Source organism: Phocoena sinus, chromosome 3 (assembly GCF_008692025.1).
Source record: "Phocoena sinus isolate mPhoSin1 chromosome 3, mPhoSin1.pri, whole genome shotgun sequence".
Classification (NCBI taxonomy): domain Eukaryota; kingdom Metazoa; phylum Chordata; class Mammalia; order Artiodactyla; family Phocoenidae; genus Phocoena; species Phocoena sinus.
Window position 1 is genome coordinate 166,075 of NC_045765.1, and position 65,572 is coordinate 231,646.

The 65,572-nt window shown below is 53.5% G+C and overlaps 2 protein-coding genes across 6 annotated transcripts; both read right to left on the bottom strand.

Moving 5' to 3' along the window:
• Positions 1-14,325: 14,325 nt before the first annotated feature.
• PLPP2 (phospholipid phosphatase 2) lies at positions 14,326-30,747 on the bottom strand. The gene is given in 7 exon segments (XM_032625913.1): positions 14,326-22,970; positions 22,973-23,051; positions 23,294-23,470; positions 23,704-23,761; positions 27,004-27,278; positions 27,464-27,615; positions 30,583-30,747. Coding segments are annotated over 7 exon segments (1,035 nt in total). The 5' UTR covers positions 30,635-30,747; the 3' UTR covers positions 14,326-22,728.
• Positions 30,748-37,887: 7,140 nt separating this feature from the next.
• On the bottom strand, positions 37,888-59,190 carry MIER2 (MIER family member 2). 5 transcript variants are annotated; one of them, XM_032625909.1, is made up of 14 exons: positions 59,146-59,190; positions 51,550-51,640; positions 50,719-50,861; positions 48,035-48,160; positions 47,480-47,603; positions 46,862-46,953; positions 46,529-46,589; positions 42,970-43,121; positions 42,774-42,855; positions 42,574-42,668; positions 40,798-40,922; positions 40,581-40,714; positions 39,339-39,777; positions 37,888-38,873 (listed from the first exon to the last, which is right to left on the bottom strand). In XM_032625909.1, the coding sequence occupies exons 1-14, from the start codon at positions 59,152-59,154 to the stop codon at positions 38,852-38,854; spliced, it is 1,695 nt and encodes a 564-aa protein (XP_032481800.1). In that variant the 5' UTR covers positions 59,155-59,190; the 3' UTR covers positions 37,888-38,851. The 5 variants fall into 5 exon arrangements, with proteins under 5 accessions (XP_032481800.1, XP_032481798.1, XP_032481799.1 ...); XM_032625907.1 differs by having other exon boundaries at positions 42,970-43,217; XM_032625908.1 differs by having other exon boundaries at positions 46,520-46,589.
• Between the last annotated feature and the right edge of the window lie 6,382 nt (positions 59,191-65,572).

The window sequence follows — 65,572 nt, forward strand, 5'->3', positions numbered from 1 at the left end:
AAAACACACTTACGGCCGCTTAAGGGGAAAGGTGAGGTGGGCTGATGCCTAAAAGAGGAGTTTCACATTAGCACAGATACCGTTCCATAAACCAAATATGTAACAGAAAAGATCTACCCATTGCTCAATGAACTGGACCCAACACGCCCTTTTCACTGCAGGAGAACATATCTGAGCAGTAAGAAACTTTAAAAGTATTTATTGATATCTCTCTATAAGTGAATCAAGTGGGTATAAGGCAGCGTAAACAGAGCAGTGAAAAGCAGCTAGACCCCATTATAAAAATACATTTCAAAGAAAAAACAGTGAAGGAGAGAGAAATTCTTACAAAGTTCGTTCAGAGCCTGTGATGCAACCTGGATTGCCCACAACTAGACCCACAGCTGGGTGAGACATAAGGCTGGACACTTGGGGCTGAGAGGATTGCTGAGGTTCGGTGAGCAAATGCAGACCCTTTAAAGTAATACTGCGTGGTCCCCATTCCATGGGTCCCAACTCTCCAGGTTCAAGGGACTCTTCCTACAGCTAAAACATGCATGGGAAACCCAGACGATGGTACACCGTGTGACCGGGAAAGGTTTCTAAAACGCACCTCATTTTTCATCTCCAGGTGATCGGGTTTGCCATTCCAGCCGCTTTACTAATAGTCTCCCCACTTGGAGAATCAGCGCCTTTAACCTCCTGTTTCTTACGGTTTGCAATTTGTCCGGAGGATGAAGGGGAAAAGGGGGAACCAATGAGAAACTAGCTGTAGGTGTTTGGACGGGCACATGTCACTCTAATTTCCAATCAGGAAGAAGAATTAACCACAAGCTCAGCCACCCACCCCCGACCCCGAACCAGAATAGGGCCTGAAGCAATTCTGCGGTTTTGCGGCCAGCTCACAGAAAAGGAAGTTGAAGAAAGGAGCTCAGGGGCACTGCAATTCACAAACCTGCAGGGTTATAAATAATAACTATCGTCCAAAAATATATTGAAGTAAGGCTGCGAAGAGGACTGGAAAGCGAGGCAGAATTGCAGGAAACCGATTTCAAGAGGTAGATTGGAATTGCATTTAAAGCATAGGAAAAGAGGCAGAACGTCGACAATGATGCACTTGGCCAAAAAGGGCGTATGCGTTTTTTCCTGAATATATTCAGGAAAAAACGCATACGCCCTTTTTGGCCAACCAAACAAGCGTGCAATGGAAATCCGCACTACAATGAAGTCTCACTTCCCACCGGTCAAAAGGGCCATCTGAAAAACTGTAAAAACCGGAAAGGCAGGACAGGCCATGGAGAACAGGGAGCCTTGTTATGCTGATGGGCGGGATGTAAATTACCAACAGCCACTCTGGAGAAGTGTATGGTGTTTCCTAAAACATCTAAAAAACAGAGCTACAGAGCAGAGGGCACTTCCATTTACGGGCGTATATATTCGGAAAACCAAAAATCGACAGGACACACGCACCCCATAATTTCGGGCTGCTCTGTTTACAAGAACCTCGACTCGGGTACACCTTAAATATCCCAGGAAAGAGAAAAATGGATAAACAGGTTGTAGTACTTATGTACAATGGAATATCACTCAGCCATGAAATCAATGTCATAAGACCAAGTAGCAGCCTCATGAGTGATTTAGGTACGATGATTCTAAGTGAAATAAGCCACACAGAAAAAGAAACTTATCATAAGATATCACTTATAGGGGGTTTTCAAAAATCCCTACACATGAACTGAATTACAAAAGAGGACAGAGTCACACATTTAGAAAACACACTTACGGCTGATTAAGGGGAAAGGTGAGGTGGGCTGATGCATAAAACAAGACTTTCAAATGAGCACAGATACCGTTCCATCAAGCAAATATGTAAGACATGCAAATCCAAATTACGACACCCTATCAGCTCACAGCAGTCAGAATGGCCATCGGCAGAAATTGTGCAAACAATGGATGCTGAAGGGGTTGTGGAGAAACGCGTACCCTTGGTGCTAAGTGGGACGTGGTAAGAGCCACTAATGAAAACACAATGGAGGTGCCTTAAAAAGGTAAACACTGAGCTACCATATGACCCAGCAGGCCCATTCCTGGACCTATAATCTACAAAGACAGAAACAAAGACACAGGCAGGCAAATGTGCATTGCAGCAGTATTACAACAGCCAAGACATGGAAGCAACCGAAAAGTCCGTCAACAGATGAGTGGACAAAGAAGAACTGGTACAGGGACAGATGGAATATTAGCCAAGGAGAAACATGACACAATGCCATTTGCAGCACCGTAGAGGAGTCTAGAAGAATCACGCAACTTGTAGTAAGTCAGAAAGCGAAAGACACATGTTCTACGATATCACTTATAGGTGTTACCTAAAAATTGATACCAGTGAAGATATTTCCACAGGAACAGGCAATGAGACATTCATTAAACAAACTTATGGTTTACCAAATGTAAATGTGGGAGGATTGCATATATTAGGATATTGGAATTAACAGAGATATACAAACACATGTGAAATATATAATCACCAAAAACCTATGGAATACCAAGAGAAGAATACTCAACATTGTGTCATAACCTACATGGGAAAAAGACCCGAAGGAGAATAGATATATGTATATGTGTAAAAAGAACACATCTTGCACACCTAGAAGAAACAAAACATTGTAATCAGATTTGCTGTGATAAAAAATAGAAATTAAATTAAAAAACAAGAAAAAAAAAGTAAAATTTTAAAAAACGAACAAGAACTAATGAGACATAAAATTAAGGGACTTTTTCCTGCCACAGTCCATTCTAATTTACGACCTAGGAACACGACTTCCAGAAACGCTCCGTTGCCCTAGCAAGCAATTTTGGGAATGGAGAAATGCTGCCGCCTTGTGGCCGTTTCCCACAACAGCAGCTTTAAACCCAGCGCTAATACTCATGTAATATTCAAAATAATTGCAGACGTGTAAATAACACCTGTCGTCAAAAAAAGTCCTGGCATCGTAAATCGACCAGAAAATTCAAAAGATGTCAACATTTCAAGAAGACAATTTCAACAGGCATATTCAACGCACACTTTGTCTTTCTTTTTTGTTTGTTTAAAAAAAAGAGGCATGGAAAAATACTCAACATCAGGAATTAATAAAGCCATGCAAACCCAGTCTACAGAAACGGTCACCTCACAGCCGTCAGAATGATCATCAGCAAAAACGTCTACAAAGAATAAATGCTGAAGGGGATTCAGAGAACTGTGTACCCTCTAGCTGCTGGGGGGATGTAAACTGGTAACAGCCAGTAGTCAGAACAGAATGGATGTGCGTTTAAAGGTAAAAATTGAGGTACTATGTGATCTTGTAGGCCCTCTAATGGGCCTACCACCCGAGCAGAGCAGAATCGAAAAGACACAGGCTGGCAATCCCGCACTGCAGCAACATGTACCATAGCCAAGACCTGGAAGAAACCGAAATGTCCAACAGAAAAATGCACCAAGAAGAAGTCGTCCATGTACACAATGGGATATTAGCCATGGGAAAGCATGGAACAGTGCCGTTGGCACCGCCATAGAAGGACCTAGAGATAATCACCCAACTTGAAGTAAGAAAGAAAACAAAAGACAGGTATCCTATGACACCACTTCTAGGTGTTACCTAAAATATGATACCCAAGAACTTATGTCCAAGAGAAGGACACACATGGATTCAGAAAAGAAAATTATGTTGAACCAAATGGAAAGGTGTAAGGAATGGATGAATTAGGTTATGGGGGTTAACAGACATGTACTAATACATACGAAATATATAGTCACAAAATACCTATGGAATACCAAGAGAGGTCTACTCAACACTCCGTAATAACCTACATGAGAAAGGATCCAAAGATGAATAGATAGATACACAGACATGATAAACCAGATTCTGTACACCTAGAACAAGCAAAACATTTTTATCTGATTTGCTCTGATAATAAATTTTAAAAAATTTAAAAGACAAACAAGAAGTAAGGAGATATAAGCTCTTGGGGGTTTGCCCTGGCACATTCCACTCTAATTTGCAGCCTACTAACACGATTTCCAGGAAGGCTCTGCTGCCCAAAAAGCCAGAGTTGGAAATGTGGAAATGCTGCCCCCTTGTGGCCGTTTCCCGCAAGAGCGGCTTTAAAACCACAGCTAATGGTCACTTAACATTCACAAGAATTCAGGGCTGTCAAGGACACCTGCCCTCAAAAAATATCCTGAGCTAGGGAATGGCCAAAAAAATTCAAAACAGGCAAATTTTTCAAGAGGATAGTATGAAGAGTTAAGTTTTACTCACTCCTTTTTTAAATAAAGGAAAATGGGTAAAAGCTCAACATCAGGTATTATTAGACTCGTGCAAATCTAGCCTACAAAGAGGTTTCAACTCACGCAACTCAACTACCATCCGCAAAAAGTCTACAAACAATACATGCTGAAGGGGTTTTAGAGAACTGTGTGCCCTCTAGCTGCTGGTGAGATGTAAAGTGGTAAGAGCCAATAATGAGAACAGAAAGGAGCTGCGTTTCAAAGTAAAAATTGAGCCAGCATTCCATTCAGCAGACCCAGCGCTGAGCCTCTCACCTGAGAAGACCAGAGTCGAGAAGGCACAGGCTGCAACATCTGCACTGCAGGAGTTTTCACAACAGCCAAGACACGGAAGCAACCAAAATGTCCATCAACGGATGAATGGCTACAGAACAAGTGGTCCACGAGCAAAATGGAATACTAGCCATGGAAAACAGTGAAACACTGCTCTTCGAGGCACCATAGTTGAGCCTAGAGATAACCACAGAACGTGAGGTAAGTCGGAAAGCAAAAGACATATCCTATGATATCACTTACAGGCGTTATCTAACAAGTGACACAAATGAACGTATTTTCACAGAGAAAGACACTCACAGACTAAGAAAACAAACTATGCTTATCTAAAAGGAAAGGTGGTGGGTAATGGAAAATTAAGATGAGGGTTACCATACGTGTACAAATACCTATTAAATACATATATCAAAAAGACCGACCATATAGCAAGGGAGGTCTCCGGAACACTCTGTAATATTTTACATGGGAAGTGGATCTGTACATGAATAGACATAAAATGTACAAAGGAACCAGATTGTGTACCCATAGGACAAACAATATTCCAATCATTACCCCGATTACAAAAATTAAAACAACCAGGAAGAAGTGATGAGACATAAACTTATGGGGGTTTCTCCTGGCACATTCCATTCTAATTTACCACCTAGGAACACGACTTCCAGAAAGGCTGTGCTGCCCTAGTAACCAGATTTGGGAATGGAGAAATGCTGCCGCCTTGTGGCCGTTTCCCACAACAGCAGCTTTAAACACAGTGCTAACGGTCACTAAATATTCACACTCATTGCAGGCCTGTAAATGACACCTGCCGGGAAAAAAAAAAATCCTGGGGTCGAAAATCGAACAAAAAATTCAAGAGGGCAACCTTCCAAGAATTCAATTTCAAGTAGTATATTGTACTCACACTTTTTTCTTTCTTTTTTTTAACAGAAAAGAAAAAGGCATGGAAAAATTATGAATTGTAGGGATTTTTAAAGACAGGCAAACCCAAATTACAAAAACCTATCAGCTCACAGCAGTCAGAATGGCCATTAGCAAAAATGCTGCAAACAATAAATGCTGAAGGGATTGTGGAGAAATGCGTACCCTGGGTTCTAAGGGGGACGTGATAAGAGCCACTAATGAAAACACAATGGAGGTGCTTTCAAAAGGGAAACATTGCACTACTAGTCAATCAATCATACCCACTGCTGGGCCTATCATCTGAGAAAAAGAATCAAAAAGTCACAGGCTGGCAATCCTGCAATCCAGCAATATTTACCATAGCGAACACTTGGAAGCAACGGAAATGTCCATCAACAGAGGAGTGCACCAAGAAGAAGTGGTCCATGTACACAATGGAATATTACTCCAATAAAAAATATAAATTAAATTTTAAAAACAAACAAAAGTAAGGAGACATCAGCATTTGTGGGTTTATCCGGGCACATTCCACTCTAATTTATAACCGAGGAACACCACTGGCCGGAAGGTCTGTTCCCCTAGTACCAGCGTGGGGAACGTAGAAAGGCTACCGCCCTCTGGCCGTTATTTTACATCTTTATTGGAGTATAATTGCTTTACAATGGTGTGTTAGTTTCTGCTTTATAACAAAGTGAATCAGTTATACATATACATATATCCCCATATCCCCTCCCTCTTGCGTCTCCCTCCCTCCCACCCTCCCTATCTCTCCCCTCCAGGCGGTCACAAAGCACCGAGCTGATCTCCCTGTGCTATGCGGCTGCTTCCCACTAGCTATCTACCTTACGTTTGGTAGTGTATATATGTCCATGCCTCTCCCTCGCTTTGTCACAGCTTACCCTTCCCCCTCCCCATGCCCTCAAGTCCATTCTCTATTAGGTCTGTGTCTTTATTCCTGTCTTACCCCTAGGTTCTTCATGACACTTTTTTTTCTTAAATTCCATATATATGTGTTAGCATACGGTATTTGTCTTTCTCTTTCTGACTTACTTCACTCTGTATGACAGACTCTAGGTCTACCCACCTCACTACAAATAACTCAGTTTCGTTTCTTTGTATGGCTGAGTAATATTCCATTGTATATATGTGCCACATCTTCTTTATCCATTCATCCGACGATGGGCACTTAGGTTGTTTCCACCTCCGGGCTATTGTAAATAGAGCTGCAGTGAACACTGTGGTACGTGACTCTTTTGGAATTATGGTTTTCTCAGGGTATACGCCCTGCAGTGGGATTGCTGGGTCGTATGATAGTGCTATTTTTGAGCCAACTATTTTAAATAAACAGATAATTTTTTATTACTCAGTTTTACTGACTCACGGCTAAAATTTTGGAAAGAAAGATATATCTATTCGCATTTGACTGCATAATTGTGTATATCTTTTATTACTGGGTGGGGGGGTCTCAATCAAGAACCTAGGAGGGTAAAGGGAAAATTATTTTTCTACCATACATATGCAATAAAATAATACTCGGAGATAAAAAGGAAGAAACCATCAACCCATGCAAGAAACATGGATGAATCTTACATGTATATTGCTAAGTGATAGAATTCAGTCCGAGAAAGCTACACAGTGAATGACTCCATTTATATCACATTCTGGAACAGGTCAATCGGAGATGGTAAACATGTTAGAGGGTGGGGGGTGTCAAAATATTGCATATGACGCTTTAGTGATGGATACCTGCCACTACGCTTTAGTCTAAACCCATGGATTCTTACAACCCAACAAATAAATCGTAATATATTCAAATATGACATGGGAGTGTCATGGGGTGGAATAGAGAACGTGACAAAGAATATGATTTATAAATGTATGGAAAAAATTCACTGTTGGTGGTGGGGCAAAAGGTACTTGACCTAGTTAACTATAGAAAAGAACGGAATCTGTACTACAAAGGCAAATTCTGTCATACGTAAATACTGGACTCTGTAAGTTCTTTCCCGTGGTGTTCGGAGCTAACAATACTGAGGGTACTATATCTGTAATCTGGAATGGAGCAGGCAATGAATTCAATGAATGACAAATGGTGGAACCCTTGGAGTGGGAAGTTACAGATGAACAAAGGCGGAAGGTTACATTCCCCTTGTAATAATCGATAGATTCTATTTCCTCGGTTTTAAAAACTTCTGTGCATCACACGGTACTACCCAGAAAGTGAAAACACAGACCACAGAACGGTCTGTGTTTGCACATAAGACATATCCGAGAAGAGTCTGTTCTTCCAAATGTATCAAGAACTTTTATGAGTCATCAACAAAAAAAACAAATAAGCCAATTTTTTAAATGGACAAAGGATTTGCATGGACCATTCTGCAGAAAAGACATACAAATGTCCAACAGGCAGATGGAAAGATTTCAAACATCAGTAGTCATAATGGAAATGCAAATTAATGCCATAATACAATACCGCTTCACATACACTAGAATGGTTATAAACGAGAAAACTAAAGATAATATGTTGGCAACGACGTAGAGAAATTGGAACCCTTAAACATAGCTTGCGGAAACGAAAAATGTTGCAGCTTTATGTGTACAATACTTTGGCATTTCTTTGAAACGATAAAAATACAATTACCGTCTAGTTCAAAACTCCACTCCTAGATATAGCCCCCAAAGAACTGAAAACAAAAACTTGTACACAATTATTCACAGCAGCATTTTTCTCAACAACCGAAAGTTAGAGAGAATGAAAATGTCCACCAGAGCGTGAATGGATAAATAAAATGGAGTAGATCCATAAACTACCATATTATTCTGCCATATAAAGGGATAAAGTAAAAGGAAAACAATACGGCACTTCCTCAGAAACGTAACCATAGAGTAACGTATGACCCACAAATTCCACTTCAGAGCATATACTCAAAATATTTGAAAGCAGGAACAGATATCTGTACACCCATATTCATAACAACATTATTCACAGTAGCCAAAAGGTGGAAGCAACCCAAGTGCCCATCAATGGATGAATGGAAAAACAAAACGTGGTATATGCTCAAGGAAATATTATTCAGCCTTAAAAACTAAGGAAATTCTGACGTGTGCTACAATGTGGATGAAACCTAAAGTCACTATGCTAAGTGAAATAAGCCAGTCTTGATGGACAAGTATATGATTCCGCTTCTATAAGATACCTTGATGAGAGAGAGTCAGAAAGGGAGCGAACGTGGGGCAGCTGGTGAAAGCTGAAGTGGGCCTGTGGAATGGATTATAGTGTGGAAACCGTGTGATTTCCGCATCTGGGGGTTATGTGCTGGTACACGGGGTGAGCGTTCCTGATTTGGGTCAAACACACTGCAGTGCTTTGTGTAAAGTGGTGTGAGTATTTTTACTGCTATTGAAGGTTTTCTATACGTTGAAAAGCTGAGAAACATCAGACTTTTTTAGAGAGGCCAAGACTTACCCAGACCACGTTCACCCAAAACGATGATGCCAATCGCCCTTGTAGGAGTCCATATGTTATTAAGAGGCACTATGGGAAGATTATATAAGTGGCCACAATGTCTCGGGTGTTGTGGATGACCTGGAATACAGTGGAAACTGTGGGATTTTAGAATTACAATTTTCCACATCACTCCACCAAAAAAATTGTCAGAATATAGCTGCAGAATAGAAAATCAAGGTACAAAACTCAGCTGCATTTCTATACACTAATAACACACCGTCAGAAAGAGACATTAAGAAAACAATCCCATTTATAATTGCATCAAAAAGAACAAATTACCCAGGAATAAATTTAACCAAGGACATGAAAGACCTGTACTAGGAAAACTATAAGACATTGATTAAGAAATTGAAGAAGACACAAATGAATAGAAAAATACTCTGTGCTCATGGAATGGGAGAATTAATATCGTTAAAATGTCCGTCATACCCATAGCAATCTACAGATACAATGCAGTCCCTATCAAAATATGAAAGGTATTTTTCACAGGAATAGAACAAACAATCCTAACGTTTGTGTGGAACCACAAAGGTCCCCGAACAGCCAAAGCAACCCTGAGAAAGGAGAGCAGCCAGGAAGAATCACACTCCCTGACTTCAAACTATATCAGGGAGCTACAGCAACTAAAACAGCATGGAATTGGCAGAAGAGCAGACATGTGGACTAGAGGCATAGAGCCCAGATATAAACCCACATACGTGTGGTCGGTTAATTCACGACGAAGGAGTCAAGACACACAGCAGGGAAAGGACGGGTCCCTCAATAGAGGGCGCTGGGAAAACTGGACGCCATCTGCGCCACACACAAAACCAATGAAAAACCCACAATGCTCCAATCAAGCCCTTCTTCTGCTGGGTCCTCAGCATTGGCCCCCAGCAGTCAGCCATGCACAGGAAGCTTCTCCCCACTTCTCCCGCCATGGCGCCTCCTCCCCAGCAGGTCCTGAGGACACACAGCTCCCGTTCTCTGCATAGGGAGCCAAGACCGCAGATAGAACGCACACACACTGCGGGGTCACAGAGGCGGGCTCCGCACCCCCAGGGAGCCGCTGAGGACATGCAGGCCACACCATCCCACAGTTCGGTGGGGACTGTGCTCCCTGCTGGCAGTCCTGGTGAATCCACTAAGATTTGGAGATAAAAATATGAAAATAGCCAAATAGCCCATGACTTCTCCACAATTAGCTATGGAACAATTAATTGGAAACTGCATGGAATGAAATGAACATAGACACAAACTTTACAACTCACACCAAAATTTACTCACCATTGTCCACAGACAAATTTATAATGCAAAACTATAAAAATTCTAGAAGAAAATCTACATAACCTTGGTTTTGAATCCACGCACCTCTGATTGGGACTTGAAGCCATGTGCCGGGACTCGGACCCAGCCGAAACCCAGATTGGGGGCTAGAACCCACAGTCTTTTAATTAGAATCACTCACCCGGTGTCTGGACTTACTGAGGCTCAGGTTCTTTGTGTCTCCAGTTCAGCGAGAGGCAAAATGGTAGGCAAGAAGTAGATTTATAGGACACTTGTGAGGGATACAAGCGGGCAAGAGAGGGGGCTCTGCCCCAAGGATCAAGTGGGCTACGTTTTTATAACCAAAGGGAAGTGGGGAGGGGAAAAGACCGCTTTCTTCGTCATTCTTCAAGTTGAGGTCAGGCTTACATCACCGCACCTGTTTAGTATCGGGCAGGATACCTGCCCTTGGTCCTAAGGGCCATCCCCTTGCTGAACCAGCAGAATGCAGGCCTCATTTGTTCCTTTCACTTAATGACCTAGGGTATATCTCGTGGCTTTATTTATTTATAGTTAAACAAGCCTGCTTCTTGCCCGACATTCAGATAGCTTTCTTGAGCGGTCATTAACTCTCAGTGTTCTCCCAAAGTTCCCTGGGTTTCCCTCTCTATCTATAATGCCCTACTGGGACTTCTACAACTACCTGTGTAACTATCCTACTCTATCCCTATCGGCTTTGGTAACGAATTTTAACACAAAAATCACCAAAGTCTACCCACAAAAGAAAAAAAAAAAGTATAATGTGGACTTCAGAAAATTAAAAATCGTTACTCTGTGAAAGACCTCATTCAGAAAACCAAAAGACAAGCCACAGAGAGAAAAAAATATTCTCAAAACACGTATCTGATAAAAGTACTCAAATTATACCAAGAACTCCAAAACAATACCATTTAAAGTGGGTAAAGATCTGAACAGACACCTGGTCAAATAACATAGAGACAATAGATAAGCATACAATGTTTCGTATCATATACCATTGGAGAATTACAAATGAAAACAAGATAGCACTGCACACTTACTAGAACTGGTAAACTCCAAAAAAGTGACAGAACCGATTGCTGTCGGGTGAGGAAAAATAGGAACTCTCCCTCTTTGCTGATGAAATGCATGTACAGCTGCTTCAAAAGACAGCTTGGCAGTTTTTTCCCAAAAGTAAACAAGTCTCACCTCAGGATCCAACAATTGCTCTTCCCACCATTTAGACAACTGTTTTGATCAACTATGTCCGCAGCACCTCCACTCAGAATGGCTAAAAACATAAAGAAATCAGTATGTCCTTCAGTGGATGAAAGCATAAGCAAATTGGGGTACATCCATGTCACGGGAACTGAACATGCCACCCCAAAATATGTCTCTTTGGCATAAGGATTATTGGGGGCTGATGGTGGTTTTTTTTTTTTTTGGTTTTTTGGGTTTTTTTAAAAGGGACACATAGGGACTTCCCTGGTGGTCCAGCAGTTAAGACTCCCTCTTCCAATGCAGGAGGTGCGGATTCGATCCCTGGTCAGGGAGCTAAGATCCCACATGCCTTGCGGCCAAAAAACCAAAACATAAAACAGAAGCAATATTGTAACAAATTCAATAAAGACTTTAAAAATGGTCCATATCATTCTGTTTTTTTTCCTGGTAATCTTTTATTATGGTGGTGGTGGGCGGGGGTGTCTCAACAAAGAACCTACAATGATAGAGGGAAAATTTCTTTTTCCTCTCATACACAGGCAATGGAAATACTATTCAGAAATATAAAGGAAGGAACCATCAGCCCATGCAAAAAAAAAAAAAGGATGAATCTTACATGAATTCTGCTAAGTGAAATAATACAGCCAGAAGAGGCTACACATTGTATGACCCCCATTCATATGAAAATGTGGAAAAGGCAAAACAGAGACGGTAAACAGATTCTGGGGTGGGGTGGAGTGAAGGGTTCCATTTGATACTTAAGTGATGGATAACAGACACCATGCATTTGTCTAAACCCATGGATTTGTACAGTCCAACAAGTAAATCATAATCTATTAAAATTTAGTTATTTAGGATATAGGAGTGTCACACGATGGATGCAGAATGTAAGAAAGAATCTAACAATTTACAAATGTATGAAAAAAACTCACTGTTGGTGGTGGGGCAAAAGGTGCTGACCTCAGTAACTTTGGAAATGAACAGACTGTAGACTAAAGGCAAAATGAACCACACACGGACTCTATTTTATAAAAGTCTTTCCCATGGGGTAGTAGCTACCAATACTGAAACCAGTATATCTGTAACCTGGAAGAGAACAGGCAGTGAATTAAATAAACGACAGACAGCGGGAGGCGGTGTTCTCACCGTCTGAGTGGAAAGTTACAGGTAATTAAGGGGAGAAGGTTACAACATCCATGTGATAAAAGATCATGTTGGAGACATCAGTGTAAACTCATCTTTAGTTTAATATGGATAAAGACAGTTCCACACAGAAATCTTTATAATTAGGTGAATATACTGTCAGCGAGGGGGAATTTCCCTTTTGAGTCCTTGAGGCTGAACCGATAATAAAATTGACACAAGACAGATTAACAGGAGGAAAAAAACAGATCTTTATCCCTGCACACAGAGGTCTCACAGAAATGGGACCCAAGTAGTAGTCAGAGCAGGCAGCTTTTATACTTTTTAGGCAAAGAAACAATAAATTTGTGAGGAATCGACAGGACAAAGAAACTGAGGTTTGACGTGTTCAATTAGTGAAGAATCTAAACAGAGTCTGGGCTTCGGGAGTAAATTAAAGGAGTAGGGGCTTCCCTGGTGGTGCAGTGGTTAAGAATCCGCCTGCCGGTGCAGGGGACACGGGTTCGAGCCCGGGTCCGGGAAGATCCCACATGCCGCGGAGCAACTGAGCCCGTGCGCCACAACTACCGAGCCTACGGGCTGCAACTACGAAAGCCCACGCGCTCTAGGGCCCGCGTGCCGCAACTACTGAGCCCGCATGCACAGACCCCATGCAACAAGAGAAGCCACCGCAACGAGAAGCCCGCGCACCGCAACGAAGACCCAACGCAGCCAAAAAATAATAATAATAAAATAAAACCCACTTGGTGCTGGTGTACAATCGTTTAAAAAAAAAAAAAAAAAAAGTAACAAGGTTTGTTTATCTATGTTCCTGGCCCTGAATTCCTTGTCTCTAGCGATAGCGATGTCCTTTTACCTCCAGATGCACCTTTCACACAGGAGATTTATTTCCTGCTTTCAGGGAGACAGAGAGAAGGGTCAAAGTGTTCCTCTTGCTTCAGCCTGTTTCTTAAGTAACTTGAATTTAAAATGATCACTCTGTCGTTGTGACATAGTTTGGAGCTGCCCGCCCGCCCTGAGCGCCAACAACTCACACGGGTTAGAATGCGTGCATAAATTTCCCTGCATCGTCAGCTGGGCACGTTTAGCTCCCACATGTTTTAATATCATTCTCTGGTAAAAGGAACCAGGGCTCTTCGAAGAAATGGCTGATACTAGGACTGAGACAGTACATATATCAGCCAGGATAACCCTGAAGTATAAATAAGAAAGTACCAAGAAAAAGAAAACCACCGATGGAATTATGTCAAGGGAAACAGGACCAATGGACAGAGCTCACGGTAGCCAGAGCAGGAATGAATGAAGCAACCAAACACTGTAGTGCTGGATTATAAACCAAAAAGCCTAAAATATCTATACAGGTGTCCACACTGGTAAGAAATAAATGATCGCACAGCTTTTTTTTTTTTTTTTTTTTTAATAAATGAGGTTGAACAGAAATCTCGTATGCAGGGGGATTCCGAACAATTGATAAGACACTCAACCATGCATCAGGGAAGTGAAGCTAACTCCCCTTTCCTGAAGTGTGGGGTCTGCACGGTGACCTACCTCCGTCAAGGTCATTGACACAAGGCGTCTAGAAACTGTCAAAGCCAAGAGGAGCCCAAAGAGACATAACAGATAAATGTCATGTGATACCCTGGATGGGATCCTAGCACAGAAAAGGTAGAAGGGAACCCAAATAAAAGACGGACATTTTAGTTTAAAATGACGTATGAATATCGGTTCACTAATGGTAACAGTTCTGTAGAAAACTAGAAGAAGAGGAGAAATCGAAAGTCAAATATGAGAAACCTACCGCATCAAACTGGAAAACTAGTGGAAATGGGTGATTTCCTAGTAAAAATACACAGTAACGAAACTGACCCTAAAATAAAGAAAATACAAACAGACCAGTTAACCACCCGGGGGCCTCTTCCCTCTGCTGGTTCTTTGCTCGTTGTTCAGGGGTCTTCCTCCCCCGGGAAAAGGAAGGAACAGGGACAGAGATGTTTGGCAGCTCCCCTAAAACCAGACCCCAACCAGTGTCTTCAACTCTTCCAGCCATGCCACACCCAGTGAGGACAACTGAAGGAATCTCAGGGATTACGGATTCTCTCAAGTGTCGGGACTTTTTTGATGGCAAGTGACTGGACACACTTACTGAAGTAAAATAAACTACTATCTTTAAATGATAGAAGTAAACTAATCGTTGCAAGAGGCAGGTTGAAGAACGGCTTTGGACCTGGCAGACCCAGGGGCTCACCCTTTCGCGGTGTGACCTCCCGGTCCCTCTCCAGCCCTACCCTAAGTGCCCTGGGGTGGCCCATTCACAGGCACAGTCTCTCTCACTGCTTCCGCGGGTCTACTGTGAAGGGTTTCTGCGTCCCTAGGGCTCCATGACAGCTTTAAATGCCTTTGGCCTGGCTTGGGTCACATTCTCATCCTTGAGCCCATCAGAGCACCCACAGGATGGAACATGGGACTGGCTAGACTTGGATCATACACCTGTCTTCACGGTGGGTGAAATGGAGGGTCAGCCCTCTGGAACTGTTTAGACTGGAAGCAGGGGAGAGGTAGTTCCCAAAGGAAAGCTGAGGTGCTGGACTTGGACATGAGGACAGATGCCAGCTCAGTGAAAGCAGCAGATTCCACGTCACTGACAGCCCGCTGTACAGCTGTGGGATCGGAATCCCAGGGAAAGAAGGGGTTGACTCAGGGTCAGGGGCTGCAGCCGCACACCCAGTGCCCTTGCTGTTCTCCCAGGATGGCAAGCTCTTCCACTTGCTGAAAAAGCAAGGTAGGTACTGGTGGTAAACTCAGGGCTCCCGCCTTGGGCACTGGATCCCTGCATCTCAGAGACTGGCCGAGAACAGCCCATGTGCCTTCGACCGAATGCTAGGATGGCAAGGAAACTGGCTCAGTGAAGCAGAGGGACGCTCAAGGATTATTCCCTACCATGGAATCCAGAGTCGGCTGGCTTTCTGGAGACCACAGGGGCTGGACCGTGGACGCACATGGCTCTCCAAGAACACAAGGCCTTAGTGTGAAACTGCCCATTGGGAGGCCCAGTTGCTCCCATATCTTTGATTCTCAATGAACAGGAATGTCAAACTTTGTTACAACCAGAAGGGCAAAGGACTGCAGGGCCACCGTCTGGTTGCGGTGGCCAGGGCCACACTCAACGTTTAGAGGGCCATTACCTAACTGGATGTGAGGAAGGAGGCCCTCTTCCCAACCGTGGGGATATTGGGAATTAGAAAATCCCAAGGGGCTCTCTAGGCTGCCCCGGTAGCTGGTCAATGGCCCAGCAGCAGGGTCAGCTCAGTAATTGGCCACGGGGGCTTGAGGGGACCCAGACTGACCTGAGCTGGAGAGCCACAGATGCCTGCCTGGATGGTCGGAAACCAAGGGCTGTTCTGAGACCTGTTTCTGCTGCCCACTCAGATGGGACAAAGGATTCAGCAAGTCCCAGGAGGGCCACATCAGCCATCAAGAAGGCAGCACCTGGGGGCTGGCAGGTCGCTGCACCCAGTCCTGCATAGATCTATACACGTCTACTAAGTACCCTCATGTGTCAGGGCTGTGCTGGATCTGGGGACTGCCCGGATAGAGAGGGGCCAGCATCACCTTCCCCGCCTGACTTCTGAGGCCCTTCACAATCCTTGAATGAGGTTAGGTTGGACTGAAACAGTCAGTGACCAGTGTGGACATTTCACTCTTCCACTGTCTAGAGCCCAGGACTAGGCAGGGCAGACAACCAACTGTCCAGCTCAACTCCTGACTCATGTGTCAGACTTGAGGGTCTCTTTGAGGCCCCTGGTACCATGCAGACCCTTGTCAGGCTAGGGCCTCGTGACCAGGTGAGTCCTATCCATCCTGGAGGCCTCAGAGAGATGGGAACGAAGAGGGGGAAGTGGGCCAGTGAGGCTTAAACCTAACCCCAACCTTCAACTTCAAGCCCTAAACCCTAATAACCCTAACCCTGGAACCCTAGACCTTGGACTCTAAACTTTGACCTCTAACTCTGATCCTGACCCTTAACCCCTGACTCCAATCCCAACCCTAAACCCTAACATTTATATCCTAACTCTAGCCCTAATGTACAAAAAACTTTTACAACTGAACCAAACACAAACAACCCAATTTTTAAATGAACAAAGCACCTGAATAGACAATTGTCCAGAGAAGGTTTACAGATGACGTCACCTGAAAAGATTCAACATTAATCACTACTAATTAGCGTATAGATACAACAACTGATTTTTGAGTTGTATTCTGCAACTTTGCTGAGAGCATTTATTTCTAGCAGGTTTTTTGTTTCTGGTCTTTAGGGTTTTCTATAGATAAGATCATGTCATCTGCAAACAGGGACAGTTTTCTACTTCTTTGCATCTCACAAGTTTTGGTACGCTGTGTTTCCATTTTTGTTTGTCTCAAGATATTTTTAAATTTCACTTCTTATTTCTTCTTTGACCCACTGATTGTTCAAAGTGTGTTATTTAATTTTCACCTATTTGTGAATTTTCCAGTTTTCCTTCTACTATTGATTTCTAGTTTTATTCCACTGTGGTTAGAAAAGATACTTGGTATATATCAATCTTCTTAAAGAGTTGTTGACCTAACATGTGAGCTATACTTGAGAATGTGCCATATGTGCTTGAGAAGAATGTACATCCTGCTGTTGTTGGGCTGAAAGTTCCACATATGTCTGTTAGGTCCATTCGGTCTGTGGTGTTATTCAAGTCCACCGATTTTTATTTTTATTTATTTATTTATTTTTGCTTGTTGTTGGTTCTGTCTGTTAGATCCACCCACTACCAAAAGCGGATAGCAAAGTCTCCACTATAATTGTATGGCCGTCTATTTTCCCCCTCAGTTTAGTTTATGCAGAGAATTCCAATTAATTGATATAGTCACTCAGCCACCAAGGATATGGAGCTACCTCCTCACTCCGTAATGATGACCTTGACCTTAATCTCATCCTGAACCTAACCTCTGACCCTGACCTTAACTCTAACTTGGAACCTTAACCCTAACTGAATTTTCTTAGTTTTAATTCTCTATAAACTAGAATATCTCAAAAGAATTCCTCCAATGACAGAAATATCCTTTTTCTTCTCCTCAGCCTACTGTGACTGGTAAACTGGATTTTTATCTTGTTCATTTAAATTAATTTGAATTTAAAAAGCCACGTGTCATTGGTGGCTTCCATATTTGGACAAAGCACCACATGGTGCCCTGTGATTAGCCTAACAGATAATCACCGCATGTGTGGATGACTTCGGATCCCTAATGCTCTTCCTTTAATGCAGGTGGATATTCAGAAACTATATTTACATTCTGATCTTTGGACTTGACCCTGAGGAGATCAACAGGAACACCAATCACCCACCTAACACACCCTTAGGATATCACGTGTACATTTCCTACGAAAGAGACCAAAGGACCTCGGCGAAGCTCCCTGGCATGGCTGTCAGGAGCGGGCCAGACCAACCTGTATTTCACCTGTGAGAAAGAGAACACAGCCACCGCTGTCACTGCAGGAACCACATCAGCTTTTTCCTGCTCAGGGGGACACTGCTGGACCTCTACAAATTCCCACAAGTGGAGATGAAGGCGCGGCGGGGGCAGAGATGAATATACATCCTGTCCAGCAACAGAACACGGCGGTAAAACAGATGAAGAGAGAATGTCCTTGTACATCGTTCAAGGTGGAAAACCGGACTGCACAGAACTGGAGCGGCATATTCTTTACTTGACTCGGCAACGACAAGGGAGAGAATGAAGACTTTACAGGCTGAAGTCAACCGCAGGAGGTCCTAGAAATAGGTTCTGAGCAATTTTTCCGGGTAGCCCTTCCGGTGACGTTGAAAATAAAATATGGGGAGTTTCCTGGTGGTCCAGTGGTCAGGACCTGGCGCTTTCACTGCCAGGACCCGGGTTCAGTCGCTGCTCAGGGAACTAAAACCCTGCAAGCCGTGCGGTGTGGCCAGAAACATAAAGAAAAGAAAACGTGGTACGAAGAAACCCTTGCAGCTGCACTTACTGAAAGTAACGCTGTTTAATATCTAGATCACTTTCCATGGCAGGTGAAAAGGAATAGGATTCAAATGAGTACCACAGAGGTATTCTCTCTTGATGGTTCCCTTGGAGAAGAAACTGACCATGCTTTTCTCCTTCCCATTCAGGTCACTGAAGGTCCCCGTGACCTTCTGCTGAGTGTCAAGGGTCAGTCACCAGGTCTGAGTCAGGTGGCCTCCGGGAGTGTTCCTCTGGCCTCAGGCGTGCTGTGGCTGCTGCGCCCCGTGGCTGGACCCGGGCGGGGCTGTTGGTCTGTGATGATGTGAGAGGTGAGCATTCTCTCTGGGGCCCAAGGAAAGACATGCACAGGGGAGATCTGGGCACCCTTGCAGGGTGGATGCCTGTTGTCAAGTGATTCCAGCCTTTTTCCAGTTGGAAATTGTTACTTAGTGCCCTAGGTTCACCCAAAAATGTAGCTCTCGATTGTATAAACTGGGCTACTTGGATCCCAAAAAATCACACTGATGAAAATGAGGCCAACAGAAAAATTCTGGGGCATCTTTACATCAGATACGGGAAGTCAGCAGGCTGACAGGAGACCTAGGAGCTGTCCAGCTGCTGAAAATATGCTAAGAGAGGCGGAAGGAAAAGCACAGGTTTTAAAAATTGCAGTAGAACCGCACCCCCCCCCCGCCCCCCATAAGAGGTGCTCGACGGCTGACGGTACTGGAGGGGCTAGTCTAGCAGGCTTGAGGCTGCGAAGCCTCCAGGAAGGATCCCCAAACCACACAGCCTCAGGGGGTGACCCTCCACAAAGTCCCTACCAATGGCCTGTTTGTGGTCGGTCAGACAGACATGAACGTCATGACCTCCACTGCTGCTGGGAACCCATGAGCAGAAACCGCTACAGTAACCAACGTTACAAAGTTTTTCCATTAGGATTTTACGTTGTTCCAACTTAATAATTCCTTTTTATTTTATTATTATTTTTTATTTTTTTTTTTGCGGTACGCGGGCCTCTCACTGCTGTGGCCTCTCCCGTTGCGGAGCACAGGCTCCGGACGCGCAGGCTCAGCGGCCATGGCTCACGGGCCCAGCCGCTCCACGGCATGTGGGATCTTCCCGGACCGGGGCACGAACCCGTGTCCCCTGCATCGGCAGGCGGACTCTCAACCACTGCGCCACCAGGGAAGCCCTGTTCCAACTTAAACAGGGATTTATTTGGTGAATGAGGAATGAATGCATTATTTTTCAGCTTAGGAAGATTTACTTAGGCAGAGCTTTCCTGTTTTGAATTACTGTAAAAGTTTTCAAAATACAGTAAAGAGAGTGACATAATGCATTCCTATACACAAACAGGCAAACTTCATAATTACTACGTTTTGCCACATTTTCATCCCATTTTTGTCCTGTGAAATATTGTCAGTCACAGCCCTTACAAAATCTCACCTGTGGAAAAGCAAGCATGACTTCCCACAGAACCACAGCACCGCACTGCACAGAAATTCCTGCATATGGTTCGATACTCAGTTAGGAGGGGTTCTCAAAACCCGCCATCAGAAGGTAGACGGAATGTTGAGCGTCGAGAACACGCCATGAGAAATGGTATTTACCTGGCTAAGAACCTAGGAGTTTCCCATGAGAATCAACTAAAGAAACACCACCCCCACCCCCCTCCATGTAAAGAGAAAAGACTATTCTCGCCATAGAACCATAAGGACCGTAAACCTCAAATTACGCACGAAAGTTTCCTTACAGCGCTGCCTGGGTGTTATCAGTATGTCCTAACTTCCAATGTGACCACAAACTGATGCTTGGATTCGTAAGAATTACTGCACCTGAAACACTGCATCTCTGCTCTTCTTGTCAGATGCAAACCAATGTGTACAGCATCCTATACTCAAACAGTAAGAAAGAACGCTGCCCACCCCCCAACGGCTGTGACCTGCTCAGCTTCTGAGGACCCTTTGGGGGCGGCTCTCTCCTCCGCTGCTCTCACAGCTGTGGTCCTTGGGGTCTTCGTTAAGCCCGAGACTCGCCCACAGTCAAGGCCAAGAGCGAGACTCTCAGCTGCGTCCTCCTAATCTCCCTGTGCCCAGGCTTTCTGTGCTGCTCACCCCTCATCGGCCGTCCCAGCACAGCCACCTGCGCCCTCCAGCAACCACATCTGGCACGGTGTTTACTGCGCTGTTTCCACTGTTTGGGCCAAAACCCTCTGTGTGGTCTTGACTTTCAGGATCACTGCTCCTGGGAGGAAAGTTGCTTGGTGTCAGGGGCACCCGACTTCACCTTTCTCATCCGCTCCCCAATCCACCCGACTCTCTGTGGAATCTGCCTGGGAACCTCTCCTCTCTTCACTGACACAGACACGCACTCCAAGCCTAGATGTGTCCCCCTCGCCTGCAACTGGGGGCTTGGTCCCTGTCTTCTACTGTGCCCTGGGAAACCTGGGCTCCTAGCCCTGGGGAGCTTCACCAGGGCTTTCCTGGCCCGGAACCTGCCCAGTACCTTCAAGGAAGCCAAGTTCCTGACCTTCAGCGTCCTGCTGACGTGCAGTGTGTGTGCCACCTCCCTCCCCGTCTACCACAGGCTGAGGGCAAGGCCACGGTGGCCGTGAAGATCTTCATCTTCTCCATCTTGGCCTCCAGTGCAGGCTGCTAGGCTGCATCTCGGCCCCCAGGCACTGCTAAGACCAGACGGGAACACCCTGAAACGGATACAGAATAAGACAGGTTCTGGGCGCAGGTAAAACAAAAACAGACTCTTAAAACTAAATCACCCATTTTGCCCAGATATTTGACGAAAGATTAAACTTCCTACTTACGCTCTGGTTGAGCAGGTAAGCTCTGTGTGTTCTGCAAGTTTCAGGGACCCCGGCCCATCAGTGATCAGGTCCAGAAGCTTCAGTCACCTTGGACACCTTCCTGGCACATGGAGTCTATCCCCCATCGTCTGTTCCACCGCTTGACCCCCCCCCCCCGCCTCGGCCTGGGCCCCAGCTTCCCTCTACTTCCCGTTCTCTATTTTTCCCAGTTACAAAAGTCTTCCCCACGCTAAGGTTTTGAACCTATTTTCCCTCTTTAAGGTTTGTTTATGGCCTGATCTATGCCGCTTGCCTGACATTCACTTTTGCGGATGGTGAGTGAGCGGTTCCCATTCCAGGGCAGAAGTCATGGGGGCCCGTTTCTGAAGCCCCATGTGCACAGGGGTCCATGTGACCAGAGGGAAGGGGTCAGGACTGGGGGAGTTTCAGCTTCAGTGAGTCCTCCAGGGACACAGGGAGTGGACAGACGCAGGTGGGCACTACTGAGACGGGACGATCCGAGGGCAGAGGTCCCGGTCATTCGAAGGGGAGGGACTCTGAGGCCTGGGCCGGGGCTGGGGTGGTATATCCCCCAGCAGAAAAGGGCACAAGGAGCCCACTCCAGGCCCAAACCCCATGTGTGATCTTTCAAAGTCAACACCAGCCACTGCAAGGCTCCACCTGGCAGAGCCCACGGGAGCTGCCCTCCCAGCGGACCTGAGCACAGCCCTGCACACAGTCAGTCTCTGGGGGTGCTGATGAGGACCCAGGCTCCTGTGGCCACGGTCTTAACCACATCTGAACTTCTTCCCAAGCCCTTACATTTGGGGGCCTGCACAGGGACCCCCAGCAGAGGCCTCCTTACTGGGAGGAGGGAAGAGCTGTAAATACACCTCTCCACGCGACGTGGACTCGGGTCTCTGCTAGCCTCCCCGGCCCCAGGGGCCAAACAACGGCAGGTGTCTTTCGTTCAGGGCTCTCTCTGCAGGGTGACACCCCGATTGCTTGTGCAGGTCCACCTGACCCCCAACCTTAGCACCACAGAGAGTGGAACGGGCAGTCGGCCTTTCTCCTGCACCCCTCCTGCCCACGTGACCAGAGCAGCAACGCAGGCATGGCTGGTTCGCTCAGCTGAGCCCCCAACCAGAGAGGGTCTCCCCCCTCTGCTGTAGGAACAGAGTCCTCAGAACAGCCATAAGGAAGAGGTGCTGATAACATCTGTCAAGCAAACGCCCTATTTTACTAAAAATCCACATAGACGTCACATTTTACAAAACCGGCATCCACTGGGATCTCTCAGTCCCTTCCCTAATCCAACAAAAGACAGGGATTCTGAGGAAGAGTCCCCCTCCACACGCTAGGGCTGCCCCAGGTACCCCCTAGCCCAGTGCATGGAGGTGGAGTTAGTGGAACCCACGCCAGGATCCAGCCATCCTGGCTTAGGGACCTGCCAGGACCATGGACACGCTCGCTGCCCACAGCCCGAGCCCCAGCAGGAGGGGACCCGCAGAGGCTGCAGCCAGCCTCGCCCAGGGCCAGTGTCAGTGATGGCTGGGTGCCCGCTCTACCTCTTCATCCTCCAGGCAGTGCCGCGGGGGCCGGGCTTTGAAGAAGTCGGAGACGTAGCGGACCTAGCAGAGGAGAGGAAGGCAGGAGCTGACTGGGCGGGGGCAGGACGGGACGGGGCAGCACAGGGCAGGGAGGGGCAGAAGAGCCCAGGAGCTGAGGGGCACCGTGGCGGGGTCAGTGAGGACAGCAGAGGGGGGGAAAGATGGGAGGAGAGGGCTAGGGTCCTGGAGAGGCAGAGAGAGGGCAGCAGGGCCCCAGAGGGGGATCTCTGGTCAGGGCAGGGGGTCGGGGCCCGGGAGCTCACAGTGAGGCCAGCCACCAGCGCCCCCTGCAGGAGGCCAACGAGAACATCACTCCAGTGGTGTTTGTGGTCAGACACACGGGTGTAGCCCACGTAAAGGGCAAAGGCCACCAGGAAAAACTGCACGGTGGGCCGCAGCAGCCGTGCCCCCTTCCAGCACAGCCGGGCCTGCACGTAGAGCTGGGGGCCAAGAGCAGCCGTCAGCATGGGAGCCTGCCCGCCCACCCCCGCCGGACGCACAGACGGTGACACTGAGGCCAGGAGCCTGGAACCTGTGGGCCCAGGGCCTCCAGTTTTTATCAACAAGCCAGAGCCCATCCATCACCACCTCCACCCACCCCGCTTTACTGAGGCCCAGGGAAGGGCCTAGGCCACCACTCCACAACAAGCGAGTCACAGAGAAACAAACTCACCGCCAAGAACATCATGCAGTACATTCCAAACGAGGAGTGTCCAGAGTAGAAGGATAATCTGAGAAAGGAGAGTACGGCAGCTTTCAGGAGGGCCCACACTCAGCACCTCTGCCTTCAAACACCCCCGGCCCCGGTCCCATCCTGCCATGCCTCCCAGAGTCTGGGAAGATTTCAGGTAGAAACACGGCCACCGTTGGACACCATCAGTTCTTCCCTTTCCATTTCTCTGACAATGCGATCGGGTCTCACGGTCTTTAAGGCCTCACCACAAAGACGCTGCAGGCCCTGAACTCAGAACTGAGGGCAGACAACTGTGTCCAGCCAGCAGCTTCACTTTCACTGTGTTTCTTTTCAAGACTATTTTCCACCTGTGGTTGCTGATACAAGGCTCACGTTTTCTTTTTTCTTTTTTTTTTTTTTTTTTGCAGTACGCCGGCCTCTCACTGCTGTGGCCTCTCCCGTTGCGGAGCACAGGCTCCGGACGCACAGGCTCAGCGGCCATGGCTCACGGGCCCAGCCGCTCCGCAGCACGTGGGATCTTTGCGGACCGGGGCACGAACCCGTGTCCCCTGCATCGGCAGGCGGACTCTCAACCACTGCGCCACCAGGGAAGCCCCACATTTTCTTTTTATATAATTTCAGGTTTTAACAAAGGACATCAACGAACAAGAGAAAAGATGGCAGATTAAGAGACTCCAAAGGTCCATCCCCCCACCCCATAAAAGCAACTAAAAAACTGACAACAATGGTAAGAATCAGATTGGTGGTGGCCGTGGACGAAGAACAGAGCTCACTTACAAAGAACTGAGATAGTTCGGTCCTGTCTGATGGCTCCCTGGATCACTGGTCGTAAATATTTACAGCAAATATAATGGTCACCACTGCCTGGGGCAACGGATAGCAGTTGCAGCAAACAGACTCACCAAAAAGCTTGGGAGGAAAGGTCAGGGAATGAGAAGCTCTGGAGAATAAGGGCTGGGATTCCAGAGGCCAGGGCTGGGCCTCAGGGCTCAGGAAAGACCTGAGAAGGCCCTAAGCTCTCATCTCTGGTTGACCGAGCAAGAAGTAAGTAAAGGTTAAGGCAGAGTTGTCAGCTGACATGCCCCAACATAGCACACAAAGCCCGTCTGTAAAATGGAATTTTTTCCCCCCGGTTCCAGGTATTTAAGGACCTATCTGTCCAATCGTTAGCTGATCCCTCAGCTAACAGCCAAACTTCACGGCCACTCCAACTCTACAAAGTTAGTTCACAACACTCACTAAGCAAACAACCAACAACTACAACAGACGGCAAAAACAAGCCCTGGGGAGAGTAGAACCTGATTTCCAGAGTTGCTACATTATAACATTTAAAATGCCCAGTTTTCGAAAACAACAACAAAATTATAAGGCATGCATGAAAAAATGCGGGAAGTACCTAGGGAAAAAAAAATCTGTTACTAGAAGCTGTCCCTGAGGAAGCCCAGATGTTAGACTCACTAGATAAAGACTTTTAGTCTGCCATTTAAAATATGTTCAGAGAGCTAAAGGGACTGTGAGAATGATGTCTCACCTAATAGAGAATACCAAAAAGAAACAGAAGTTATAAAAAGGAAACAAATAGAAATTGTGGAGTTCAAAACTACAGTATCTGAAATAAATCACCCGACGGGCTCAAAAGCAGATCTGAGCAGGCAGAAGCGTGTGTGAACATGGAGATAGGTCAATCGAGACTTTTGGTCCAAGGAACAGCAACAAAAAAAAAAGAATGAAGAAAAATGAATGAACCGCAGAGCCTTGTGGGACACCATCAAATGTACCAACGTATATACATATAAGAGTCTCAAAAGGAGAAGAGAGAAAGCGGCAGGAAGAATACTTGAAGAATATTTTCAGCAAATGAAAAACATCAATCTACATATCCAAAAAGCCCAATGAACTTCAAAGAGGATAAACTCAAAGAGAGCCACAAAGAGACACAGTATAATCAGGCCACCAAAAGACAGTCAAGGAGAACATCTTGAAAACAGCAAGAGAAGGCATTCATTGTGTACGAGGAATCCTCGGTAAGATTAGCAGCTCATTTCTTATCAGAAACCATGGAGGCCAGAAGGATGACATACTCAAAAGTACTGAAAGGAAAAAAAAACCCTGTGAATCACGAATTCTACATCTGGCAAAATGATCCTGTAAAAATAAAGGAGAAATTTAGACATTCCCAGACCAACAAGAACCAAGAAAATTCATAGCTCATACACCTACAAGCTCTACAAGAAATACTAAAGGGAGTCTTTCATGGAGGAATGAAGGGTACTAGACAGTAACTCAAATCCACAAAAAGACCCGTAAAAGTCACCAGTAAAAGTCAATACAGAACAAAAACAGCAGTGTTAATGTATTTTGGTTTATAGTCCTGCTTTTCCCTACGTGATTAAAAAAAGAAAAAACAACAGCACATAACTAAACTTACTGGATCATTCCACAATAAATGCAAACATCTCATCATTATGTTGGACACCTGAAACTAACATAACGTTATATGGCAAATAGAGCTCAATTTTCTAAAAACCACGTAAAACAGTAGTTATAAATCTACGTTGATGAGCACACCATGTATAAAGATATAATTTGTGACAATAACCTCGTAAGGGGGCGGGGGGGGGTGTGGAACTATATAGCTGCAAATTTTTGGCAGAGTAAATACCTATTAACAGAAAAGGCAGTAATGGAGAAATTGAAACACGAACGAAAAAGATAACAATATACACAAAACAAACAACAAGACAAAGAGCATTATATAGCGAGAAAAGGATCCATCCATTAAGAAGGTATAAAAATAACAATTACAAAGATATAAGCACCTAACAACAGAGCCCAAAATACAGGAGGCAAAAGCTGACAGAAGCTTAAGATGGTTAAATTGGTGAATTTTATACTTTGCGAATTTTTATCTAATTTTTAAAGAAGGAAAATAAGGACATCAATTAAATGAAAAGTTTACCAGTAGAGGGTGAGAGGACAGAGCAGCAGCGTGAGGATGGGGCCTGAAATTTAGGGGAGGTGGGTCACTCCTCCTGAAACCTCCTGGTCTGCTCCAGGGCCCGACACGCCTGGCGCCACCTCACCTCCCCGCCTGCAGGACACAGGCCCACGGGCACCTGCAGGCCTTGCTCCTGCCTGTTCTCTGCCCAGCGTGGAGCCCCTGTACCTTCTATACCTGACAACTCATCCCTCAATATCCAGCTCCCGAGGGCCCTTCTCCAGCCCCCACTCTCCTCCCCGGGTGGGGTGTCTGCGGCCCGGGCCCCCCGCAGCACCTACCTGGACTCGGTGACGTCAGCAGGCTTTCCCCTGCACACCTCCACCTGCACGTACACGGAGCAGTTGACGCGGCTCCAGTCAGGGTCACACACGGCCAGGAAGTTGGGCCGCAGCCGGCCGGTCATGTACTTGGCCAGGTCTGTCAGCGACTGGCTCACTGCAGCCCCGAACAGGAACGCCCCCAACACCTTGTAGAGGGCGGCCAGGTAGTTGTTGAAGTCGGAGCGGGAGTAGAGGCGGTCTGTGTACACCAGGTAGGTCTCCCCGGCCGACACCTGCGGGGAACAGCCGGGGACTTCAGGGCCGCTGAAGAAAGGGGTCAGGGTGCGCGGCCTCCCTACGGTCACTGGGGGGCTGGGAACTCCAAGGGGGCCCTCTCCCCCGCAGACACCACCCCCTCGGGCAGGACTCGACCTGCTAACGCCCCAGCCCTCCGCCCTCCACGCCCCTCCTGCCTTACAAGTATGATGGTGGTGGTGATGATGACCCCGGCCATGAGCCCATGGGTGATGGTGTCTGGACGGTAGGGGTACCGGATGGAGTCATCTCCGCAGTAGAATCCTCGCTTGTACGGGGCGTTCACGAGCGTCAGGATGGCGGAAGGCAGAGAGGCTGGGGTTGGGGAGAGGAGGCCGGTAGCCACGAGGTTCTCTGAGCCCCAGGGCCACACGGATGAGCCTGCGCCGGCACCGAGCGCTTGGACGCCTGCCTCAGCCTCCCTCCGGGTCTCCGAGCCCTCCCGAGAGCTAGGAGGAGCTTTTCTCACAGCAAATGGGAGGTCACTGCCCCATTAAACCCCCTCGTGGTTCCCCGTCACCATCAGATAAACACGAACGTCCTGCCCAGACCCGGTGTCCACCCCCCCAGCGTCGCCCACCCTCTCCCCGCCTCGCTTCCCTCCAGCCTCCTCTCTGCCCTTTGCACGAAACCAGCAGGCAGCCACCAGGGCCTCTGCTCACATCCTTCTCGTGGCCCAGAACATCTCGAACTCCCTTCCGTGCTCCTGGGAGCCCTCTCACGACAGGAAACTTCCGTTCTTCATGGTCCTTGCCTGTGAGCAACTGTGCAATCACCGTGTGATACTCGAATGGTTCTCCCGGCTACACACAGCGCTCTGTGAGCACCTGGGGTTGGGGTGGGGGTGGGGGCCGCGCCTGTCGTGGTCAAGGCTGAGTCCCTGGAGCCTGCCGGGGCCTGGCCAAGGCCAGTGTTTAACAGGCATCTGTTAAAAGGAGGACACTCTGCTCCTTGTTCCAGGGCCGGCCAGAGAGATAAGGAACACACCTCATCCACGTGTTGTCCCTGAACCGGCCACATGGTGACCCGACAGGCCCGGCCCAGGCCCCGGGAGCTCAATCCAAAGGTGCTTTCAGGAGCCACAAGTCATGACCGGGCCCTGCCTGGCGCGGCCGCAGCCCCGGAATCCAGAGGCCCCGCCAGCCAAGGGCGACCAAGGGCGGCTGGGGCACAGGGCTCCCTGCTCCCCAGGGTGGGTGCACAGAGACAAACCCAGGCAGGGTGCCCTTTGGCCTTGGCAGGGCAGGTGACACGTGGAAAAGGGTGTGGCTCTGCTGGGGCCTGACAACCAGAGCAGGGGGAGGGCAGGGCCAACTCCTCCTTCCAAAGGCCAAATTCAAGGGCCTCCGGGACCACCGTGTGATGGTGCTGATGTAGGGAAAGACTCGGCGAAGAACACGGATATCTGCCTCATGCAGCTGAGAGCAACTGGGAATGAAAATAATACGCACACGATGACCGGGATCGGGGAGGTGGCTGCGGCCTTCAGGAGGGTGTCGCGGAGGCCACACAGGGAAGGTGCCTTAAAGGAAGAAGTACAGGGGAGACCTGGGAAAAAACATCCCCCAGAGGGGTGGCCAGTGCCAAGGCCGGAGATGGGCCTGAGCCTGGAGAGCAGAGCACTGGGGAAAGGGGCTCTGCGGCAGGGGCGGGGGCCTCAGGAGGGTTGCAGCAGAGGGAGGGAGAATGTTTCCAAAAGACCTCTCTGGCCAGGGTGGAGGCCTAGGAGGAGAGGCCGAGAAAGCCCACGGCCTGAGCAGAGCAGGGGCTCCCATGGGGGCCCGGGCATCGAGTCAGCCCCCCAACTCCTGTCCCCAAGCCCCAGCCCTCCCCGCTGGAGATTCGGGCACCCCCAATCAGAACTGGAGCTGGGCTCTCCCGGGATTCAGGGCACAGAGCCCAGAGCACAGGAATGGAGCCTCCCTCTGCCTGGGCCGCACCAGCTCAGATGTACCCACAGCAGACACCACCAGAGCCTCCCTGCCCTGGTGTCAACCCCTGGTGTTTTCCCCAGGGCCCTTGTCACCATCTAAGACTGAACTGTTTTGTGTCCTGAAGCTTCTAGACTGGGAGCTGGCTCTGCCCGGGCCCCCAGCACCTGGCACATGGCAGCTGCACCCAACCCCCCTCCCCCACTGCTGTGTGACCTCCAGCGGGCACCTGAACATCTCTGGGTGGAAACTGGGGAGCATAACAGCACTCCCTTATAGGTTGATTGGAGAAAAAGGTTTAATTATTTGCAGGCTGCTTAGTGCCTGACATACAGTCAGTGCCACACAAATGTTTAAATAAATAAGTGCTCAGGAAACGATGCCCAGGGTTGGCAGACGCCCCCCGGGGACCTCCAGTTGCCACCTGGCGCATCCCAAAAGGGTCTCTTCTAGGACATGCGAGGAGAGCCTGGCCTCTGCCTGTAGTCAGGGCAGACCCCTCGGTCCCCAGCAGAAGAGCAGCTGCCTGACTGGGGGTAGGGCAGTTTAGGCTGGAGGGGCCCCTCCCTGCGCGGGGAGGTGGGGGGGGGGAGGGGGTGGAGGTGGGGGGGTGGGGTGGGGTAGAATTCCGGGGCCATTGTCCGCACAGCCTGGAGCAAACACACAGCCTTTGTTTCCAGGACCCTGGAGGAGGGGCGGGGAGGGGGCCTCTGCCCCCAGCTTGGCCCACAAACCCGCCCGACAGGTTTGGCCCGCGCCACCCCGAGGCCTCCAGTTCCACAACAGCCTGCGGCCCAGTCCTTCTCCTGGCTCTCCTGGGCCCGAGCGAGGAGGGCGACGGGGCGCGGGTTCGAATCACACCACTGCCCGTGCGCCCCCGGCCAGGGCTCCGCCCTCCCAGACCCCACTGGACCAGCCGACCCAAGGTGCGGGGTGGAGGGCCTCCCGGGGCGACCCGCGGCCGCGCCCCCCGCCAGTCTCGCCCGAGCCCAGCCGACGCCCGCGTGAATCACCGCCCAGGCCGGGCCGGGCAGGGCGGGAGGGGAGACATGGGGGGCCCCCGGCAGCGACTTCCTGCTGCCGCGGGCGGGGGACACCGACCCCCTCCGACCGGGGATGCGCGGGGGAAACAGACCTGAGAGGCCGCGCGCGAGCGCCGGGGCACGCGGGGCGGGGGCGCGTTGCTCGATCCGCGGCCCGAGGGTCCTCCCCCGGCTCCCCCCACCTCCAGGGGGCTTCCGAGAGATAGGGCCGCTGCAGCCCCGGGGGCCGCTGCAGCCCCCAGCCCGGGGATGGGCCCGCCTGGGAAAGGGTCCTCACACACACACACCCTGGTCCCCGCGGCTCTTACCGACCAGCACGCACAGCACGTCGAGCAGCACGAAGACCCACCTCCGCTCCATGCTGCCCGCGACCCCCGGCGCCCGTCCCAGCGCGTCCCGTCGCGTCCCAGACGGGCCGCGGGGTCACATGGCCAAGGAGCCTGGCCCAACCCGGGAGGGGCGGGCAGGGCAGGGGAGCGGAGGGCGGGGCGGAGCCTCCGAGGGGAGGGGGCGGACTCTGCCTCCGCCCCGCCCGAGGCGCGCGGGGAGGAGGGACGTGGGGAGCGCGCGGGGTTGGCAGGGGAACAGTGTCGGTACGAGACCCGCGGCTGAAGGGGCCGCGGGTCTCCGAGCTGGGGGAGGGGGGTCGTCGGTGCCCAGCATTTTCCCCGCCCCCCGCCGGGAGGCTAAGGCTCAGGGACGGCTAGTCCGGTGTCACCCCAGAGCGTCCGCGTCCGGCCGCACGCCCCGGTCACCCACGGATTGGGTCGGCTGAGTCGGGGGTCAGGAGAAGGAACGAACAAACGAAGGAATGAGTGAGGGGTGAACGGACAGGCCATCAGGAAGGGGTGTGGAGGAGGACGGAGCTCGGGCACCCGCAGGCTGCGCCTCGGTTTCGTCTTTGGGGCACTGAGCTCCTGTGTGCCTGTCTGAATACGTCTGAATCAGGAAGTGCCTACAAATAGATGGGGGGTGTCACGGCTTAACTGCAGGGTTTCTTTTCTTTCCTCCTGATGCTTAAAAACCTTGCAGCCCTTCCATCCCTGGCATTGTTAAGAAAGTTCCTCAACGCCCACCCTGCTTGTGCCAGGCCCTTCTCCTGGGTGGCACACTTCCTACCCCCTTTTACAGGGAGCAAATCGTGCGGGCGGTAGGAACTTGCCCGCACGCTAGGAAGGGTAGGGTTAGGGTCTGTGCCCTGCACGCCCACCCGGTCCCGAGGCAGCCCTGAGCTGGGAGGTGCAGGAGGTCCACACACGCACACGCACACGGGATCCTTGGGGCTGGAACCAAATGAGAGGCCTCGGGGCGTGTCACCACCTCCTGGAGAGCCCTGCCTGGACCTGGCGAGACACAAGGGAGGTTCTGCCACTCTCTCAAGGTCACACAGTGGCAAGAGGCAGGGCTGGGGTTTGAACCCAAGCAGCCTGGCCCCAGCCCCACTCCCAAACCACGTTCACCGGCCCACCCTCTCCAACAATCTTAAAACCGAAAGATGTTTCCCGGCTTTATTTTAGAGATGAAGGAAGCCGCTTCCAGAGAGGCATCCCCTGGCCCAAGGTCAAGCAGCTGAGACGTGAACTCAGAGTCCCTGACCCTGCTTCCTGGGAGGATGAACAGACGCCTGCACCGTGGGGGGAGTGAGGGTTGGGAGAGAGCCAAGGTATTGCGGGGGGGGGGGGGGGGGGGGGCGACAATGCACAGCTGATCTGTGGCTCCTCCACCATTGGCCAGACTGTGGGGTTGAGGGGGGTGTCTCTGGGCCGAGGCCCCTGAACCCCAGAACAACTTTCCCTAAGCAGGCCATCAGACACCGCCCCCCACCCACACACACACACACACTCAACTCAGCCCACCCCCAGGACATAACAAGGTTCTGCATGGAAGCTGATGGACCTGGATTTTCCGCCTGCAGCGTGGCGGAGACAGTGCGGGAAGCACATTCCAGCAACCCCCCCTTTCCAGCCGCACACCCTGAGGAGTTGGGAAGGCACATCCTAAAAATGCAGCTTCCTCCCTCACCCCCAGACTTCCTCCAAGGCGTCCAGAAGAATCAGATTACTTGCCCGGAAGATTTTTCTCTGTCTGAGCAGGGGTGGGGCTGTCGCCAGGGATCAGTTTCAGGCTCAGGGGGATCCAGCAGCCCTGGACTCCTTCCTGCCAGCGCGGCCCCGCCCCGGGAAGGCTCCGGCTCCGTCCACTGGGTCCTCCTGCTGTAATCACAGGGAGGGGTGGGCCCTGTCATTCATTCATCCCTTCATTCATTCATGCAACGGAATTCTACGTGCGAAGGTACCTGGCATACATGTTACGTGACTGTTAGCCGGCGTCATCATCATGGCACTTTCTTCACTTCAGCCTTGCGGCCGTCGGGTGACTCCTGTGTAGTCTTGACACTTTCAGTTTAGGTAGGGAAGGTGCAACAGGATACTGGCATCAATGAAATGTGGGCTTCTTTATTAAGCACCTACTGCGTGCCGGGCGGGGCCCGCCAAAGAGGCCCGGCCTGGGTGGAGACCGTGGGGTTCTTGAACCCGGGAGGCTCCCGCGGGCAGAGACTGGGTGGGAAGGAGCATGGCCTGTTCCTGACGAGCCGGGAGACCAAGTGGCTGAAGGGAGAGCATGCGTCTGGAGCAGATGTGGTCACCCTCCTTCCCCACCCCACCACCCCGCTGACCTGTCTCACCCTGCCCTTAAAATACCTGGGCGGGATCAAGGTCAAAATGTGGTGAGGGCAGCAAGGATTAGGATGAGGGGTTAAAACTAGGGCTAGCTGGGGAATCCCCCGGGACCAGCAAGGCCCGCCCCACGGGGAGGCGGGCTTGGCGGCATGATGGAACCGAGCCCCTAGTTGGGGCCCGAGAGCCTCACCTGTGTCTCCTGGAGACCGGGCCTCCCCTTGTGCCTGGCGGTCACCGCTGCCCTGCTGCCGCCCCCCACCTGAGGGGCCCAGGCTTGTCTCAAGGAAGAGGCGCTGGGCGTGGGCAGAAAGGTGCTGGCACACAGTAGGTGCCCCCTGATGCAGCCTGCAGCCCCGCCTCTCTCTGCACTTCTCGTGGGGTTCAGGCCACCCTGGAGTCAGCTCCTTGACACGGGCCTCCCTCCCTGCCGAGGGTCCTGGAGCCCAGGCTGTACCCCAGGTGGCTGTGCCGGGCGCGTCCAGGCAAGGAAGGCTAAGTGGGCAGTCGGCGCCTCAGTCTCTCCATCTGCACGATGGGCACAGGCCAGCACCCGCCCTGGGGTCATAATGAAGTGCTTGACCAGTGGCCTGCCCCGCTAGGAAGCACTAGACAAAATGGTGGAGGTGGGCACCTAAGGTGGGCTTCCGTCAGAACCCAGCGTCAATTCACCCAGAATCCCAGAACCGCGTTGCTCCCAGGACTCCGCCACCCCTCAAGGGCGCACCACCTTCCGGTAGGGGACAGGGTGACCTTCCCGGTTTAGCACTGAGTCCCCATTCGGAAGCCCGTCCCAGTGACGTCACCTCTCGTGCAGGCCACCCCGACCTCACGGTGCCCTCCACACCCCTCCTGTGCTCTCAGACTGTATCGGCCCACCCCCAGGCTTGAGCCCCAGGAAGCAGGACAGCACAGACCCGGCGCTCAGTCACTGCTTCTGAATGAGGGTGAGCCCGTGAGCAACGAACAGCCCAGGGGCCAGAGCCCGAACTCTCGCAGGATCACAGCCGTGTGAGACAGTCACAGAGCCGTCTTCACGAGACTGGTCTCCACCTGCTTCTCAAGAAACGAGGGAAGACAGGGCAGGTCACCCCATCGAGCATGCCGTCAAGCTCCCACCGCACCCCTCCGCCCCTGCCCGCAAAGCCACGGGCCCGGGTCCTTCAGGCAGGTCATGACTGACGAGGAAAAGTGACACGGGCGGCACAGGAGGGCCAGGGAGTCCTCCAAACCTCAGAGGCCAAGAACCCCCTTTCCGTGACCCCACCACTGTCCTGTGTGTCGCCCAGTAGGGACAGCCCACTGGAGCAGGGGCTGAGTTCACTTCCCAAGTGCTCACCATGGAGCTCGATCCCAAGTCTCCTCTGAGTAAGGGCTGCGGCTCCAACTACGGGGGGGCGGGGGCTGTGTGAGCAGGCATCGGACCCCCACAGACGCCTCCACGCTCCAGCTCTGCAGCCGCCACTGCCCACCCTCCAATTCTGCTTTGTGGGGGAGGGCCAGGCCCCACCCACTGGACCCCCGAGATAGGGAGGCACTACGGGCTCCAGTCAGCCCCCAGACTGGTGGGACGGGAGCGGCCGCCGCTGGACAAAGCCACAGGCCAGCCCCGATCTCCGGACATTCACCGGGCGTCCGATGTGCCAGGCGCCCAGGCTCCATATCCTTACAGCAGCCCAGCAATAGGGCTGCCAGATTCAACGAGGACACGCACGGGACTCCATTAAATTTGAATCCCAGATAAGCGACACGTCACTTGTTACCATAAGTATGTCCCAAATGTTATATGGGATATACTTACACTGAAATATCTGTCTACCTGTGATTCAAATCTAACTGGGTGCCCAGTATTTCATCTGGCAGCCCCATCCCAGAACCACAAGCCAGGAAAACAAGAACAGTGGGGACAAAAGTGTTGGCTAAACAGTGGGGTCGGGTCTGAACAGCCCAGTCCCACTCCAGAACCCAGGGTCCTGGGCCAGGGAGGCCGAGGCCCCAGCCCAGGACTGTCAGCTTGGGGCCACCTCCTCCGTCCCCCTCCCAACCCCGGGAGCTGCCTGTGGGTCCAGCCTCCAGTGTGGCCCTGGCTCATGCCAGCCTCCTTCAGCAGAGGGGCTGGAATCAGGGTCACCTGATTCCATGCCATGGAATCCTGGCATGTCCCCTGGGAAGGCCCCTCAAACCAAGTGCCCGGTATGGTTAGAACGTAGGTCACAAAAGAGCTCTACTCCCCCCTGTGTAGAGTGGAGAAAACCCTGGACAACCTGGGAAACAGTAATAGTAAAAGTACGACGACGCTTCTCTTTGTAAGAAGCCCATCCCAGAGGCTGTGCAGGTGTCCCCTACCACCGGGGACGGAACGGGGGACCTGGGTGTGGTGCGGTGCAGCTGGCGACTCTGCCCTCGGGTCTGGGATGGAAACGAGTGGACCTTCAGGAAGGCAGGGCCTGGCTCACCACCAAGACCCCTGAACCAGAGGTGGACGGCACGTCGCCTGCCGCTCCCCTTTCAGGGCCTCTTTGTACACGACGTCCAGCGATAACGAACAGTACGGAAGGTTCCTGGTCAGCAGGCAATGCCCCTGAGGGGAGCGACGGTCACCCTGCACCAGCTCAGGAGCCTCGGAGGCCCCTGCTACCTTGCAGTCAGATTTCCAGTCCCCGGGCCTAGAGGGACAGCCTCCTTCGCCTGGCCCTCCACTGCCCCATGACCCCACTGCTGATGCCACTCCTGTGGGCCCAGCTGCCACCCTTCCCGCCCACGTGCTCGGTGCTCCTGTCACTCCCCCCCCACCTGGAACGCCGGCCCCTCCCTGGGAGGCCTGTCCGACCACCTGAGGGGAGGAGGTGGCCCCCGCCCAGCCAATCTGAAGACCCCTCCTGCCCAGCCAGAGTTACTAGTGCGGTTATGGGTACAAGACCCAGAAACAAGGCTCACCCAACCTTCTGCAGAGACCACAGACTGAGGGTGGCCGCCTTGGTCACCGCAAGGGGCCATGTGCCCGGGCACAACAGTTAAGAGGAAGCAGAAAGAAGAGAAGCAGTAAACACCGCAGTAACACCGATGCTTGGCTCCTGAACACACTCCCGTCCACAGGCAGCCCTGGACGGCGCCACGAGCGGGACCCCCGTAGCCTCGCGCCAGGCACTAACATTCTGAAAACCAAGGCAGACAGGCACCAACGCAGTTATGGCCAGGAAGGCCCGCAAAGCAGCAGCCACGGCCACAGGGAGGCCGGGCAGGGCACTGGCAAGAGACTCCTTTAAAACAACCACAAGAATGGGAGACGCTGTGACCCATAAGCGTGGGAAAACAGTTAAGAGATGTGCGTCCAGGAATAGCCCAGACGGTGAACTATCCAAAGGTTTAAAGTAACTGTTATAAAAAGGATAAAGAATGTACAAGAAAAAAACCGGAGAATTTCAGCAAAAATATAGAAAAAAACAACTGCAAATACTAGAATCAAAATACACAGCGTAGGCGTCACAGACGCAGTGGGACGGGCCAGGTGGCAGCCTGGAGCAGTGGAAGGAGGGATAGGGAGCAAGGACGGGTCCAGACACACAGGGAGGACAGGACGACACATGCAGAGTCCGCAGACGACGACAGGGGTCTGCTGAGTAACCAGGGACCCAGGAGCAGAGCCCAGAAGGGGCAGCAGAAATACCTGACACATGACAGCCAGGAAGCCCCCCCAGCGATGAAAGGCATCAACCCTCAGGTCCAAGGAGCTCCATGTAGGAAACACCAGGCGCGACACATCCAAACATACAGAGAAAAATCACGGTATGAAAAAGAAGACATCGTATTTAGGGAACACAAGTGAAAATGCCAAATTTCTCGTCAGAAACAAGAGAACCCAGGAATAAACGGAACATCTTAAAAATGCCGAAAGAAAAAAAGGAAACCTAGAATCTTATACCAAGTTAAAAAGAAAAACAGTGCTTGAAAAACCAAGGAGGGGTACGGACATTTTCAGCCAACGAGCACGAAGAGCACACTGCGCAGACTCACTTCCCGCCCCAGGAGGGTGAGCCTGCCTTTGGGGAGCGTGGGAAGCACCTGTTGGGACGGTCCCGACAGCCCCAAGCGCTGCGGGGCCGGGCAGCCTCAGGCAGGGGCGCACGGAGGGGCAGCCACCCTGGAGGTTCTCACAAAAGCACAGGGGAACTGCCACGCGGTCCAGCTCCTGGGTGTTCACCAAACACACACCTGCACACGGGGGCTTACGGGCGCTGCGTCCACCGCCACCACACCGAGGACACCGAGGTGCCCTCGGGCAAGCGAGCGGAGCAACGCCACAGTCCGTTCCAGAAAACACACACTCAGCACGAACAAGTGAACAATGAAGCCATGAACAGCCACGGAGGAACCTTAAACGCCCAGAGTGGGGCAAGAAGCCAGCCTGGAGACGCCACTTACTGAGAAAGAAGGAAACCAGAGGACGGCAAACACCACCTCTGAAGCACTGAAAGCACGAACAGACCGAAAACTCCGTCACCACCATTCCAATCCCTCCCGTCCCACCCAAGCGCCCTGGGCTCCCACGCTGGCAAGCCAGCTCTGCCAGGACTGACCCCCGACTCCACACACTCAGCACAACTGGCCCCCGAGCCTCCTCCACTCGGCCTCCCTCCCCATCCAGGCGGCCCTCACCCCACCCGTCCAGTCTCCACAGGGGCCCCTGCCCCGCACGTGTGAGGCCCCAGCCTCGCCCTCACACGCGCTCACAGGCAGGCCTGTCCCCGTCAGGGTCCAGCTTGAAAGTCACCTCCACTTGCGTGGCCACCTCCCTCGCACTGTCACTGAGACACAGAGCATGCTCCCCCACGACCCCCGTGCCCCCAGGTCCCTGGATGGGGCCCAGCACGGGGTCCACTGGGGGCCCAGCACCTCCTCGCGTCCCACCCACCTGACCCACCACGAGGCACCCACGGGGCTTCAAATCAAGTTTAATAAATAAAACAGCAAGGGGATCAAGGCAGTTGTCACTTCACAGTGTGGTCCTTGGTGGGCCGAGGGAAGGTCGAGTCCGGCCCTGCGGACGGGCTCGAGCCAAAGCCCCCCCTTGGTGACACCGGGGCCGGGAGCGCTGCCCTGCCCCTGGAGGACCCCACTCCGATTTGTAAACAGAAACATAAATAAAACGAGGAGGCTGGAGAGGAGAAGGCCCAGGACCCCAAGCCATCTTGCTAGGAAGCCTCAACAGAAACACGACCTAGGGGGTCAGGGAAACGGGCTGGAGCCAGGCCCCTTAGTGTGGCAGGCGACAGGCCTCGGTACCAAGGGGCTGTGAGTTCTGCGTCCTCAGACCCACGCCCGAGGCTGCTGGGGGCCCCGGGGTGGAGGTGGGCGTGGGGTGGGGGCATAAAGTGCGGCTTTTCCTGAAGTGGAGAGAGCGGGTGGACGTCAGGGCGGGGCGGGCCGACATCGAGGTATATGGCTCTGTGCCCCACAGGGTTTGGCACCGAGTAGCAGCTGCCCCCTGAGCCCCGGGCGGGGGCAGCCCGAAGTCCGGCCAGGCGCAGGGAGACGGGCGAGCAGAGTGCCGAGGGTGCCGGCGGAGGCTGCTGCTGGTAGGGGCGGCGTCCGGCCCCACCTCCCCACGTCCCTGGCGGGGCCCGGACGCCTTCCTCGCCTCTGCTGGCTGGATGGGCCAGCCCTCCGCGCCCCGCCGCCCGACGGGTCCCGTGGTGGGCGCAGAGGCTAGAGCCAGGCAGCAGTGCTGGTGCGTGTGTGGCGTGGGGAGGGGCCACCGCTCAGCCCGGTCCTTGACGTGCTCTGAGCAGAGGAGCTACCGGAGGCCCGCGAGGAGGGGAGGGTCCGGAAGACTGACAGGCAGGCCTCACGGCGGCCCCAAGTCCAATCTGGGCCACAAACGCCCGCCTGTGGCCAGGGATCAACAGGTCATCACGTTACAGCTGCAGGGGGAGAGAGGGAGAGACAGGAGGTCAGTGCAAGCCCAGAGCAAGAGGCCCGGCACAGGGGCGTGGGCGGGACGCAGGCTGGACCACGGCCTCGCCCCCGCCTCACTGGCAGACACCGCCCCACAGCCCGCACAGCCGGCACAGCCGCCTGGCCTCCCCCTCTGAGGCAGCACTGTCCTCGGCGGCCGCCTGGGGAGGGCTGGCAGCTCGGCAGGGCCGGGAGGAACCTGGCACTGGCCCCGTTTGTACCTTCTTGGATTCTGAGCCACATGAATGTATTACGTAGCCAGGAAGATAAATGAGCCAAATAAAAACCAGAAGAAAGCTGAAGAAACCACTGGCCTGCTCCGTGGGGCCACGCCATCCTCGGGCCCGGGGGCAACCCCTCCCGCTGGCCTCAGCTTGGACTGAGGCTGGGGTACAGCAGCTGGGGGTGGGGCGGGGAGGGGCCGCACTCACTGTGACAGGGGCTCCGAGTGCAGCGCAGGGGCCGGGCACGCGGGGTGGGCGGCCAGGAAGGGATTCACATCCCCGATGCCGATGAGTCCAAACTCGGCAACCGACAAAGCCACCTGTGCGGGGGCCACGGCCTCCTCGGGCTCTCCGTCCATATCCACGTGGCTGGAGATGAGGGGCAGCTCCTCGGGGAGGGCCCCGGGCAGGGCCAAGTCCACAGCCAGCCTCGGGCTGGCACCGGGCTCTGGAGCGGCCGTGGTGGGGGAGTAGAAGGCTGGCTCAGCCAGGGCTGGGGGCCGCCGAGGCAGGGGCACGGCCGGGGGCGCGTCTACGTCCGGTGGCTGGAACGAACAGGGCCCTGACTCCGAGGACGGGGGGCCGTCGGAGGCCTCCCTGGGCGCGCCGAGACTCCCAGATGTGCTGCTGCCCATGCTCAGGGTCTCTGTGGGGGGAGAACACGGCTGTGGCCAGGCCCCGACAACGCCCACGCCCAGCTCCACCGGGTCAAGGGCAGCCCGGTACGGCCTGCTCGCCCCAAAGCCACAGTCACCTCAGGCTGTGCCTGGTGCGGGGCTCCAACCTGCCGGGTCCAGCAAAGCCAAGGACCCCTCCTCACAAAACGCTCTCACACAAACACGTAAGACACACAGGGATGCAGAAAAGCCCTGTCACACCGGAAGGGCACACTGAGGCTAAGGGCCCCACCTGGGAAGGTCATGACCCCCATCTTGTAGGGCAGGACAGGACGCAGCAGTTCACAGAGTGAGAGGGGCGTGGACTCGGGGAGCTCCCGCACACGGCCGTGGGGCCAGGCACGCGGACAACCCCCCGGGCACACCACAGACCCAACTGGACCCTGGAGCCAGAACAGGGGAAGCCCCAGCGTCCAGCAGACCCACAAAGCAGCATCCTTGTTCCCTGGGGTCCCCTTCAAAAACTGCAGTCGCCACCTGGGCTCTGTCCTGCTCCTGCACGGCCCTGGGCCCAGACACCAAAGGGGGCGCAACACCCCCTGGGCTCCCACCTGGGACTGCAGAGCAGCCCCACTTGGGGCCCAGGCCGCACAGGGTACCCCCATGTGGAGAGCCAAGTCCTGAGGATGACTCGTGTGTGACACCCTGTGAGACCATGTGGGGGTGAAGGGACATTGGCCCCCGGATGCCACTCACTCCTCCGTGTCCACCAGCCCAGGCTGGGCTGCCGGGGAGAAGCGCCCCCTGAGAAAAGGGGCCACCCCCCACTCACCGGTGCGCATCCGGGCCAGGGGGTCCCGCTCAGGGCCCGGGCCGTCGGCAGTGGCGGGCAGAGGCAGGGGCGGCGAGGAGCGGGGGCGGCCAGGGCCATCGGGGTCACCGCCATCCAGGTCCTGGTCTGCGTCCCTGCAGGGGGAGGAAAGGTGAGGGCAGGGGCTGCCTCAGGCCAGGGCGCCTCCCCCACCACCCCGCGGGCACCTGGCACATACGTGGTTCCCGACGGGCCGTACTTCCGGCGGCCCAGCCGCGTCTGCTGGGAGAAGTAGTCGTAGCGCTCAGACTTCTTCCACAGGTAGTAATACTCCACGCACTCGCCCACGGACCGTGTGCGCACCTGCGGGCGGTGCCGGTCAGCTTGGCCCCCAGCCCCTTCCCAGCCTGCTCCCCACCACCCCGTGCCCTTAGCTCAGCACCCCATCTAGTTGCCCCCGCTCTGTGCCCGGCCTCGGCTCCAGGCCCACCGTCCGCCTCCCTCGCCCCAGACGCCCCAAGGACGGCCGCACCCACGTGTGCTCTGTTCCTCACGGGCCCGGTGGAGGGGGGCAGACAACCCCGGCCCAGAGGGCACGTGGAGCGAGCCCGCTTCTCACTGAGCGTGGGGGTCACTGGCGCTCCAGGGAGAGCCGTCTGCACAAGGGCACGCCGGGTGCGTGAGCCAACTTGAGGGCATATTTACAACGCAGCACAAAAAGCCAGGCCTGCATCCTGGAAGGCCAAGGTCGCCCCGCGGGCGCGTGTCCAGGGTGAGCGATCGGGGCGTCTTCCCATCTCGGAGGATCGCCCGCAGCTGACAACCCCACCCCCACGGGACCCAGCGCCCGTGCCTGGGGAGGGCTGAGACAAGCAGGCGCAGGGGCACCCAGGGACTGCCTGATCTTCTCACCGAAACCCCCTCGTGCGACAAGCCTCCCCGAGGCCAGCTTCACGGCAGACCTGAGACTCCGGTGGGAGAGAGGTCACCAGCCCTAAGCTGGGTGGGGGGCGTGCGGCAGACAGCAGGTCAGGACACAAAGGCAGCAGCCCAGCGGGTTCTGGGGCAGAAGCGGCCTCCGCTATGCGACAGGCGAGGCGGGAGCCGCGGGCACCAGTCCCAGAGGACCAAGTGCTGCCTGGCCGCGCCGGGTTCGGTCAGAGGGGCACCATCCCTGTCCTACAGAGCCCCGAGAGGGCCCCTCACCCGCTGCAACCTCCCAGGGAAGACGCCCAGACGGCAAGCGTGAGCCCGGTGCCGGCCAGGCCCTGCTCCTCCACCTGTGGGGAGTGGGAGTGGCCAGGGCTGCCGGCCCCAGGGGAGCAAGACAAGACAGGGACGAGGGGCCGGAGTGGGAGCCACTGTAACGGCGCAGAGGGACAGCCAGGTTCCCAGACGAGCCACGGGCGCCCGGCCAGGCAGACGTCCAGGGCTGAGGGCAGAGGGCCGGGGCAGCAACAGAGGTCAGCGTGGGAGTCGTTACAAGGGAGCCACAGGCAGGGAGCACCCACTCCCTGGTGCTCAGCACAGCTCATATAGTGCTGTGGGGTGTGGGGAGACCAGTGACCCAGGCCTGGTGTTAGGGACACGGGCCTGGGGAGGACGGGGGTGGGGGGGGACACGGATGTGGAGACGGGCATGGGGACCTTGGCATTAGCAGCCACTTCGGTCATGCCTATTTGGTGCAATGGTGGGAGAGCGTGTGTCCCTGGATAGAGTGAACATGGAGACCCTCAGTCCCCACGGCAAGGGGGTGATGGGGGAGATCCAGGCGGGGGTCAGCGCTGGGGGACTGGCAGTGGGCACGAGACCCATCCCCAGACTGGAACCTTTCCGAGGGATGGGGAAACTAGAGGAAGATGAGCCGGGGAGCCCACCACGAGCCTGGGGTTCGTTCTGACTCCCGCTGCGGGTAGACAACAACTGTGCCGGCTGCCAAGCCCTCCAGCCCCAGAGCAGCCCCCAGCGGGCCGGGAGGCGTGGCGGGCGGGCAGGCAGGCGGGCAGGGCCTCACCTTGTTGGCCTGGATCAGGTGGAAGTTCTTGCCATGCACACGGAAGCCGTGCTCGAAGTTGCGGCGCTCCTCCTCGCTCCAGGCGCACAGCCCGTCTGCGAAGGTTGGAGCGGTGGGGGGAGGGGGGGCGGGTTGGTCAGCGCGGTCCATGGGGAGGGGTGGGGGGTGGGGGGGGGGGCCGGGGCTGGGGATGCGCTCACCTCGGATCACCTTCACGTTGAACCGCAGCCTCCGCAGGGCCTCCTCGGCATTGAAGTTGCATTTCACCAGCTCATATAGTGCCTGGGGGAGGGGAGCCACCATTGCCCAGGACAAGTGGTTTCCCTTGAATTCGTCACCATCACACAACCACACCTGCCCCCGCCCCATGGCTCCTCCGCCCCCAGGGCCGCCCACCTGCTCGCTGTCTTTCACCGCCTCTCCCTCCGGGAGCTGAGACTCAGCCACCTCGCGCCACCGCCGCTTCGCCGCCCGGTACAGGAACTCCTCCACCGCCCCCTCAGGAAGGATGCTGGGGTCCCAGAGCAGCTGGTCTTCATTCTCATAGACTGTGCAGGAGGGGGCAAGTTCACGTGCCGGCACGCAGTCTGCACCTCCTCTGACCTCCTCCCCAAAAGCATCACCAGCAGGCCAACTCAGCCCCTCTGGAGGACAAGGGCCCATCAGGGCCTGGGCCTCCACCTCTGCATCTCACAGGGCCAGCTCCGGGCACCTGGGTGCTCGAGGTGGCGGGAAGGCAGGAAGGGGTGGGAGGTCAGTGGGCCCTGAGCAGCCAGTTATCAAGGCCAGCGTCCCAGAGGGGGCAGCAACTAGCCCAGGCTGGAAGGGGGACTTCTGAGTGTGGCCCATGAGGAGGGGCTGCAGGACGAGCTCAGGGAGGCGAAAGGCAGAGGCCCAAGGGAGCAGCGAGAAGAGCCCAGACTCGATCAAGCACAGTGGGGAGACCTGGGCGCCAGCGGCCTCGCTCAGGCAAGAGCTCCCACGGCTGCCTCAGTCCCTACAACCGCAGCATCAGCATCACACGGGCCGCGTGAGAGCAGACCTCCCGGGGAGAGGAGTGGGGGGAGGAGAGGGCAGTAGAGGTCCTGCCATGGCGGGGGAGGGGGGCAGGTGCATTAAGGAAGGATAAGAAAGGGACTCTGGCTGCAGTCTGCTTTGGGGCAGGGCGGGCGGGGGGACAGCCTCCAGCGGGGGGAACGGCGTGGCAGCAAGAGGCAGAAGGGAAGGTTCAGGGCCAAGCCTGGGGAGACCCCAGGGCCAGCATCTCTTGAATACTCAGGGAAGAACCACAGGGGCCAAAACTAAACAACACACACAAGCCAAACACCCAGTGCAGTGGCTGAAGAGTGGAACCGGCTCCATACTGGACTCGCTCTTGTGAGGGAACCAGCGACTCTGGGGCTGGCGCCCCTGTAGACCTGCGACCACCTCTCTCCATCTGCAAAGTCAACCCCGAGTCCCAGCCCCTCTCTAGAGAAAAAGCGACACCTGCCACCGTCGCCGTGTGTCTACCTATGGCGTGAAGGTGAGAGGTAAACCACGTGACAACACGTAACTCCACAAATAGCTGGACATCAGAGTTAGCAGACAGGACTTCAGCATAACTATGATTAACGCTTTAGGGAAAAGGACAAAATCAACGGAAAGTTGGAACTGAAATCAATTCAAAAGAATCACATGGACATTCCAGGGCTGGAAAATGCAGTGTGTGAATTATGAACCCACTGGGCAGCTTCAACAGCAGCAGAAGACGTGATTAGTGAAACTGGAAAGAATTCCATTCAAAAAAATCAAACTGAAGCTTAAAGAGAACATAATGTGGGACATGTGTAAGATGGTCAAGCAACCTAAGACATGTATAACTGAGTCATGGAGGAAGAGGACAAAGCACAGGACCAATTTTGAGGAGATAATGGCCAAGCAGTGGTGCAGTGGTTAAGCACCTGCCAATGCAGGGGACACTGGTTCGAGCCCTGGTCCGGGAAGATCCCACATGCTGCGGAGCAACAAAACCCGTGCGCCACAACTACTGAGCCTGCACTCTAGAGCCCACGAGCCACAACTACTGAGCCCACATGCCACAACTACTGAAGCCCACGCACCTAGAGCCCATGCTCCACAACAAGAGAAGCCACCGCAACGAGAAGCCCGCGCACTGCAACGAAGAGTAGCCCCCGCTCACCGTGACTGGAGAGAGCCCGCACACAGCAATGAAGACCCAACACAGCCAAAAATAAATAAATAAATAAATTTATTAAAAAACACACACACACACACACACACACACACACACACACACAAAGGAGTCAGTGCAGTAATGCAAGAAAAATAAAACATAAAAATATCACAAAGAAAGAAGTTATCATACACAAATGATATGATTGTATGTGTCTAAAAGTGCCAAAGAATCTACAAGGTAATAAAATTAGTAAGTGAATTTAGCCAAGTCACTGTGTACAAGATTACTTAAAATAATAAACTGCATTTCTGCATTTCACAAGACTGCTATACTGAAAACTCTAAAAACTGCCGAAAATAAAGAAGACCTAAGCAGAGGAGTAAGCTATGTTTGTGAACTGGAAGTGTCAATATCGTTCATGTATCAATCTCCCCCAAATTAATAAAGAGCCAATGCAACCATAATCAAAATCCTAGCAGGCATTTTTGAGACAAATGACAAGCTAATTTGAAAACTTATGTGGACATACAAATAAAAGTTACAAAGTTGGAGGGTTTGCACCATCTCAGACTAACTTCAAAGCTGCAATAATTAAGAGAGTGGTAAGGACCCAGGGTTAGACAAGAGAACAACAGAAGAGAAGCCCCAAAAGGCAAGATATACATTACGGACACGACTCCTGATAAAGGCACCACTGCAATTCAGTGGGGGAAAGAACGGACTTCTCCATACGCAGGGCTGGGGGTGGGGGTGGGGGGGTCAGCCCTGACCCATACCTCCAACCATACATTAAAATTAAATTAGATCATAGATGCCAACATAAAAGGGGAAGTAAAAGAACATATCTTCAAGACCTGCAGACTCCCTAGACAGCATACAAACACATTGTGGCTAAAATAAAGATAAGCTGGATGTCACTGAAATCAGACACCACAGACTGGGAGAAAACATCTGCCGTGCACACAGCCAACCAAGGATGTGCATCCACGCAGAAAGTCACAAGAGAAAGGCAACCCAATTTAAAAGGGGAAAGGCCTCAGCAGGCACCTCCCAAGAGACACCAAGTGGCCAGTAATTGCAAATTAAAGCCACAACGGGGCACAACTCCACACCCGTCAACAAGGCAGACCACACCAGGCGCTGATGAGGACATAGAGCAACTGGAACTCCCACGCTGCTGGCGAGCGGGGGCCCCACTCGGTGCCTACTGATGACGCCCCAGGAACAAGTGTGTGTGTCCACGAAGACAACCACAGGGCAAACCACTGTGAACGCTGACCAGCAGGAGGATGAGCCAACGTGGCATGGCGCGTGCACACGAGGGAACCCAACACCGTAGCGTACGCAACGCACATTCATGCCAGCGGGATCGAGAGACAGACAGACTACAAGTCCAGGATGGTGAGCACCCTGAGGAACAGGGCCAGGCAGAACGCAGAAACACACACGTCTCTGGAGGGCATGTGGGACGAGCCGTGGACGAGGTGAGGGACTGACGCGTGGGTGACGTGGGGAACAAGCCCAGCAGCCCTGGGGGTGGGTGGCCCACAGGGCCCAGGACCAGCCGGCGGGGAGGGACGGCCACTTCCCAGAGTGTCCTGCAGGCTCAGCTGCCCCGGGGAGGTGGCCACCGGACCTGGGCCAGGACCCTCAGGCTCGCTCCGAGGACCTGGGAACTGACTCTGGCTGGACCCGGGAGTCTCTCCTAGAGGAGTGGGGTTGGCATTTCTCCTGCTCCCTGTCCCCCCACCTCCCAGGCCCACTTACTCTTCTCACCCTGACGGTTCGAGTGCAGCTTGCTGAGGTCGGCTTGGAACTGAGGCCCAACCATGATCTCCTGCAAAGGCAAAGGCCCAGGAGAGTCAGGGCAGACGGAGGCCCAGGCGCGCGGTGCTGACGGGGGCTGCAGGCTGCCGCCCAGAGCCAGGCCACCTGGCCCGACGTGTGAGGTGGGCGGCAGAGGCCAGCTGTGCGTGTGACTGTGTCCAGTGCAGCCAGTCCTGGGGCGGGGGCAGGGGGGCCTCGGGGCTACGGCACTCACTCGCAGTCGAGCCCCAGCCCAGCAGAGGCCCGCGCTGAGGGCGCCGCCGCAGGGTCAGGGCCGCGCACCTTCTTACACTTGTTGGCAGGAAGCGGGTCCTCCTCGGTGTCCGACGAGCTGGAGGAGCCAGGCTCCTGGTCTGCATCAGGCAGGAAGCGGGCTTTGGGGAAACAGGAGCAGGTGAGGCACCTCCTCGGCCCCGCGCGGCCCCCCAGCCAGCAGACCCCGGGGCCTCCACCCCATTCTCCATCCACCTGACCCCGACGTGTGCCCCTCCTGAGAAGCAGCTGGGTCCAGGCCCTGGCCGGGTGACGGGCTGTGACGGGCACAGGAGCGGGGACTCAGGAGGTCGCCCTCTGCTGCAGTCGTAAACCAGGGGCCTAGACCCCCAGCACCTCACGCTGCCCCTGCTCAGGCCACAGAGACGCACAGGGAGTAAGGGACGCACGGCCCGAGGACGCTGCCCTGGATCTAAGGGACTTTCAGGCACAGGAACCAACACGTTCCCTCCTCACATAAACCAAGGTCACCAGCCTCAGCTCACTGGCAGGGCAGGGGAAAGGGGTCACTACAGGGGCTCGAACAAGAGCAGGGCACCCCCAGGGGTCCCGAGGTCTGTGTCCCCAGCGGCCCAGGGCCCCTCCTTGGCCCGCCAGCCCAGGGGTAGGAGCGGGTGGGACACCTACGTCCACTCTGATTAGGGAAAAGGTCAGAGGCCTCATGGGAGGTCACAGATGGGGTGAGGTCATCGGCTGAGGACTGTGTTTCTTCCTCTTCTTCCCCTGAAAGCAAATCCTTCGCTATTTGTTCCTTTTAACAAGAAAGTAGAGAACGTTTTTGCAGTTTGTTTTAGCAATCTCAAATAACCCTAACCCGAACAGCAGTGGTGGTGCCAAGGCGGACGAGCCTCCCTCTAGGCGTGCAGGGCTCCCACGGGGCTGCTCTCCCTGCTCCGCGGACGAAGCACTTGCACGAGGGCGGGCCAGCCAGGGGCACCGAGTCGGGGAGGGACACGGCCTCCGCCCGAGGCTGAGGACAGTCAGAGCCCCTCCCTCCTGGCCAGGCCACGACCCGCTCGGGACCCGGAGCATCTCTCCCTCCCAGAGCCGTCCCTGCGACCACCCTGACCCTGGGTGTGTGGCCAGAGCCAGCAGCACTAGCTATACCCACACTGCCAGGCTATAAGCCGCGCTTCTGCCTGTCTAGGGCCTTCCTGCCCACCCCCAGAACCGCCCCCTCACCTTGTCCAGGGTCATGTCCGGGAGGTTGGCTGTGGTGTCGCTGCCCTCACTCTGGCGCTCCGAGATGGGGTCCGAGGGCTCGTAGCCGTAGAGGGCCAGCAGCTCGTCAAGGGGCATGTCGCTGCTCTGGGGGGCAGGGCTCTGTCGGCAGGGCTGCTCCGGGGCTCTGCTCCCCCACCCCTGAGCCCGTCAGCCCCACGACCAGTCACAGGGGCTCACCCCAGCCAAACCGCAGGCCCAGCCCCTCATCTAAGGGCCCCTCACAGCCCCAGGAGGGGATCGATGAGACACCTGAGCCCAGAGGCGTCCGCTGTCTGCCCAACGCCCCTGGCCGCGAAGGGCAGAGCTGGGCAGGCTCCCGTCCACCTCCACCTCCCCGCCCAGGCCTGTGCAAGCTCCACTCAAGCACTGCGAGGACACCCAGTGTCTGGAGATCAACTGTCACCATACGGGACACCAATAAACAAGAAGGGGAAAAACACGGCCCCTTAATGAACGTAAAAAAGGCATCTGGTCAAACCAACATCACTCCTGATCTTCTAACGCCCTCAGTATGCTAAGTAAAGAGAGGGACGCCTCAACAATGTAACAGAGAGGCGGCTGACCCTCGCCGCACCGACCACAAACAAGGGGGTGCTCGAGGGCCCCACGGCTGCCGCACTGACCACAAACAAGAGGGTGCTCGAGGGCCCCACGGCTGTCGCACCGACAACAAACAAGGGGGTGCTCGAGGGCCCCACGGCTGCCTGACACGCTGACACTTGGAGCCACCGCGATATCACAAGAGACAGAAATAAGACCCTTAATCACCGGGAAGGAAGAGGCAAAAACTACCACTGCCTTCCACTCCGGTACTGCTTTCCAATCCTGTTTCTGCAAACCTCGCCTGCTCGAGGCCAGTGCCGCCGGCCATGCCGCGTCCTGACCCCTGAGGGTCTCAGTCGGCTTCCAGCCTCCTGCACACGCCCTGTGCCTCTCCCAGTTTCTAACTGTGCACCTGTGGGTGGGGTGGGAGCTGACATGGTGGCTCCCCGGGAAGCGACCTGAGGAGCAGCACGGGGGCGGCTGGGGCAGCCTCTGAGGTCAGGGCAGGGGCACCGAAGTGCGCGAGCACCAACGTGCTCACCAAGGGCGTCGAGAGATGCCCGTCTCACTAAAGAATACGCTGCAACGCCTGTGTGACGCCATGGATTTTATGAAAGCTCACCCTGAGCGGGTGTCGTTTTGATCTTCCGTGGGAGGAAAGGGGAGTAATGGAGACGGCACCCTGGAGCTCGGGGCTGGCGGACAACTCCCGCCTCCTGCCAGGCACTGACCAGACGAGGGAGACCACTGACTGCGCTTCTTGACGGAGTAAAACTCAGCGTAAAAGCTTTCAAGCACAAAATTCCAATTGTGGAAAACTTGGATGTGACAGCGTGAACTTCATAAACCACAATGCCCGCTGGTGAGGGAATATAAAAGGCAGGTGTTTCTCATTTTGCTTTGGATATTAAGTTCTTTCCTTTACTTAATCAGTTTACAAAAATTATATCTGAAGAAATTTTTTTTTTTTTTTTTGGCCGTGCCACATGCCTTGGGGGATCTCAATTACCTGATCAGGGATTGAACCGGGGTCACATCAGTGAAAGCGCAGAGTCCTAACCACTGGACCTCCAGGGAACTCCCCTGAAGAAAGCTTAGCTGAGGTAATTTAGCTAATGAATAGCTGATTTTTTTTTTTTTTTTGGTTACTTTTGAGAAGTTCTGAATTCAAGCTGAACTCCTTAAAACTGATTTTTCTTTTTTGAGCAGAAGACATGTTTTGGTTATAAGACCAAATGGGCACCAAGTGATACACAGCACCAAGCTAAATAAATGCCCTATGATTACTCCTTAAAAAAAACACTCAGGGCTTCCCTGGTGACGCACTGGTTGAGAGTCCGCCTGCCGATGCAGGGGACACGGGTTCGTGCCCCGGACCGGGAAGATCCCACATGCCGCGGAGCGGCTGGGCCCGTGAGCCACAACTACTGAGCCTGCGCGTCTGGAGCCTGTGCTCGGCAACAAGAGAGGCCGTGACAGTGAGCAGCCCCCGCTGGCCGCAACTAGAGAAAGCCCTCGCACAGAAACGAAGACCCAACACAGCCAAAACTAACTAACTAACTAAATAAATTTATTTATTTAAAAAAAATAACCAGAACAGATCTGTATGAGGCTAGATTTACACTTTAACCAAAAGAACAAATCACAACAGACTAACGTCTGCCTTAAAAGACAGCGTTCACAGAGATTTACAAAAATGTCAAACTAGTCCACTCTTCTCCCTAATTTTTTTGTCTTGAAAATAGTTATTTTTCATTTTCCTAAAAATGTGTTCTTTCTACTAACAATGGGTTTGTCGTATCACCAACATAAACCAAGCTCCTTGAGACCCTCAATAATTTTTAAGAGCACAAAAGTGAGTTCTGCGGGCAAAAAGTTTGAGAACAGTGAGTTCAATGTCCAACCACCCGCTCGTCTGGAGCCCAGCGCCCCATGAAGGCGGGACTGGCCTGGTCCATCCCCTGACCTCAGTGCCCAGCATGGTCTGGCCTGTGCAGACAGAGGGTCGGCGGCACAGGTCGCCGTGGAGTCCGAGGAGCTCAGGGACTAGGCGGACGGAGCAGCGGCGATGCCCCCTGGACGCCCCGCCCACCGGGTACCTGGGAGACGAAGTCCTTCTCTAGCTCCTCCTCCGGCTTCTCTGGGCCCCGCGCAGCCCCCTCATGCTCCTCCTGGACACCGTAGTTCCGAGACAGGATCTCCGCCAGGTGGAACTGATGGTCTGCGGACCCCATGGACACCACTGTGGGGAGACAAAGGCCCGTGTGAGCTCCTTGCCACCGTCCCAACCACTGAGCTTCTGCAGATGACCACAGGGCGGAGGAAGCCTCGGGGGCCCAGCTGCCACCACAGGGGTGTATGCACGCGCGTGTGTCCACGCGGGCCGGGGTCAGCACGCAGCAGCCCAACCGATGCGCCAGCCCTCCTCTGGCCTTGGCCCAGCAGCTGGGGGACGTGACCAGATCTGGGGTTTTCCCTAAAGAACCAGGATGTGTTCACTGCTCTCTCTCCATGACTGGTCTTCAATGAGTTGATTTTTAGAAGAAACAAAACAAAAAAGGAAATAGCTAGGTCTCACTCAACCCCAGCCAGGGAGCAGTGAGGGCCCAGGCTGGACCTGCATGTGGGTCCCGAGTGCAGCAGAGGGGGGCAGAGCCACAGGGAGCAGACGGGAGGGGCAGGCGGCCAGCTCAGGGGAGGCACAGGCCCCCGGGGAGGGAGAGTGCCTGCCCAGCACCACCCCCTCTCGCAGCCCCCACCCACAGCCTGGGCCCGGGGTTGGCCAGGAAGCTCTGGAGAACGGAGGCACTCGGTCTGGACAACAGGAGACAGCCCTGGCCACGCCGCCCGCACGCCCCCTCCCGAGGCTCCAGGGACCAGTGTGCCGTCTCTCGCACCTGCCAAGGCCCGGGCCCCAGGGAGGAAGGTACCTGCTGTGGTCTGCAAGCCGGGCTCCCCAGGGCACAGGCTGTGAGAGAGGCAAGAGGCCAGGCCAGGGCTCCGCCTCTCTAGCGAGGAGGCCTGCGGAGGAGACGAGCAGGATTAGGGCCCGCGGCCAGACAGGGCGGTGGAGGGTCAGAGCCAGCCCCGGGGGCATGGGGCACCAGGTAACAGAAGGCCTCCGCGGGCTGGGGCGGGGGTCAAGGCGGGCCAGGGTGTGTAGCTGCACTGGAGTCCAAGCGTCCCTGCGGAGACAGGCAGGGAGGGCCTAGGGCCGGCGGCGGGAACGGCACCCACGGGCACCGTGAGGAGCCTGGGACGGCCGGCCACCAGCAGTGCTGATCACAGCCCAGGACACGGGGCCCAGGTGACCCAGGCCCACACACAGCCCTGGTGCCACACCCCGCAGCCAGGTGCTGACACCACAGCCACTGCACAAGGGACCAGCCTCCGAAACTTTGTCTTAAAAAGGCAAACAGCCACTATGGAGAAATCTGGCAATTCCTCCAAAAGTAAACAGTTACCAAATGACCCAGCAACTAATTCTACTCCTAGGCACACACCCCAAAGAACCAAAAACATGTGTCCATAAAAGGTGTACACATGTGTTCACAGAAGCACGACTTGCCACAGCCAAAAGGTGTAGACACCCAAATGTCCATCACTGGGTGATGGATAAACAGTGTGGTCCCTCCACACGCGGGAGCATCACTCAGCCACGCAAAGGGGTGAAGCCCTGGCACTCGCTACCAGGTGGACGGACCCTGAGAACACGATGCTCAGTGAGAGAAGCCAGACACAGAAGGACACACAGGGTGCGACTCCACTGATGGAAACGTCCAGAACAGGCCGATCCACAGACAGACAGTGGGTTCCTGGTTGTCAGGGGCTGGGGTGACTGCTGATGGGGTCAGGTGTTTTTCTGGGGTGACGGAATGTTCCAGATAGAACTGAAGGTCTCAAAACTTTGTGAACATACTAAAAATCACTGAATTAAACACTTTAGATGGGTATATTTTGAAGCACATAAGTTATACCTCAAATTTTTTAAAAGTGCAAATGGAAGCATCATAACAGCTACCACTGGGACTTCCCTCGTGGTCCAGTAGCTAAGAGTCCACGCTCCCAACGCAGGGGTCCTGGGTTCAATCCCTGGTCAGGGGACTAGATCCCAAATGCCGCAACTAAAAGTTCACATGCCGCAACTAAAGATCCCGCATGCTGCAACCAAAGACCCAGGGCAGCCAAATAAGTAAGTAAATAAACTTTTTCTTAATTGTCTTTAAAAAAAGCTACCATTATCACAATGTTCAAAAATTTATTAAGAACAAGAAAACTAGACCAATGTCTCTTACAAACAGAAACACAAAACTCAACAAAACCCAAGCAAACTGAGTTCAACGACATACAGAGAACACTGCACACCAATGAGGAGAGGCTCAGAGCAGGGACGCAGCACAGGTGTGACACCCAACACGACCAACACAGCGACACACTAAACACAAAACCCACACCAAAATCATCTCAGCAGATGCAGAGACGACACATAGCAGAGTCCAACACCCTTTCATGACGAAAACACTTGACATATGAAGGCTGCAAGGGAACTTCGTGAAAAAGGCGTCCATCCAAACCCCAGCTACTGCCACCCCTGAGGCAAATGGCTAGCGCCTCACCCGAAACCAGGGCACGGTCTCTTCAGTCTCTTCAGGGCACGGTCCTGGAGGAGGCAGCAGTCGGGGCAGGAAAGTAAAATAAAAGGAATCCAAACTGGAAAGGCAAGTCATGACCTGGGACACAGAGGATACTAAAGAATCCACTAAAGAAACCAGAACTAATAAATGAGTTCAGCAAGGCTGCAAGACACAAGATAACCTACAAAAATCAACTTTACTCCTATATACTAGCAATGAACAATCCAAAAAGAAAATAAGGAAAACAATTCCATTTCCAATAGCACCAAAAAGAACAAAATACTTAGGAATAAATGTAGCAAAAGGAATTCAAAACTAATACTCTGAAAAGTGCAAAACACATTGAAAGAAACTAAAGATCTGCCTAAATGGAAAGACATACTATATTCATAGCTCAAAAGACTATTGCTAAGATGTCAATACTCCCCAATTCATCTACAGATTCAACAAAATGCCTATCAGAGTCCCACCGGGCTTCTATGTAGAAACTGACAGACTCCAAAAATCATATGAAAACTCAGGGGACCCCAAACAGCTAGAACAATCTTGAAAAGGAAGAACACTTCCCAATCTCAAAAGTACTCCAAAGCCGCAGTAATCAAAACAGTGTGGTGCTGACATAAAGCCAGATATTTAGATCAAATTAATAGAACTGAGAAGTCAAACACAAACCCATATATTTACAGTCAAGCGAATTTTTAAAGGGGTGACAGAAAAATTCAATGCAGAATGAACAGTCTTTTCAACAAACAGTGCTACGGCAATTGGATATCCAAACGCAAAATAATAACATTCAACTCCTATCCTACACCGCACACAAAAACTCACTCAAACTGGATCAAAGACCTCAAATATAAGAGCTATCACTATAAAACTCTTAGAAGAAATCATAGCGATAAATCTTTCTTACCAGGCAATGGTTTCTTAGATAAGACACAAAAAGCATAATCAACAAAAGAAAAATAGATAAACTGGACTTCATCAAAATTAAAAATTTAAAAAGACAACTCACAGTCCGGTAAAAGATATTTGCAAATCATACGGTCCCTTTCTAAAGGGGCGAACAGGCAAAGTCTCTGAATAGACATTCCTTCAAAGAGATACACAAATGGCCAATCGGCAGGTGGAAGCAAAGCTCAGCATTAGGGACAGCAAATAAGCACATGTCAGACACCACTTCTGTGACCAGGAGGACACATGATATCAAGTGTGGAGGGAATGCAGGCACTTGGGGGGGGCGGACGTGCAATGGGACAGCACAGGGAACACACCTGGGTGTCACCGGATGCCCCCCAACACGCCACCCTGGCACAGGGTGACCATCAGTGAAGGCAGGTGAGAAAGCAGACCCGGCCCCGAGGCAGAGCACACACAGTCTACTGACCAGCCCCACTCCCCTCCGCCCATAAGGCACGGCCCCCAGAGGTCAAGGCCTTCCCTCTGCACTGACCGCCCTGATGTTCACACACTCCTGAGCCCTGACCACCCCTTCGGGGACTCCTCGCCAGGTTCTTCCGCATGACGCGCACCACCTGGTTAACAAGCTGCTTGTTTCTCTCTCCCAAAGCTGCCCTTGTCAGCCAGAACCATGGAGCCCCAGCCAGGGACCCAGGGGGGCAGAGGGAAAAGTTAAGCCTCTCCTCCCTGAAACACCCAAGACAGACAAAAACACTCATCCACGCTGAGACGTGTTCACGAGTGTTCTCAGCAGCATGACTCACAACGGCCAAAGGAGGAAAGAACCCAAATGGCCATCAGATGGAGTATTACTCAGCCAGGAAAAGAGGAGAAGCCCTGACACCCGCTACCACGTGGACAACCTTGAGAACACGATGCTCAGTGAGAAGCCAGACACAGAAGGCACACAGGGTGCGACTCCATTGACGGGAAGTGTCCAGAAGAGGCAGAGCCACAGACAGAGAGTGGGTTCCTGGTTGTCAGGGGCCGGGGAGACGGATGGGGGAGAGATGACTAACGAGTACACGGTTTCTTTTGGGCTGGTGAAAATGTTCCAGAATTGACTGGTGATGGCTGCACAACTCTATAAACATACTAAGAGCCACTGAATCGCACACATTGAAATGAATGAATTGTACAGTAAATGAATTATATACCTCAGTAAGGCTGTTCACAGAAAAAAAAAAAAAAAATATATATATATATATATATATATAGAACACAATAGTTAATAAACTAAGTTTTCAAATTTTAGAAAAAGAAGTTTAGTAGGAACTTCCACACTGATTTCCTCACTGGGTCCTCAAGAGGTTGTGTAATCATTTTCTTCATAAGAGAAATAAGGGACTTGCAGCTCAGAGAGGTCAAGTCAGTCACCCGCCATTCCCAGCACCCTGGATGGTCCCGCCCAAGCCTAAGGCCCCTGTTTTGCCAAGGTGGGAGAAGGAAATAGATGAGGAGCTGACTAAGCACGTTCTGGGTTAAAAAGAAAAAGAAGGAAAAAAAAAGTGGTGGGGGGGGGGGCGGGAGGAAAGAAGGAAGGAAGACAGCATTCTACGGACTTGGCCCCAAAGGCGAGTGGGGTGGAGGAGGGAGCAAGCCCAGGGCGGGAAGGCTGGGCCCAGTGCTCAGACGGAGGCGCTGCTGGAAGCAGAGCCGCATCTGATTCCAGCTCAGTCCTCCAAGCCTAACCCGCAGTGACCTGTGGGAGGCCATCCTCCTAGGTGGCTGCACCCAGGCACGCCACCCACAGGCGTTCCTCCAGGCACGGGACACCGACGTGCCTCCCCACCCTGTGCGAGGGCTGGGCCTGGGACTCTGGTGGGAGGGCTTCCACGTGACCCCCAAGACTAAGCTGTGAAATGCAGTGCAGTTCCCACAGCCTCCCATGCTGTGAGGAAGCACAAGCCGCAAGGAGAGGCCACGCCAGCAGGCGGCATCACAGCCACACGTGGGCGAGGAAGCTTCCCTCCACTGGTGCTGGCTCAGCCCAGCCACCAACCAACCGCAACCACATGAGGGACCAGTCAGCCCTCAGAACCGTGACAGGTAATTAAAAACTGATGGTTGGGGCTTCCATGGTGGCACAGTGGTTGAGAGTCCGCCTGCCGATGCAGGGGACACGGGTTCGTGCCCCGGTCCGGGAAGATCCTACATGCCGCGGAGCGGCTGGGCCCATGAGCCATGGCCGCTGAGCCTGTGCATCCGGAGCCTGTGCTCCGCAACAGGAGAGGTCACAACAGTGAGAGGCCCGTGTATCGCCAAAAAAAAAAAACCAAAAAACCGATGGCTGCTTTGAGGAACTGAGTGTCGAGGTGACTCATCAGGCAGCAGCGTTAACCAGACCCCCCCACCCCCCGCCCACACCCAGCAAAGGTGTCTGGTCCCGCTGGGCCACCCAGCACTTCATCCCTGTCTGACAGCCTGTAGAGCACCCGCTCTGGGCCGGGAGGCAAGAGGCACTGGGTGCACAGCAGTCAATCGGCAAACAGGTTCTGCCTGTCCAGTCTTGACGAGTCAGCCATCTCGTTGGGGATACAGATAACAAACAAGCAGATGTGCACAGTACTGAGGGGAGGAAATGGGGTAGGGGGCCTGCACAACTAGGGAGGGCCTGTGTGGCCGTCTCCAGGCCGAGGCCTCCAGGGCAGCGGGACGGCACCACACAGCGGGTCCCCCCAAGGCTGCAGACAGCACAGGGAAACAGAAGGAGCCCAGGGGGTGGAGAAGGGCGCAGGGGGAGATCCTCAGAGATCGTGCCACCGGGCCAAGGGTCACGGGGAGGAGATGCGCTTTCCCCTGAGGACAACAAAAAGCCGTGCCTTTTAAGCACAGGACAGAGGTGGTGGACTCAGGTTTGTCGAAGAGCAAGCTGGGATCCGCGAGGAAAGCAGCAGGAAGCGCCCCACCTTCTCTCACGGTGCTGTGGCTACTTTGGCGGCAACAGAAATCAGGCAGCTAATCCCGATCGAGCACTTACCGCTCGGTTACGAATCGCCATTTTTATCAGTTCAAGACAGTGACTGCACAAGGTTCAGCTTCTCTGTGCAAGCACGGAGCCATGATCTCATGAGACCTCCCCATCTCAGAGAGAGTGACCGACCCAAGGTCACACGGAGTAAGAGGCTCCAGAAATACAACGGGTCTCCTGGGCAGGGGCTGGCCATGCCCACCACGACTGGAATTTGCACACCTGTTGTCCTTCACTGCCAGGCCCTAAGGGCCTCCCATGGAGCCAGGCATTCGGACTTTCTTTTAGGAAAACAACCCCAATTCACTCAACAGGCACCACCCCAAACTGGACACAGGACAACAGGAGCACCCTGGACACCCGGCTGCTGTGACACTGGTCAGGGCAGAGTCAACAGCCAAACCCCGCAGCGCTCGGGGCGGGCTGGCTGGGAGTCTGCCCCATCCACCTGTAACACGCAGCTACCTGCCAGGCCAAGACAGCTGGCCCCTGGGGCAGACGCACACACAGAACGCCGTGCCCCTGCTGGGACATCGGGAGACCCGGCTTCTGCCTCCGTCCCACAAGTCCAGCCACCACCCAGGAGGCCTGTTTCCCCAAACACCCTCTAAGGTAGGAAAGGCAGGAGAACTACTCTGGAAGGGCCCTTTTGGTCCAGCCACCCAGCGTAAGGCAGGAACTAGCTGGGGAGGTCTGGCCTTGGACTGAGATGCCCACGCCCTTTTTGGCGCAAACGCAGGGCCTGTCGCTGCCTCTGAGAAGGTCACTGGTGGGAGAGTATGACCAGTCCTGCCCTCCACGACATCCACCCACAGTGTGCCAAGATACAAACACCCAGTGTGGCCCCATAACCAGGCCGAGCATCCCAGGACCCGGCTGCACCTCACCGCGTGGGTGCCTGCTCCTCTCTGGGCCCGGGCGGCCCCACCCATTGGGTGAGGATCACTTGCTGAGTCCAGGGACCTTCTTGGCATCCCCAAACCGAACATCTGCGCTAAGAGTCACGTTTGCTGAGTCCCTAATAGGTGCATTATTCATTTCATCCTCACTAGGGTCCTATAAAGTGAGAGCAGGTTCGCACTGTTTTATCCGACATTCAAAAAAGCCCTCAAAGTGAAAGTTTTTCATCCCTGGTTTGACCCGCCACGAAGCTATTCAGTGTCTTGATCCCAACGATACCAGGTGAGTTTGCTCAAACATCACACCCCAAACCCTCAAATCCGAAACACTGAACTCCAACATCCATCTGGCCCCAAGGACTTGGGGTAAGGGGTCTTGGGCCCGCTTTCCGGACAGAGAGAGGAGGCTCGGAGAAGTAACTTTAAGCCGCCGGTAAAGGCAGCCCTACGCCCCCCCGGGGCCGGAACCGCGCCGTGAGGGCCCCAGGTCAGAGCTCCAGTCCCGCCCGGAGTCCGGCGGGAGCGCGACTCCTTGGGGCCAGCGCCGCGGGGGCGGGGGTGGGGGTGGGGGTGGGGGGGTCAGCGGCCTGGGGTCCGGAGGGAGCGCGACTCTGCAGGGCGAGCCCCGCTGGCGGGGGGAGGGGGGGTGGCCAGTGGGCGGCGGTCCAGCGGCCGAGGGTCTGGTGAGTCGGGGTCCGGAGAAGGCGCGTGCTCCGCTAAGTTGGCAGACGCGGGGCGGACGCCGGGGGCGGCGGGCGGGGGAGCGGGAAACCTCCGGCGCGCACCCCTTCCCCGCCCCCGCAGCCCCCTCCCCACCCCACGCCCACGCCCCCGCCCCCCGCGCCACACATGCGCTCTGCCGCCCGCGATGTGGCAGCCGGGAGGGGGGGCCGGGGGCGGCCGCCGACGGAGCCCAGCGCCCCTCGGGCCCCGACGGAAGCAGCGCCGCGGCCCGGCCCCGAGCCCTGGGCAGGGGTCCGGGGCCCCGGAGCCCCCACGCGGCCGGGCCGGGCGGCGTGGGCGCAAGCCTGGGCGGGGGCCGGCTCCCCCGGCCCGCTCACTCACCTCCGCCATGGCCGTGTGTGCGCGGGAGGCGGTGGCCGTGCCGGGATCCCCGGATGCGGGGCCGCGCGCTCATTGGCTGCTGCCCCTGGGCGGGTGGGGGCGCCGGGGCGGGGCCGGGGGCGGGGCGCGGGCGGGCGGGCGCGTAGTAGGTGCGCGGACGGGGACGCGCGGGCGGGCGGGCGCGTAGTAGGTGCGCGGACGGGGACGCGCGGGCGGGCGCGGGATGCGCGGGATGCGCGGGATGCGCGGGATGCGCGGGATGCGCGGGATGCGCGGGATGCGCGGGATGCGCGGGATGCGCGGGATGCGCGGGATGCGCGGGATGCGGAGTCTCGCGGACCTTGGCCTCGTCTGGGAAGTGGGGGCGCCGTGGTGGAAGTGCCAATTCCTGATAAGCACACCTTAAGCACTGGTCCCAGTTCCTCCTTCCCATCTGTAGTGCCCCCGTGTTACAGGTAAAGATACGGAGCCCAGGAGTGACGGGCCACCCGGGCACAAGCGAGCGGCAGAGCCCAGACTGAAGCCTGGGCAGCGAGGGGCTAGAACTTTCCGCACGTTTGCACCAGTGATGACGGATCTCATGGGAGACTTGGAAGCCGAGTGCCCCGGGTGGGCAGGGGAGGTGGAGGCCTGCCCGGCCGCTGGCTCTGGAACTGTGGTTGTCATGGGTTGTAACTAATGGATGAAATGTGATGGGCCTGCGCTGGGCACTGAGGGGGAGAGTGAACAAAGTGGTCCTGACAAGGATTCCCCCACGTCTCGCAACTTAGACAGAGACGAGCTGGGGGCATCCAGGCAGAAGGTGTAGACAGAGGGGGCATGGGGGCCAGTGAGGAGGCCTGAGCAGGGGCTAGGGTGTGGCTGGAGCAGAAGCAGAGAGCAGGCCCCCAGGTTTCTGGCTTGCACAAACCGGGAAGAGTGCAATGGGGGAGGGGGAATTCAGGATCCCCAGTCCTTTCCAAGCTGTTGTTGATATCAGTGTCATTGGGGTGCTGAGGAGGTGAGACGCACCATGTTCGATGCTTGATGTAAAAGCATTATGCCAGCGCTCCAAGAACCTACCAGCCAGGAGAGAGAACCCCTGTTAGAAGGCCTGCCCTGCTCTCTGCACAAGTCACACGTTACATTAGTCGTGGGCCCCCACTCACCTTGGCATACATCACCCAGACTGAGAGTTCAGGCCCTTGTGACAGAGGGTCCTTGCTCAATCAGTCAGTCAATCAGTGTGCCCTGCCGCCCTCGACTGGGCGCTGGACAGCCAGAGTTCCAGTGAGGCAGGGAGATGCACCAACAGATGCAGTGACAGTAGGGCTCTGTGTCATCATGACACGTGGCAGAAACCGAGGGAAAGGGCTTGAGTCATCCTTGGGCAACCAGAGGAGACTCTTTGGAGGGAGCTTTGACAAGAATCATCAAATAGTCGCAAAATGCGGGGGAGCAGGGCGATTCGGATGAAGAGAGGGATGCGTTCATCCCTCTCTGTAAGTCTCTTCCCCGTACGACAAAGCTGCACTCATCGAAACAGCATGGTAGTGGCACAAAAACAGACATGAATCAATGGAACGGAATACAGAGCCTAGAGATACACCCATACACCTACTGTCAATTAATCTTCGACGAAAGAGGCAAGAATATACAGTGGAAAAGTCTCTTCAGCAAGTGGTGTTGGGAAAGTTGGACAGCCTCATGTAAAACAATGAAGTTAGAACACTCCCTCACACCATACACAAAAATAAACTCAACATGGCTCAAAGACTTAAATAGAAGACATGAAACCATAAAACTCCTAAAAGAGAACAGAGGCAATACCTTCTCTGACATAAATCGTACCGACGTTTTCTTACGTCAGTCTCCCAAGGCAACAGAAATAAAAGCAAAAATAAACAAATGGGACCTAAGCAAACTTACAAGCTTTTGTACAGCAAAGGAAACCATAAACAAGACGAAAAGGCAACCTACAGACTGGGAGAAAATATTTGCAAATGATGCAGCCGACGAGGGCTTAATATCCAAAATATACAAATAGCTCATACAAGTCAACAACAAAAAAAACAGACAACCCAATCAAAAAATGGGCAGAAGACCTAAACAGACATTTCTCCAAAGAAGACATACAGACGGTGAACAGGCACATGAAAAGATGCTTGATCGCTAATTATTAGAGAAATGCAAATCAAAACTACAATGAGGTATCACTTCACACCGGTAAGAACGGCCATCATCAAAACGTCTACAAATTACAAATGCTGGAGAGGGTGTGGAGAAAAGGGAACCCTCTTACACTGTCAGTGGGAATGAAAATTGGTACAGCCACTATGGAAAACAGTATGGAGGTTCCTCAAAAAACTAAAAATAGGGTTGCCATATGATCCAGCAATCCCACTCCTAGGTGTGTATCTGAACAAAACTATAATTCGAAAAGATACATGCACCCAAATGTTCGTAGCAGCACTATTCACGATAGCTAAGACATGGAAACAACCTAAATGTCCATTGACAGAGGAATGGATAAAGAAGATGTGGTAGATATATAATGGAATATTACTCGGCCATAAAAAGGAATGAAATAATGCCATTTGCAGCAACAAGGATGGACCTAGAGATTTTCACACTAAGTGAAGTAAGCCAGACAGAGGAAGACAAATACCGTATGATATCACTTATATGTGGAATCTAAAATATGATGCAATACGAAAAAATACATATGAAATGTTCTACGAAACAGAAACAGACTCACAGACATAGAGAACAGACTTGTGGTTGCCAAGGGGGAGGAGTGTGGGGAGGGACGGTTTGGGAGTCTGGGATTAGCAGATGCAAACTATTATATATAGAACGGAAAACAACAAGGTCCTACTGTATAGCACAGGAAACTATATTCAATATCCTGTGATAAACCATAATGAAACAGAATATGAAAAGAGTGTATATGTATGTATAACTAAATCACTTTGCAGTACAGCAGAAATTAAACAACATTGTAAATCAACTATACTTCAATAAAATAAATTAAAAAAAATAAGGGCTTCCCTGGTGGCGCAGTGGTTGCGAGTCCGCCTGCCGATGCAGGGGATACGGGTTCGTGCCCCGGTCCGGGAGGATCCCACGTGCCGCGGAGCGGCTGGGCCCGTGAGCCGTGGCCGCTGCCCCTGCGCGTCTGGAGCCTGTGCTCCGCAACGGGAGAGGCCACAGCAGTGAGAGGCCCGCGTACTGCAAAAAAAAAAATAAATAAATAAATAAAAATAAAATAAAATAAAAAAGTGAAAGTCTCTTCCCACAGACTATTATTAGAGTGGATAAATGAGGCAACATTTCAGCCAGGTGGGAAAAATGAACACCACAAGTGAGGGGCAGATGGGTGCCCAGAGAAAGGATCAATTATGCCCAGGAATGCATAACCTGTGTCTATACCTGAGGAGCTTCACACAAACCCGAAATAAGGAACATTCTATTAACAGGGGGAGAAAAGGACAGTATTCTTCAGAAATATTAGTGCCATAAAAGGCTGATCTGTGGAAATCCGCCAGACGTGACAACTAAACACAATGCCTGATGCTAGGCTGGCCCCAGTAGGGCGGAGGGAAATTTTAAAAAATATTAATTTTATTTATTTATTTAGCCTGCGTTGGGTCTTGGTTGCAGCATGCGGACTCTTAGTTGCGGCATGCATGCAGGATCTCAGTTCCCCGACCGGGGATCAAACCCGGCCCCCCTGCATTGGGAGCATGGAGTCTTACCCACTGGAGCAGCAGGGAAGTCCCTGGGCAGAGGGAAATTATTAGGTCAATTGACAAAACTGAGATTCAGACGTAGACGGAATAAATGCGTTGCATCAACATTAAGTTTACGGGAATCAGTAGCTGTTCTCTGGTTATGTAAAAGAATGTTCTTCTTTGAAAATTCACGCTGAAGTATTTAGGGGCTACTATAGACTACATATCTGTGTACCCTAAAAATTCGTATATGGAAACATAATCCCCAAGGTGATGGTATTAGGAGGTGGGGCCCTTGGGAGGTGATTAGATCATGAGGGCGGAGCCCTCATGAATAGGATTAGTGCCCTGGTTGAAGAGACCCCAGAGACCTCCGTCGCCCCTTCTGCCCTGTGAGGACACAGCGAGAACCAGGAAGCAAACGTCACCAGACCCCAAATCTGCTGGCACCTCGATCTCGGACTCCAGTCTCCAGAACTGTGAGAAATAGATTTCTGTTATTTATAAGCCCCCAGTCCGTGGCCTTTTTGTTAGAGCCGCCCCAGTGGACGATGACAGGGGTAAAGTGTCACTATGTATGCAGCTCACTCTTAAGTACTTCAGAAAAGTATATTTTCCGTCTATAAAACAGACAGCAAACGAGCAAGCAAACTGGGGGCAAACTGTTAATAGCTGGATCTGGGGAAAGGTATGCAGTTTGGGTTTTTATCTTACTATACTTATTCTTGCAATTCTTCTGTACACCTGAATGATTTGCAAATAAAGAGTACAAGAAATGAAACTAAGAAAATAAAAAGCAGTGTGTTCAGTGGAGAGGTCAGAGAGGAAGTGGAAAGGCTGCAGGGGGCGTTCCTGGCGGCAGAACAGCCAAGGTGAAGGCGCGGAGGACACGCCACCCAGGAGGGTGGCCGGGCAGAGCGTCCCCGCGTCCCTTGCTCCTGGCGCTTCTCTGCCATTTCGACGGCGCGTGGGGTGAGGTCTGGGCCACCCCAGCAGCTAAGCGTCTTAGCCTAGCGGAGGGAGAGCTGGGGGAGGTGAGGGGTGGTGGGGGCGTGCAGCTCGGGGCAGCGGTGGGGCTGTGGTTCACCCACTAATCTTTCTGTTCCAAGTTTTCCCCCTAGAAAAAGAGATCCTGGAGGGACCATGTCCAGAGCACATCACCCCGAGCTGAGCAGTTCAGGGGTGGCTAGTGGGTGCTGTGGGCACCATGCGCCCCCCAAACACACACACAAGCAGTTTCCCAGCTGCTGGGAACATCGGTGGCTGAAGAGAGATGTCACCTATCCGTCGCGGAGGCTGCCGCGTCCAGGCCCAGCACCTGTGGTCAACAGGGGACGGGGGTGAAGCTCCAGAGCTCCCCATGAGATGTACGCAGACTTTGCATCCTTCACCGCATAGCCGGTGGTGACCACAAGGGCCGTCCCCACTCATTTTCCTATCTCAGCCTCTGTCTCGAAGTCTGTTTCCTGGGGCCCTAGCCTCTGACACAAAGCATGAGTCGTATTTTGAAAGATTTAAGAAACAAACAAAAGAAGTAACACCAGTTGAAAGTGTAACATAAATAGGAAGAACTAAGCCCCGATACTGGTCCTATCAGGAGATGTAAACGGGCCAAACTCAGCGTGATCCCGGAGTGGGTCACAGGGCAAATCCCGACCCTGAGCTGTGAACCAGCATCAAACCCGAGAGTGAGAAGGTCACACGCAGTCTCCTCCGCCCGCACACCTGCCCCGTTTACCTGCGCCCTAGAAACTCCAGCCTGTAGGGACACAGAGCAAGTGAGCGGTTGCCAGGGCCCAGGTGGGAGAACAGCCCGAATACAGAGCAGCCCCAGGGTTTCGGGCGGAGATGAAACTTGTGTATGTTGATTGCAGCGGTGGCTCGTTTACCTGCGTCAGTGCTGGTAAAACCCGGAAAAGGTTAGATTTTCCCGTCTGTTCCGTCTCAACAAAGCGGACCGTGGAGCGCATTGGTGACAGGCAGTCTACACGCTTCTTTATCGACCCATTAAATCGTGAGATAATGATTTAAGCGTAGGTAAAGTTACGTTTTATTTCTTCAGGAGATGCGGTACGAAGTTTGTTTCTTTCTCAGCTTGAAGAGGAACGCTAAAATGCGAGGAGGTCTTTGACAAGAGAGCGAGCACGTCGTTTTGGACATTCAGCTGGTTTAATGTTTTGTTTCGTTTTGTTTTGTCTTGCAAGGTCCCTAAGGTTGACCATCCCCCACTGGTGGACATGCAGTGTTTGCCAGCACTGCAGTCACCAAGCATCTAAAGACGGAACCTCTGAGATTTCTAATCTGCACTGGTTTCCTCCTTCTGCTGAGGCAAATCACCACAAATCCAGTAGCTAATACAACACACCTTCATTATCTGGGGGGCAGAAATCACGGTGTCAGCAGGGCCTCGCTCTCTCCCGAGGCCCCAAGAGGAGACCGTGGGTCCTTTCAGGGCTGCATTCCTCCCTCTTCAGGCTGGAGCACGGCGGGTGGCTTTGGTGTCACACAATTTCCTTGGCCTCCCTCTCAGAAGGATGTGTGGTGATATTGGACCCACGTCCTCAAAGAGTCTGGGAATAACTGGGTCTCAGATCGTGGCTCGGGACCTGATGCTTGCTGGGCTCTGAGAGATGTGAGGGGCTGTCAGTACATCACACCCTCAGGACCCAGCAATCAGTCCCCAAGCAGTCCAGCCGGAGCCAGAGATAAACGAG

Bases quoted from the DNA above. Each gene is read 5' to 3' on its own strand.
- MIER2 (XM_032625907.1), bottom strand. The intron at 48,161-50,718 runs GTACCCGGTGGG...CCTGCCCCCCAG, and splicing joins AGAAGGACTTCGTCTCCCAG to AGCAGCGACATGCCCCTTGA. The intron at 42,669-42,773 runs GTGAGCGCATCC...CAACCTTCGCAG, and splicing joins CAACGTGAAGGTGATCCGAG to ACGGGCTGTGCGCCTGGAGC.